At 39.8% G+C, this 72,089-nt stretch overlaps 1 protein-coding gene across 1 annotated transcript; it reads right to left on the reverse strand.

Annotated features, from left to right (window-relative positions):
• Positions 1-13,985: 13,985 nt before the first annotated feature.
• Positions 13,986-45,253, reverse strand: LOC149160578 (Ssu72-like family protein). The gene is made up of 5 exons (XM_089436731.1): positions 45,037-45,253; positions 16,438-16,795; positions 15,413-15,558; positions 14,804-14,922; positions 13,986-14,541 (listed from the first exon to the last, which is right to left on the reverse strand). Exons 2-5 carry the CDS (start codon positions 16,650-16,652, stop codon positions 14,440-14,442), a joined length of 582 nt encoding a protein of 193 aa, XP_089292857.1. The 5' UTR covers positions 16,653-16,795; positions 45,037-45,253; the 3' UTR covers positions 13,986-14,439.
• Between the last annotated feature and the right edge of the window lie 26,836 nt (positions 45,254-72,089).

A 72,089-nucleotide genomic window follows, 5' to 3' on the forward strand; every position in this document is an offset into this window, starting at 1 on the left:
TGTCCCTATATAAACCCATCTTTAATGTTGAGATTAACAACTCTATGTTCAAGAATTTCAATGCAAAATTGCCTAAATGAATAAAATCACAAGGTATATATCTTATCATTGTATGTTAAAATCTCCATCTTGTTCATTCTTAAGTGCCAATTGCAGATTTACTATCTCATGCAGTTATTTTACCCTCCAAAATTTTCTCTATGCAATAAATTAATTTATGAAAACTACAAACAGAAAATAGTATGGCACCTTTAACTTGGCAAATTGCAATGGAATTTAAAATAGAAAATTTACTCAAAAAAATCAAACGAGAAAGCAACAAAGATTAACCCTCCAAATTCTCATCATTTAATTTCTCATAGAAATCATGGGCCCCCTAACCAGGGAAAATAGCCCTCATAATTGACAATGAAATTATAGCAAATCAGCAACCCACTTAGACACCTCAAGCCCCTATAAATCCACATGTGCGGCCTGGAAAACCTTACCACATCACATGTGAAAGCTTGTCTGCTTAGAAAACCCTTTAGGCTCCACGCACAACCTCCTTGTTGCAAAAAAATTGTTCATCGTCTTACACATGTGGGTTGCTGCCAATTTCTCTAGCTCCAAAAAATTGACCTACTTTCCTTTTCCTTCTTCAGCCCTTGTGAATCTCTCACAAAAATCTGCAATATTACTCTTGCAAATTATTCAAAAAATCTATTTTTGAATTTCTCTCTCTTGTGTGTCTTTATCTTCTCCATTAGGTCACTTTTATGATTCTCCATAGCCAAACCCCTAATCTCCAGAGTGATAGAGAGCCATGATTAAATCTTAGCTTTCATTGATCAACGGTGGAGATTAGATCTAAGTCACTTAAATAATTAATTATTTATCCTTAGAAAAACATTAGCCCAAAGTTTACATTAATCAAATAATTAATCAATGTAATTTTCTCAAGTTAAAACTTAGGAAGGAGACCATATTAGTTGCTCCTCTCAAACAAACACCTAAATAGGACTTATTCTCCTACATACAAGGCACTAGCCTATGCAGAAGACCTTCCAAAGTTATAGAAATCAATACTCCTAGCAAAGAAGGGATTCTCCACCACCCCTAACTTATCCCTATAGAAAACAAATTTCCCCTTCACTAAGGGCTTGGTGAGAATATTTAGCACTTGATCTTCTATGGATATGTACTGCAATCTCACAACACCTCCCTAGACCTTGTATCTAATGAAATGGTATTTGATCTCTATATGCTTAGACTTGTAATGGAACACTGGATTTTCTGAAATCTTGATACAACTTTGGTTATCTCAATGGATCATTCTAGGCTCCATCTCAAGACCAAACAACACTATGAGCATCTTCCAAAGCCATATGGCCTCACAACTCACTAGAGTTTCTACCATGTATTTGGCCTCTATTGAGCTAAGTGCCACTAAGTGTTGCTTCCTACTAAACCACAAGATCACTACTAACCCCAAGCTGAAACAACATCCAGAAGTACTCTTCATGTCCATTGAACTCAAGTCCAATCCAAATATATGTAGCCCTACAATTGTACTCCACCAACTCTAATATACCTCAATCCAAACTCCATTATACCACAAAGATACCTGAGCCCACGCTTTGCTACCACCTAATGGACCCTCCTCGACTCCACCATAAACTAGTTGAATGTGTTCACAACGAAACATATATCTAGTCTAGTATTTACCAAATACATCAATGACTCAATTAACTACCTACACAAAGTGCAATCCACCAACTCAATTTCGAAAGCATCAATCTTCCTCAACTTCATGATCATAGGTGTAGGCATAGGGCTACAATCCTCCATCTTGAACCACTTTTAAAATCTCAACTACATACTTGCCCTGCCTAAGGAAAATCTTTCTTGGTTGTTTCTACACCTCTAGTCCCAAAAAGTAGTGCATCAATCCAATATCTTTCATCTTGAACTCTAAAGCAAGGTCGTCCTTACACATCCCTATGAGTCTCTTTGACCCTATCAGAAAGAGATCATCAATATAAAGTGCCATCAACAAATATATAGTACAAGTTGGAGTCCACCTCACTCTTGGTGAAGCCCAACCTAAGTAGGTAACCATCAATCCTAGACTACCATGCACGAGGTGCCTGCTTTAGTGTGTACAAGAATCTCTTCAATCATCGTACATGGGACTACCTCTCATGCACCTGAAATCCATGAGGCTTCTCAATATTCACCTCTTCCTCAATTACCCCATTGATGAAGGCAGTCTTCACATCCAATTGATGTATCCTCCACCCCATCTCTGAAGCAATAGATATGACTGCCTTGATAGATGCATATCCCGTGACAAGTGAAAAAGTCTCCTCATAATCTACTCACTCCTTTTGGGAGAACCCTCTAGCCACGATTCTCGCCTTATATTTCTCAACAATACCATTAGTTGAATGTTTTATCTTGTTGATCCATCAAGAAGTAACCATTGACTTCCTCCCAAGCTTCGGTACTATCTCTCAAACATCATTTATCATGATGGAATTGTACTCTTCCATTAAGGCATCCCTCCAAACCTACTGGGATGCTTCCTCCTCCAAAGTAGAAGACTCAAACTCACTAGTGTTGCTCATCAAGGCCATATAACTGGAAAACATGACAAGTGGTCTACTTTCCCTGAAGGTCCTCCTAGGAGCCCCCACATGCTCCTCAACATCCCTCATGGTCTACTCAGCCCATCTCCACCTCCTCCTGGTGGAGCTTGAAGGAACATCTCCCTTTTCCTCCTTATCAAAAAGTCATGCCCCTTATGTTGGTCCCAACTCAACCTTCGGAGCCTCTCGCTCCCGATCCTCTACCACATTTGGATCTGTCTCATGTGACCTCCTAAATGTCCTACCCTCCTCAAATCTAAAATCCAGATTTATCACTATCTTCATCTGCCCTGGAATGTAGAACCTGTAGGCATTTTAGGTCTCATTGTATCCAAACAAAATGCCCCTCTCTGATTAGGGCTCCATCTTAGCCCTCTTCACTGGAGGAATATGGACATAAGTTGGGCTACCGAAGATGCGAAGATGGCTCACCTCCAGTCTCACTCTTGTAAAAGGCTCCTCATGAGTCTTGTCCTCCAGTACCTTGTTAGGACTTTTATTGTGCAAATATACAACTATGTTACACATCTCTTCCAATAAGAACATAAGTGCAAATCTCGATCACAGATTATGGCCTTGGCTACTCCGACTATAGTCTTGTTCATCCTCTGTCACTCCATTCTACTACAAATTGTATGGCACTATCAATTTTTTCTTGATTCGTACCTCCTTGAAAAACTCTTTGAACTCATTGGAGGTGTACTTGCCCCCATTGTTTGATCTTAGGACCTTGATCTTCTTCCCAGTTTGTTTCTCCACAACAGCGTTGAACTCTTGGAACTGACTGAACCTCATCCTTGGCCTTCAGAAAGTAAATCCATGTCCTACTAGAAAATTCATCTATAAATGCACAAAATAACTAAACCCAAATACAAACTCCACTGACATAGGACTGCAAATATCATAATCAAGCAAATCCAAAACTCCCTTGAACTTGGTCCCATTGTTAGGAAAAATTTCCTTGGCATGCTTTCCAAGTGCACATACTTTTCACACACCATCCTACACTACATTGAACTCTGAAACACTAGTGCCCATCGCCCATAACAATGGTAGAGCCCTATAATGTAAATGTCCCATCCTCTTATACCATATCTCACTCAGGTTGTCACTACTATGTATAAGGGCTTTCATTGGTTGTCCTCTTGACAGATATAAGTTACTCTTTCCGTTGTTTATAAACCTCATGGTAGGATCAACTCTTTTCAGCCTGCCAAGTATTTGTCCTCTTGTGAAATTGACCTTAAGTCCCTTGTCCTCCATAGCCAAAATGGAGAGTAAGTTCTTCTCCAACCCAAGTACATATAAAACTCCCTTCACCTCCATAGTACTCCCTGATTCCAACTAAAGCTATATGTTGCCAACACCCTCCACTCCATAACTATTGAATTTCCAAAATCTTGGGTCTAGGATAGAATCTTAGAATCTTTGATGCTACCAAACCAAGAATCTCAATAAGAACTACTTTGCACAGCGGAAAATATAAAGCAGTAAATCACATATACACAAGTAAACACAATTTTTAACAAATATTGTACAATAATGTACAACCCAATCTTCGTTATATTAAACCAAATCTAAATAATACAACAGTCTATGATATACAAGATACAATGACAAGCATGCTGCACAAACTCCATGTGTATCTTGTCTTGTCGGTTCTTCAGTCTCGTACTGCTCACTAGTTGCCCCTTAGTCCTTCAAAGAAAAACACAACGAGACTCCAAGAGGGTTGCCACCTAACACTGTTGCAAGTCACTTATGTTGCATGTACACGAGTTGATCCAATCTGCTCTCTAGGTTGGCCAATTCCCGAGCTCCAATTTGCCAGGATATCAGTCACTTTTGTCCATCAAAGTGCTGCACTTTCGGCACCAATATTCACCCAACCTTCATCTCTTCTTCGTCACGTCAAGATAGCTTGTCTAGGGCTACTTTGGGTAGCCAACACACTGCCCTCCACCAGATCAATGGCTCCCAATCCTCCACTGCAAGATCTGCTCATATGAAGGCTCTCAATCACCCAATCAAGCCTCCAACTTGGCTCCCACAGGTTGCTCAACAAACTAATCCAAATCTAGTCAAATCTTTGACCCAACACCTACAAGAACGTTATCATAACCTCACCGTATGAGGTCTTCTCACACTCTCCAATTTGCGCCTGATTTGGGCACAAAAACACAATCCCTAATAGCCCTACAAACTGCCCAGATTTGCCTTAAATGGGTGTGGTTGTCCTCCAATGGAAGGTTGTCCCCTTCGCTGTAATTATGGGCAGCCTTCTAGCCCTTAACAATGGCGTTGCCCTCCTCTGATCACAGCAGCACCCTACAGCCCCTAGAACAGGCCTATGGCAACCCTTCTAGAGGAATATTCCACCCTCAATGAGCCCTCAAACAGCTCCTCTTCTCCTCGACCCTCTAGCAAGGTACTTGGCCTCCCTTCAGCCCTTCGGTCCTCTGAAATTTGCTTCAAAACAACCCCTTTTCACCCATGTTGCACTGCCTCTCCTTGTTGCGGCCCAAAATAGAAAATAACCTCCTCCAACAAGATTCCTTCTTGTATTGTGTTGCTCAAATGGATTTCTTCTTGGACTGCAAAGTCTCCCTCTAAACCTGCAAGCTCCTTCTAGAACTCAACTCCCACTGAGTCTTTCAAACCTGGACCTTCTTCTCAGGAACCTGTACTTGCTCCTTTGAAGCCTGCACCTGCACCTGCTTCTCTGAAACCTGCACCTGCTCCACTTTCTTCTCATGATCCTTAGGCTTGCATGTCAACCTATATAGACCATGCTCTCTAACTCCAAGCACAATACCAGCGGAGCTAGAGCCTCTAGGCCTGAGTCTTGCCTTACCATCCTAGAACAAGACCTCAAACCCCTTATTCTCGATCATTGAGACAAATATCATGCTATATCTGAGTCCTGGTACAAATAGTACATCCTAGACCCGCATCACTCTTCCTGTCTCCATCTTGAATGGCACAACTCTCGATCCTTGGATCTCCTTCTAACTCATATCGCCCAACACCATGTGCAACTTCAAGTCCCATTCAGCTAGAGTCTCAAAAACCTGCTATGACCTTGTCATATGTTTCGTCGCACCACTGTCCACGTACCAACCATCCTCATCGATAGCACCTTGCAAGAAATGAGAGATCATAGCAAATTCCTCCTCCTCCAATCTCCTAGTAAGATCATCTATCTCAGCAGAAGTGGCAACACCGGCGACCTACTTTCCTTTCTTATTTTCGTCATCTCCCTTCCTCTTCATCGAATATCTCGACGAAAGATGACCCATCTCGCCACAATTGAAACACTTGACTTTACTCCAGCCTTTCTTTTTCTTACCCTTCATTCGCGCTGCAAGTGCCACGTCATCATCGAAAGTCTTCTTCTTCATATGAAGATCCTCGTCTCGCAACTCTTCCCGAATGAAGTCGTCCCACAACCTATTCTAGTCTGGCAACTTCTCTCTGGCAACAATCCCTTTGATGAAGGGCTTCCATTCCTCGGTGAACCCTTTCAAGGCAATCCTCACCATATCTCCATTTGAAATAGTCACACCGACGGCAACAAGCTCATCTTTGACTTGAGACAATCTCGTCAAATACAAAGTCACATGTTTACCCTCTATCATCTTGTTGGACTTCAACTTATCCTCCAATACCAATAATCAGTCGTTCTTATTTTGGAACAAATTCTGAAGAGCCATCCACATCTCATGTGTAGGGTTCTTCTCGGACAAATGAGGTATTAGGGCATCCTTCACACCATCTAGGATGATCAATCTCGCCCTCGTATCCAAATCCTCGTACACTTCCAGCTCCTTCAAGTCAGTTGGCTTCTTCATGGCTTTCTCGACGAACTCCAGATCATGTTGACCTATAAGACCACCTTGATCCTTTCCTTCCATGGACTATAGTTGGACAACCCCTCCAACATGTCCTCATACCGAATACCAGCCTACAACTTTGACATTGTCACCTATAATGTGACCAACTCCCTCTTAAGTTGTACTTCATTGTGCACAACTTTGATTCAATGACTTCCAAAGTAGCTCAGACATGTTCTGATACCATGTTGAATTTCCAAAATCTTGGGTCTAGGATAGAATCTTAGAATCTTTGACGCTACCAAATCAAGAATCTCAACAAGAACTACTTTGCACAGCAAAAAATATAAAGCAGTAAATCACATATGCACAAGTATACACAGTTTTTAACAAATATTGTACAATAATGTACAACCCAATCTTCATTATATTAAACCAAATCTTAATAATACAACAGTCTATGGTATACAAGATACAATGATAAACATGTTGCGCGGACTCTATGTCATATCTTGCCCTGTCAGTGCTCCAATCTCGTGTTGCTCACTAGCTGCCCCTTAGTCCTTCAAAGGACAACACATCAAGACTACAGGAGCGCTGCCACCTAACATTGTTGCAAGTCACTTAGGCCTGAGTCTTGCCTTACCATCTAGAACAAGACCTCAAACCCCTTATTCTCGATCATTGAGACAAATATCATGCTATATCTGAGTCCTAGTACAAATAGTACATCCTAGACCCGCATCACTCGTCCTGTCTCCATCTTGAATGGCACAACTCTCGATCCTTGGATCTCCTTCTAACTCTTGTCGCCCAACACCATGTGCAACTTCAAGTCCCATTCAGCTAGAGTCTCAAAAACCTCCTATGACCTTGTCATATGTTTCGTCGCACCACTGTCCACGTACCATCCATCCTCATCGATAGTACCTTGCAAGAAATGAGAGATCATAGCAAATTCCTCCTCCTCCAATCTCCTAGTAAGATCATCTATCTCAGCAGAAGTGGCAACACCGGCGACCTACTTTCCTTTCTTCTTTTCGTCATCTCCCTTCCTCTTCATCGAATATCTCGACGAAAAATGACCCATCTCGCCACAATTGAAACACTTGACTTTACTCCAGCCTTTCTTTTTCTTACCCTTCATTCGCGCTGCAAGTGCCACGTCATCATCGAAAGTCTTCTTCTTCATATGAAGATCCTCGTCTCGCAACTCTTCCCGAATGAAGTCGTCCCACATCCTATTCTAGTCTGGCAACTTCTCTCTAGCAACAATGCCTTTGATGAAGGGCTTCCATTCCTCGGTGAACCCTTTCAAGGCAATCCTCACCATATCTCCATTTGAAATAGTCACACCGACGACAACAAGCTCATCTTTGACTTGAGACAATCTCGTCAAATACAAAGTCACACGTTTACCCTCTATCATCTTGTTGGACTTCAACTTATCCTCCAATACCAATAATCGGTCGTTCTTATTTTGGAACAAATTCTGAAGAGCCATCCACATCTCATGTGTAGGGTTCTTCTCGGACAAATGAGGTATTAGGGCATCCTTCACACCATCTAGGATGATCAATCTCGCCCTCGTATCCAAATCCTCGTACACTTCCAGCTCCTTCAAGTCAGTTGGCTTCTTCATGGCTTTCTCGACGAACTCCCAGATCATGTTGACCTGTAATACCACCTTGATCCTTTCCTTCCATGGACTATAGTTGGACAACCCCTCCAACCTGTCCTCATACCGAATACCAGCCTACAACTTTGACATTGTCACCTACAATGTGACCAACTCCCTCTTAAGTTGTACTTCATTGTGCACAACTTTGATTCAATGACTTCCAAAGTAGCTCAGACATGCTCTGATACCATGTTGAATTTCCACAATCTTGGGTCTAGGATAGAATCTTAGAATCTTTGACGCTACCAAACCAAGAATCTCAACAAGAACTACTTTGCACAGCAGAAAATATAAAGCAGTAAATCACATATGCACAAGTATACACAGTTTTTAACAAATATTGTACAATAATGTACAACCCAATCTTCATTATATTAAACCAAATCTTAATAATACAACAGTCTATGGTATACAAGATACAATGATAAACATGTTGCGCAGACTCTATGTCATATCTTGCCCTGTCAATGCTCCAATCTCGTGTTGCTCACTAGCTGCCCCTTAGTCCTTCAAAGGACAACACATCGAGACTACAGGAGCGCTGCCACCTAACATTGTTGCAAGTCACTTATGTTGCATGTACACGGGTTGATCCAATCTGCTCTCTAGGCTAGCCAATTCCCGAGCTCCAATCTGCTAGGCTAGCAGTCACTTTTGTCCATCAAAGCGCTGCACTTTCGGCACCAATATTCACCCAACCTTTAGCTCTCCTTCGTCACGTCAAGATAGCTTGTCTAGGGCTACTTTGGATAGCCAACACACTTCCCTCCACTAGATCAATGGCTCCCAATCCTCCACTGCAAGATCTGCTCATATGAAGGTTCTCGGTCACCCAATCAAGCCTCCATCTTAGCTCCAACAGGTTGCTCAACAAACTAATCCAACTCTGGTCAAATATTTCACCCAACACCTACAAGAACATTGTCATAAACTCATTGTATGAGGTCTGCTCACATGCTGCAATCTGGGCCTGATTAGGGCACAAAAACACAGTCCCTAACAACCCTACAAACTGCCCAAATTTGCCTTAAATGGGTGCGAATGTCCTCCAATGGAAGGTTGTCCCCTTCACTGTAATTTTGGGCAGCCTTCTAGCCCTTAACAATGGCTCTACCCTCCTCTTATGCGGCACCCTGCAGCTCTTAGAACATGCTTGCAGTAGCCCTTCCAGAGGATTGTTCCACCCTCAACAAACCCTCAAATAGCTCCTCTTCTCCTCAACCCCTAGCAAGGTACTCAGCCTCCCTTCAACTCTTCGGTCCTTTAAAATTGGCTACAAAACAACCCTATTCACCCACGCTGAACTGCCTCCCCTTGTTGCGGCCCAAAACAGAAAATACCCTCCTCGAATGAGTTTTCTTCTTGTATTGTGTTGCTCAAATGGATGAGCTAAAGTATCCTCCAACACCTTCTATTTATACACCAATAAAAGGGCTCCTCCAACGTCATAATAGGGCTTAAACAGTTGTCACTTGTCTTCTTAACACCAAGTCGACCTAGACATACATGTGCAAAACCCAATTATAAACTTAAAAAGTTCATATATCCATTTATACAACTCAAAATCGGATGATTCTTATTGCATTAGATTCGTCTCGCCGAGAGTTATCATCCTCATCCATCACATGTCGAAATGTGCTTATGATTTTGGCCCAAATCCCGATGGGTGCAAAACCCCTACCTTGGGTTCCAAGCCCACAAGTGCCTCTTGTGGCGCTTTGTCCTCCAATCCTCGAACCCTAGGGCTTGGAGTACCTCCCAAGCTACTCAAAAATCTGTAATAACTTTCATAATCACCGAGCTCCACATGAAGATCACAGTGCTCTTTGGCCATATTGGTGAAGAGGTCAAAATATCTCGTCATATGACAAGAAGCTCCATTGTACACAAACCATACACCACTTGTCATGGTGCATGAAAGACAAGACACTAATGCAATTTCCTTCTCAACAAGCTCATCCATCTGTGTTGAAGCAATGGTTTGATATCTTCCACTTGCCTTTCTTCTTGTTTGGGCATTGTCCTACATAATGACTATACTTATGACATGGAATGCAATTAACTTTGTTCAAGTCCTTTTTCTCTCCTTATGAAAATGCTCTTCCACCCTAGTTTTTCTTAGATGTACCATTTCCCTTCTTTGCTTTCCCAACGAGAGCAAGATTCTCCTCATCTCCACTTCTATGTTGTCCACTGGATATTGAATTCTCCCAAATCTCTTTTTGGGTGATGTTGTCCCACAAACAGATCCAATTAGGAAGCTTGTCTCTAGCAAGGATACCTATTACAAAAGCAGTTTGTTGCTTGGTAGAACCACTTAGGGCTATCTCAACAAGTTCCATCCCATCCATAGCTTCCCCAACAACTGATAGTTCATCACAAATCTGTTGAATTCTTGTGAAGAGGCTACAGTTTCAAATCTGTTCATTTTAATATTCCTTAGCTTTTCTCTTAGCACCATCTTTCTTTTTTGTTGTCATTTTTGTATAAATTTATTAAAGTTGTCCACATTTGATAAGTTGTTTGCTTCCTTGTGATGTGAGGAATTGTATGATCCTTTGCAGCATCCAATACAATCCCTCTAGCCTTCACATCTTTCAAATTATGTTCAGTTGCTTGTGTAGGATTCAATGGAACTTGGATCTCTTTATCAACAAATTCCCACAAGGTATTTCCCATCAAAACTAGTATGATACTTTCCATCCATGGACTGAAGTTTGTAGCCCATTTCCAATATGTCTTCAAATCTCAGACTTGATGATGCCATCTTTACCAAATTGATTTCAATCACAAAACCTTTGATTAAAAAAAATAAAAAAATGAAGAACAAAAATTTGTTGTATGTAACCCTTGTCCATTGATCTTCCTCTCACAAAGCTTGTGCTTGCTCTGAAACCATGTTACTTTTTAAGTGTCAAATGCAGATTTACTGTGACATGCAGTGATTATACCCTCAAAAGATTTCTCTATGCAATAAATTAATTTCTACTGTAAATTAATTTCAAAAAACTACACACACAATATTTTGGAATATAAAATAGAAACTTACTCAAAAAATCAAACAAAACAACAACAAAAATTAACCATCGAATTTCTCATCATTTACTTTTTCAAAGAAATCATGAGTTCCCTAACGAAGGAAAATGGCTCTTAGAATTTACAAGGAAATTACAACAAATGCTAAAACAAATTTTTCCACCAAAATCAACAACCCACTTAGCCTCCTCAAGCCCTTGTGAATCCACATGTGTGCCCTGGAAAATCATGGCGTGCACACATGCGAGCTCAGCCAAACTTAGAAGACCTTCTCGACTCACACGCACGGTCTCCTTACTGTATAAAATGGCCATCTCACACGTGCACGTCCCTGTTAATGTCTTCAGCTATGAAAAAATCCCTTGATGTCTTTTTGCTTCTTCAACCCCTGTGTATCTCTCACAAAAATCTGCAATGTTACTCTTGCTAATTATTCGGAAAATCTTTTTGATTTTCCCTCACTTGTGTTGTCTTCATCCTCTCTCTTACGTTGCTTTTATAATTCTTCATAGGCCAAATCCCTAATTTCCAAAGTGATTGAGGACTAGAATTAAATCCTAGCTTTCTCTAAACAACGATGGAGATTAGATCTAAGTCACTTAAATGATTAATTGCTTATCCTTACAAAGACATTAGCCTAAAGTTTACATTAATCAAATGATTAATCAATGTACTTTTCCTAAAGTTAAAACTTAGGAATGAGACGATATGAGTTGCTCCTCTCCGTCAACCATACAAAGAGTACTTCTCCTGCATGCAAGACAGCAATCTATGCAAGAGACCTTCCTAAGCTACAGAAATCAACACACCTCTGGCTGCAATTTAAGAAAAGACCCAAATTCAAGAACAAACCTCCAATTATTCTCAGTTTTCAAGTGGGATTAACCCATAGGAATTCTTCTGAACAACATCCTGTAATACTCCAACAAAGGATGTTAAATTCTACCTCAAATGGGTGAGATTTCTCAATTGTCCCTCTATAAACCTAACTTTCATATATTAATATTAACACATTCATCTTCAACAAGTTCAATGCAACTCTATAGTATCTCCATTTTTTTCACTTGGTCTTTATCATAAATTGCATATATTGTTTAGCTACTCCGTGTGTAAAAATACTTGGATACTAAAATGATCCAATCGCACACTAACGGAAATAGGCATCCATTGCAATTGCTGCAAAAAAATAAATTTTGCATAGACAATTTCTAAATTGTGGTTGGACAACTATCTAAGCAAGTCCAACAAATAAAAATGAATTTGTGAAACAATGAAATTGACATGACAAATTGGGCGTGAATCAAATTCAAAATTGTGTTAAATGAATATAAGCATTTACAACCAAAAGTATGCCTAGGTAGCACAACCAAAGCTAGAGTTTCACACGACCAGTTCGCAACATTGGAATTACATGACTAAGATACAAATGCATCCACAATAAAATGAAAAAATTGTTGGCCATATGTAAATTCAAGCTTACCATTGCAATGTAATGTATGCCACAACGGTAATCTATGCCACATGTTGAGATTCTATGCAACTTTAAATACTAGGACAATCTTCAAATCCAAAATCCTCAAGTGTGACTCCTCTAATCATGGACTTAATCGATTTATGACTCTTTCCAGGTTCACTAATGGTTCAACTCGAGGATGGATATACTGAGAGGTTACCCAATGCTGCACATTTTCAAGTTTTGGCATGAAATCTACTTTCTATGAACAAGATGGATGGCAACAGTTAATGGTCAATTTCACAGCAAAGTAGTCGAATGGTATAACAAGCTTTTGTCTTGGCCAAGAAAGGCATGCATGCAAGAACTCTATAGTTGGAAAGGGTCACCTTTACTGCTGGAAATGTTACGTCATTGACAGTTGCCAGTGGCAGAGCCAGTAGCGACACCAGTAGCAGTGTCGAAAGCAAAAAGCAATTGACGAATAATTTGAAAAATCGACACAAGCGAATGGGGGATCTTGGCAAAAACGTGAATTGTGCAATTTGATCTCAAAGCAAATGGAGGGAGGACTAAATAAATTGGACAGTTCCTTCAATTTCAATGCTGCTGAAACTATTTATGAGATGTAGCAGAGTGAAGTTTGCTACTAGTGATACGGAGCTAAAGAAATTCTAGAATCGGTGCACAGAGATATTTCTGGCCCAATTGTATCCCCTATTGGAGAATCCATGCATTTTGTCACCTTCGTTGAGATCGTCTAGAGGAAGATATCGGTGAACTTCATGAAGAAGAAATTTGAAGTTTTCGGTGTTTTCAAAAAAAATGAAGGCAGGTATAAAAAAAATTGAAGGCACTGAGAAGTGATAAAGGAGGTAGAAAAGATGGCAGGACAGAGTGGCAGAAAAGATGAATGGAATTAATAACTCAAATCTAGTTTAAGAATCCAATTTCAAAGCACATTTTAAAGGTGTTCCTTGATCCGCAAAACATGAATACCTAAAAGAGGCAATCCTTGCTACCTTGATCCACAAAACACAAATACATTAAAAAGGCAATCCGTGTATAGCATCTGAACAAATGGTTTTTGACCCAATACAAGATCGATAACGGGGAGCATGAGGCTATGTAGAAAATGCACCAACCATGAAAACATTTAAGTTATAAACATACAGGAAATCATAAAGAAAACTATAGGAGGGGCATATGTTTTGGAAGTGTTGGGTTCAAGAGGGCATTGGGAAAAAGTGAAAAAAACGGGACAAGCAGAATACTCTTTTCTACCAAAATCTAACAAGCAAAATAAGCATTGCTGAAAGCCGGACTACAGTTGGTCAGCGATGTGCAAGGACTTAGAGATTAACAAATTTTGCAGATATATAAAGTGTATAGGCCAAAATACCTTAATGACTACAATGTAACAACATAGTCTTAACATTCTTGCCTTCATGGGTAAAAGGTCATTGCTATCAAATTTGGAAATTGTCAGCGAAGAAGAATTTATGAGTTATATTATTGCTTCAAGGTTGATCGGTAACTGTGAAACCATAAATGGAAGATTTGAAATTAACACCTAAAAATACACCATGCTTATCAATCAATGAGCTTCACAGATTTTGAAAAGACTTGGATTTCATGACCTTGAAACCCCATTTTACACAAGTTAGAACTTGGCCCATTTCCACATGAAAAATCCAAGCTCATGCTTCCATCCAATCCACGAAAGGTTGTCTCTTGTAGCGCACTCCCAGTTTTTCTTCAGCTCTTAATTTTCCATAATTAATAGTCAGCTGTGAAATGCATCAGTCAGTAAAAGTAGATGGTGTATATGAGCTTTCGCCTGTGCTGCCTCTCGAATCTCATAACTATATCATCTATTTCATCCTCCCAAGCATTAGCTGCCTCAAGCTGCACAATGCATGTCACCTCTTTTTACTTTTAGGATTGTAAAGGAATAAGTGCCATATTCATTCTCACAAATAACAATTTTTAAGGTTGAATGAACAAAAAAATAAAAATAAAAATAAAAAAGTTCGAAGCTTTCCTCGGTAGTAAAATAATTAATCTTCAAATGGGGACTACACAAAATAGTATTTGATAGTGTATAGGCTAAGACCAAGGATAAGGTAGTAATTAGTAATTTGGGGTCAACATGGATTACACATTTCACCTTCTGACACAGATCAAGTGCCAAGCGTGCACCGCCAGCTGCCTCTTCATGACTGTCCTTGACATCCAGATTAACCACCAGTACACTTCTCATTAAAATCGGTTCCCTATTTTGAAGGTCTGCAGATGTAATAAGAAAATAAAGATTAAATGTTGGGTGATAGGTGCCAGACAATGAGTCACTGTTCCCTCAATAGACATTATGTAATAAAATCCAAGATAGAATGTTGGAGAAAGATGCTGGATAATAGATTCACTGTTTCCTCAATGTAGACACCCCTTTATTTCCATGAATGAACCACTTTTTTAACACAACTGTTAGTTATCAGTATCACATATCTAAAAAGTGCTTTTAAGCCGGATGATTTATTCTACAAGCATCATCCCTGAACCAAGAACGTCACACAAATGCTCTCAATGGAAGGAGTGTAGATAAAATAAGTGTATATTGCATTCCACAAATATCAAAAATGCAAAGTTTCAAAAAATCCTGAAGGGAAGCTAAATTATCACCATGCATGTATAGATTGAGGAACATAAAGTGCAAATTTCTGACTAAATCAGTCCCGTAGTATGCAAAGTTTTGGAAGCTACAGGTGCAGGTGACTACCTTCAATGACCATGTCAAATACCCTCTCCTCAAAAGTGAAAACGACATCAAATGGACCATCAACAGCATTTTCCTGCCAGCGCTGTGGTGCCATTTTCACACTCAGATTTCGTTTTAGCATTTGGAGAAGACCATTTCTTTTATATCTGTTTTTCAGTCAAGGAATTTTGCTACAGCCATCAAAGTCGGACACATTAGCTTAAAGCAATTACTACCCAGACTTAAGCCTATGGAACTGGAGGCAATGGGAAAAGAACATCTTCAGACAATTCATTTGACCTTCATAAAAAAGCAACACAAAACCTCGAGCCATCCTCTAACAAAGACTTCATTTTCCCCTCCCTGCATATAAAATTGACTGGATTCTAGAATATAGAGAACACAACCCCATAGGCAGAAAATGAGAAGTTAAGCACATTTTTGGTCATGATGACAACCAAAGTGATGCCATTCATGCATTCAGTACCAATACTGAAATCTTCAGTGGCAATAACTATTTAAATTTCAGTCCTCATAATGTGTATGTTGCAATTTGACTTCCCATCAATAGAAAACTGTGATGGGCATGCCCAAACACTCCACCTTCTGCTGCATATCTTTCCAACTACAAAGAACTTTTCAAAACAAGATCCTATAAAATGCATGCCCTTCGAAAACTCAAATGTACATTTATACACTGCTTTGTCCATCTAATACTGTCAAAGAGTCTGGATTGATGAGACAATCCTTCTTGCACAGAAAACTTTGGACACATACTATCCTTGGGTTAAAAATAGCCAATATTAACAAAAATCAAATAATGCAGATGGTAAACTTTGCAAATTAGTAACAAGAAAGAGACAAGCAAACATATAAATGCCATTATTAACAACATAGGTCACTGTCAAAAGAACATTATAAATTCAAATATAATAGATGAACTTCACTGTGATAACCACTGTCGAAAATTATATATGCCTCCTGAATCAAATGCAATATTCATAAAACTCAAACAAGTATTATTTAAGACGAACAATTCAGGATACAATTCAGGATCTTTACGCTTTAGATCATCAAACATTCTTCTGTAAGGAGTGCCAAAGTCATATACATTCGGCTCCCTTATTGATGGACCAGGCAATTTCACATGAGCTCCCGTCCCATAAGAACTCACATCAAAACCATGTTTCTTTAGCAGAGCATGTGCTTCCATGCTGCGGTTTTGGTTTGATGCACATACCATTGCATGTCGGAGTTTCATTTTTCTGCCTGAGTGATCTCTAAGAGGCACCGTAGTAACTATAGTTTATATCTGTATAAATAGATATTCTAATCTTAGATCATACGTTTGACTGCATGAATTAAAAGATTCAGGCTTCTCTTCTTATCCATAAGCATTATTTCCTGCTTTCACAAATACAAAGGAATTAGTTTAAGCAAGTTCAAATTATCATCAAACAAAAAAATTCTCAAATTACTAAATTCCACAGTTTGTTTCTGCATTTTCCTTATGATACTTGCAAATATCATAAAAATGTTCTGCCAACCTACAGAATAATGAGTATGAATGGCATAGCTAGTTCAAATAAAATGTAATCCTGCAATCATTACAGTAAGGCATATTCCTGAAAACATTTCATTTCATGACTAGATTGGCATTCAATCAAAATTGAATCACCTACTATATAAGCAAGACAAATAACAATGCTTTCACAGTTATCCTTGTACACTAGGAAATGGGACCTCATAGAACTTCCTTTTGGAAATTCAGATGAATTTAGGTAGGTAACCTGTCTGGAATGAAGTAAAATTCAAAATCATAAAAGGTGCCAAAACATCATAAATCAATTATCACTCTGAAAAGGCCAAGGAACCATAGTCATGATAGATTCTGATAAACATCATAAAAGTGATCCATGGATGTTATAGCTTCTCATGGTTGCCAGCAACGCTACACAATCTCTTAATAAAAAAACAAAAAAAGAGCATCACTTTTTCCCAAATAAATAAAAGCAAGTCAAAGATGTTTTAATCTCATTCCAAAGAAATAAAATAATAGGATGCTGGGTTCCTGTACTCAAAATGGAACTACAACTGCAACTATTTATGTAGCAGAAAATTAAAAATTAAACTAAGAGTACCATAAACAAAGAGCAGAAGGCACATAAAAGGGGCACATTCACACCTAAGGGTGGATTACACCTGCAGATTCAAGCTCCCCTTAAAAATAAAAATTCCCTCAAGGGGTGGCAGGAGCGAGGGGGGTAATCTATTGCCGCAGAGGAAAATTCAATGTCATATTCATGGGAACTTGGAACAGCATCAAATAAGCAAGCAGAGGCTAATGAATTTTATCAAGGTCTCCTTCAAGCCCCATCACTCAATGTTCGCAAAATTCTTGAAGTAGGTGATTCTTGTATTTTAATTTATCATCTGAAGTGTGACTCCAGACCAGAAGACACCAAACTCAACATTCTTCTTCAAATAATTCAAAGTTTATAGTCCCAATTTGAAGATTATATAGTCTTCCATGTCCTTGGGCACAATAATGCTGACGTTGATGAACTAGCAAATTGTGATGCTACATTGAAACATGGGAGGTTATTGATCGACACAATTTCAACTTATGGCCCCATCCCTTAATGATATGTGTCATGTTCAAACACCCCACCTAGGCACTTACCTCTTTGGCCAAGTGTTCGAGCTGACAAGGACCTTTTGAATTGGGGGTATCATGTTATATGAGGACAAGGTGTACCGTGTGCTGAAGTTTCAAAGCCCGAAGGCGGAACCTTCCATAGTAAATCGAAATCTCAATGGGTACAATCACCCTACACCGGGATGGTTGGTTATTGCACCAGAGCGCAAGTGACGAAAGCAATGATGTAAGCCCATACAAGAATCTATGGTGATTGGGCATCTGCAATTAATGGTGCAGGATTACTCTTCCTCATGGAGAAGGGGCTCACCAGACCGCGTTACATATGTCTGTACAAGAGCTGATTAAGATGTGGATCAAGGGAAGTTGCTTCAGCAGACTCAGTGAAATAACTCTGCCACAAGAGATGAGATGTCTGTGTTCCCGGTGTTGCCCTGCTCCTGTGACCATATTCATGTTTCTCTAGGTGGCTGGCTTGTTTTACAGGTGTTTTCAAAGAAGATTCCAATTCTTTTAAAGAACTCAAGAGCTCAGACCTTGTTCTGCAGTCTCGCTGGAGGGCGTGTTTATTGGGACAGAACCTTCGGTAAGGCCGCTGTTGGAGCTCCACATTAGGCTGAGTGCAGGTCACTACAAGATGCAGGAAGGAGGTGATGAAAGATCTGAAGAGATTTTGTTCCTCAAGCTCCATTACTATCAACTGGGCTCTACTTTGACTATGGCAATGGAGCAAATTATTGACCAAAAGGCACAAATGAATAGGATGGGAGATGAATTCAGGTCTATCAAAAATCAAATGGATAAATTCAATTACAAATTGCTCAGGGGTGCCAAGAACCTACTCATTCTAACAGCTCTGTGATTATGGAGAACAATGGGCTCCCAGACCTCAATAAGCCTGCCGATCAAACAAAAGACCCAGATTCTGCAACCAAAGGCCACAACATCTAAATCAGGTTTATATGGAATGTAAATTTTGTACGTATATGGGCTCTTTCTGAAAGTTCTTCACTTATAGATGCATTAGTCAATTGCTTTGCCACAAGGGTAACAATTTCTTCAAATGACTGGCTCAGCTTGAATCTACAATGACCATGGAGCCTGCTAAGCCAAATTTTCCTCTCATGATGTACTGCTCCATGTCTCATACAATTTTTAATATAAATTGCACAGTTCTGGTTTCTTAAAAAAAAATTCCCTCAAAATTGAAAATTTAAACATTAAAGACTTGTAAAATTGCCAGAACAAGCATTAATACTCCAGTATAAGTCCAAACCAGTGAAGATGACATCGGTGATTTTTCGTCGATTTCCCAAAAATCGCAACTTTTACCGCTGCTCGAAAAATCACAATTTTTTCCACTTTGAAAAACTGAGATTTTTTTGAAAACCATGTGATTTTTCTTTATTTCTCGTGCCCCAATAGCAAAAATCGTCAAAACAGCAACCCTGTGGGGTTTTAAGGAATTTTTTGGGTTTTTCTTGCTCATTTTAGTCTTTTTGTTGTTGGAGAAGGAAGGATATGAGCTTGTGGTCATCTTCAAGGAGGGATTGAGGGCCAAAGAACAATCATCATCACCATCAAAGTTTTTTTAGTGGATCAAAAGTTCAAGATCATTTAACAAAACAAGCAGACATACTTGTCATCTTCCATTCACAGGTATTTTACTAAATACCCCCATGTTAATGATTTTCCATACATTTAGGCATGCTTGCTTGCCTCTTTGTCTACCTACATTTTCCTTTTTTTGTCATTTTGCTATGATTTTCATGCCCATAAAACAATGTAAGGGTTTCTTCCATAATGGGACAGCAAGCTTGATTTTAGTTTTTAACTTTTTTATGCACCCTCTTATTGTCATTTTTCATTGCAAATAATCTAATTTAAATTTCACAAAAAAATGATTTTTTATATGAGGCTGTTATTTTTTGTGTAGTGGGGGTTTAATGTCACTTTTTTGTGTTTTTTGGTGCCCTAGGATTGAATTTTGGAGCTGTACATCTCCACTGAAATATGGCAAAGGCCTTGGCCCCATTTTGGCAATATGGGGAACCTGAAGATGAGACAAATCGGCAACAACTGAATTGCAAATTGTGTGGCTAGCATAAGACAGGAGGAGTTAGCCTGTTGAAACTTGAAATACCAATTGGCTAAAATCCCCGGGCATGATGTTGAGATTTGTAAGTCATCTAGCCCAAAGGTTATGAGAGCTGCACATGATGCAACTTATGCAAAGAATATAAAGAAAGAAAAGGCAACTACAAACAGGGTCAAACGTGCAGGAAGATTTTCAGGGATATCTACCTCTAAGGCTGAGGGTAGTGAGAGGGGTTCCACAACTTCACCTACGCAGAGGGCATCATTTTTTGTTCCACAAACCAGAGTTGGAGCACAAACTTCAATAAAGTCAGTGATAAAGAAGGGAGAATCAAGAAGCGGAGAGGGTTATGGGGAGGTGTCTTTTCTGGAGTGACTTACCTCTTAGCATTGCCAAAAACAATCCATTTTGGCAGCCAATGTGTGATGCCATTGTTGTTGTGTGTAATGACCTCTACAAATTGATGATGAATGAAGGACAAAATACCCTTTCAATCCCCATACGCTACAATCAGAGTTGCGGGGAAGCCCCCCCCCTTTCGAACCCGCTCCCAATCCGTGCTCCAGGCGGCAGCGGCTCGGGAGCGGGTCAGGAGCGCGCTCCCGATAAAAAATGCGCGCTCCCTGTTTTGGCAGGGAGCGACCTCAAGAGCGTCGCTCCCAGAGCGAAAATTAAAGCCTGGGAACAATCAGGGAGCGATCGATCCCGATCGCTCCTGAACTTTTAATTTTCGCTCCAGGAGCAACGCGCACGCCGCCGGGAGCGAAAAACACGAAAAAAAATCGCAAACGCCAAAAAAAATTAATTTATTAACAACAACAACAAAAAAGTTTTAAAAGGGCTTGGGGGGCATTTTTTATTTCATTGTGACTTGAATGAGTTGAGGACAGCCAAGGAGATTGTGCAAAGGAGCGAGAAGCGAGCGCCGAGGAGCAAGGAGCGAGCACCGAGGAGGTTAGTAACTTAGTAATTTAGTAGTTTAAACTTTAGTTACTTAGTAATTTAGTTTAGTTTAGTTAGTAATTTAGTAAATACTAGTGTTGTGAAAAGCGTGATTAAATCGCGATTTTTTCAGCTTGCCGATCAAATCGCGATTTTTATACAAAAAAATCGCCTACTTTTTTTTTTGCCGATTTTTACTGAAAAAATCACGCTTTTTTCAAAAAATCGCGATTTTTAACGAAAAAATCGTGGGGGCTCGGGACAGCACGATTTTATAAACTTTTTTTTGGTTTTTCATTTGGTCATTTGGACAGTCGCGCGCGTGGAGGGAGGAGGAGCTCTTGGAGACCATTGAAGAGGGTTTTCAGCCAAGTCTAAGTGCTTAGAGGAGAAAATCAAGAGAAGACCACCGATTTCTGCATAGAAACGGTATGAGGATTATTTTTTTTTTGTTTTCATTGTTTAAAAACATTGTTTTTGTATGTTTTTCATTGTTTTTGGTTGGGAAACTTGGTATGGGCACCATTTTTCTTTTGTTTTTAAAAAAAAAATTGTATTTCTTCATTGATTTGGGATGGGTAACTTGGTTTGACTATAGGAACCTTTTTTTTTTTTTTCATTTTTTTTAAACGTTGTTTATGTTTTTTTCATTGTTTTTCGCATTTGCCATTTGGTTGGGTAACTTGGGTTTGGATTCTGGAATGGTTGGGTAATTTCTGTTTGAAACATTGAACTTTGGAATGGTTGTTTTAGGTTGGGTTATGGGTAACTTGGATTTTCATTGTACAATCATGAATGTAAAAATTAAAGATTAAAATACTAAATTGTAATTTGTAAATTTGTAACTTGTAATTTTGTAAATGCTAAATTGTAATCCTAATCCTTATTTTCCCATAGGTTCACAACTGCACCAAAACACCATTCAAGACTTCAAGTTTGCAAATTCAAAGTTCAAAAACAAAAATGCCAAGGAAATTGGATCCTTGCTGGGAATATGGTGAACCTAAAGCTCCGAATGATAGACAAAACTTGAGTTGCAAGTTGTGTGGAAAGGAGATATACGGGGGGGTGTACAGGTTGAAGTTTCACCTTGCACAAATCCCTGGACATGATGTGGAGCCCTGTATAAATACAAATCCTCAAATTATCCAAAGAGCCATGAGAGCATTGGAAGAATTAAAGCACACTAGAGAGGCCAAAGAAGAACTCAAAAGGAAACTAAAAAGGTCAGCTGAAGGAAGTGGGCCAAGTGGCACTGGTTCTACTGCAACATCAGTCAATCCGGTAGCTGCATCATCATTTTTTGTTCCTCAAACCACACCTCGTTCACAACCATCTATCGGTTCAATGCTAAAAAGAACTGATAAAGAACAAGCTGACAGGTTGATGGCAAAATTTCTCCTCTGGAGTGATATTCCTTTCAGCGTTGTAAGGAATAATCCATTTTTCCAACCTACTGTTGATGCTATTGCCATTGTTGGCCCGGGGTACAAAATCCCTTCTTATAATGATTTCAGAGGCCGGATTCTTCAAAATGAAAAGCGTGACTGCACCCAAAAATTGGAGGATTTTAGGGCATCATGGGCACAAACAGGATGCACTGTTATGTCAGATGGTTGGACTGACCAAAAGGGGAGAACCCTTATAAACTTCTTGGTTAGTTGTCCCAAGGGGACTATGTTTATCAAATCTGTTGATGCATCTCATCAAATCAAAGATGCAAGAACTTTATGTGATTTGCTGGATGTGTTTATTTTGGAGGTGGGTGAACAACATGTTGTCCGAGTCATAACGGAGAATGCTGCAAATTATGTTGCTGTTGGTAGAATGCTTATGGACAGGCATCCTACTTTATTTTGGACACCTTGTGCTGCCCATTGTATTGATTTCATGTTAGAGGACATAGGGAAAATTCCCTTTGTCAAAGATATTGTTGACTCATCAAAAAGCATCACAAAATTTATATATAATCATACATCTGTGCTTAGCTTGATGAGAAGATTCACCAACAACAAAGAGTTGGTGCGCCCCACCATTACACGGTTTGCCACGAGTTTCATATCTCTTCAATCCCTCTTGAATTCTATGTGGGATGTGAAGAGAATGTTTCTTTCAGAGGAGTGGCGTGCTTTGTCAATGAGCCGCAAACCAGAAGGAGAGGCCGTATGCAGACTAGTTTCATACCAGGAAGACTTCTGGGCAGGAGTGCAGGAGGTGTGCACCATTACTGAACCTTTGGTAAAGGTTCTTCGGTTGGTTGATGGTGAGAAGCCCGCAATGGGCTATTTGTATGAAGCCATCGACAGGGCCAAAGAAGCCATTCGGGCCTACTATGATGATAAGGGAGATGATGGGTTTTAGAAACAACTCCTTCTATGGGGAGTGATTGATGAGCGACGGAACAACACACTCCATCGTCCCATTCATGCTGCTGGGCTTTTCCTGAACCCTACATTTTCTCATGCATGTGGGTTTGATTTTGATGCTGAGATCATGGATGGATTCTTATCCTGTGTCCAGAAGATGGTGCGATCTCCAGAACAACGTATAGAGATCTCTAAACAAATCGAGACATATAAGATGGCAGGTGGCACATTTGGCTTTGAGATGGCTATCACTGATAGGACGATTAAAATGCCAGGTATTTTTTAGTTTGTAACTTTGTTTCAAATTTCATTGTCTCTTCAAATTCCATTTTTTTCTTATGTTTATTTAAAATTTTATTTGTAATTACATTGTAGATGCATGGTGGAAAATGTATGGTGGCAGGGTACCCCTTTTGCAAAAGCTTGCCATTCGCATCCTCAGCGAAACATGCAGCTCCTCAGAATGTGAGCGCAACTGGAGTGTATTTGAAAAAATACACAACAAGAAGCGCAACAGGTTAACACTTAAACATTTAAAATATTGCAAATTTCCAAATAAATTTTTGAATTCATTAAACAATATTTTTTTATAATATTAATTATTAATTATTATTTCATGATCTTTGTACAGGTTGGAGTCCCAGCGACTTAATGACATGGTCTACGTCTACTACAATCTTCGATTGTGGGTGAGGCAACTTGAGAGGACACCTGATGTGGATGCCATCTCATTGGATGGGATTGACACCACTGCTGCATGGAGAGTTGAGGCTGAGAGGCCTCTCATGGATTCTACTGATGATTGGTTAGTGCAGGATGTAGTGGAGGGGGAGGAAGCGGAGGAGCAGGCGGAGGAGGAGGAGGAGGAGGAGTAGGAGCAGGAGGAGGAACAGGAGGAGGAGGTGACACCACCTACCCGGGCTACCACTGCCACCAGTAGAGGACATGGTCTACCTCCTATAGCTCCTACTTCTAGTTCTTCAGCTTCTAGAGCACATCAGACTCCACTGCCATTTCCACCAACACGGGCACCAGCATCTACATCTAGAGGGAAAGGGAAAGCTGTGGCATTTTCTCGCAAGAGGGGCAGAGGAAATCAATAGGATTAGACTTTCATTTTATTGTATATAACATTATGACATGATGAGATACATTATCATATTTTTTGTTGATATTTTGAGGCTGAGTTGGGACTCAGGAGTCAGGACTTACTATTCAGGACATGATTCAATGTTATGTGTGATTTTAGCGCTAGAAATGATATTAAACATCTTATATATTAGTTTTTTTATCATATTTATGTGTCAATGTATTTATTTTATGTTGTAGATGGTTTAGATATTAAAAAAATTGAAAAAAAAATGAATATTTTTGTACCAAACGATTTTTTCCCGCTTTTTTCCGATTTTTTCCCGATTTTTCCGATTTTTCCCGATTCATTCCCCGCGCAGATTTAATCCCGATCGCGCTTTTCACAACATTGGTAAATATATAACTTATTTAGTAAATGAATCATGAATCTAAATAAATTAAAGTAATTTTCTCATTCCCATTCCCATTCCCATTCCCATTAAATTTTGCAGATTCAAAAGCCTACAAATATCAAACATCGTGGACCTGATTATATTTCTTGGCATTTTCTTCTTCTTGGTCCCTTTTCTGTTTATTATGGTGCTGGAGAGTAGGAAACGGAGGGGCCAAAATGAAGAGGGGGATGAAGAAGCTGGAGAAAGTGGATTTGATGAAAACCCGGTGAGGAGGAGCTGGAGGAGGGTGAACATGACTCTCAAAAAACTAAACAAGACCAAACCCCATTGTGGAAATACGTTAACAGGCCTAAAGCCGGAAAAGGGGGTGGAACCACTAAATTTCATTGCCCCCATTGCAACAATAATTACATAGGTTCATACACCCGTGCCAGAAAACACCCCTGCAGGAGATAAACAAATAGGAATCAAAACTTGTGCAGCTATGTCAGCAGCAGATAGAGCCAAATACATAAGGGAAGAGGAGGAAGCCCAATACAAATCTAAAAAATCAAGGGGTTTCTTTGAACCAAGCTCACAATCACAAGCACAAAGAACTCCTTTAGTATCCTTCCAAGGCAGTGGATATGGAGGCATAGGGTCACCAGCTTTAAGGCGTAGAACCATATCAAATTTCCTTGATGAGGGATGTAGGAATGATGTGGATTCAAAAGTTTACAGGTTTCTCTATGCATGTAGGATACCATTCAATGTTCTTCGCTCACCTTATTGGCACGAAATGGTTTCTGCCATAAATGATGCCCCTAAACGATACAAGAGCCCTGGGTATGACAAGGCAAGAACCGTTGGACTTGACCATGAAAAAGCAAAAATATCACATTCTTTGAATAGAATGACAAGTTCTTGGACTGAGCATGGGGTGTCCATTGTATCTGATGGATGGACAAATGTAAAAGGCAAGCCATTGATAAGTGTTCTTGTTGTGCCTCTTAGTGATGCCATCTTTCTAAATGCATATGACTACTTAGAGAAGTTCAAGATCGGCATCAACATTGCAGAAGCATTACTTGAAACCAATGTTCCACCAAGACTCCGGTGCGGGGAGACGCGGGTGCGGGGAGACACACAGGGGGGACGTGTGGGAGTACCCTCAAATTTTAGGGAAATTTCGGGGGTGCGGGGAGTCGTCGAGGTATATATATATATATATAATTCAAGTTCATATTCATTGTTCATTGTTCAATAATGAAAGCATAAAAATATTAAATAGACAATTGAAATTTGAATCATTGTCCATCCTCATCATTCATTTTGATACATACATCATTCATATGACATACTCAAGTGACAAGTCTCATTATTGAATTAATTATTATTCATACATACCATGAGATTCGAAAAACAAAAATAAAAATCAATAATAAAATATTCAAATACATTGATCGATATCATTCATCATTCAATGGTTCATCATTCTACAACAATGACTCGGCTCACCGTCCCTCAGCTTAGCGTCTCAACGTTCAGGCAAACAGCGGGCTGGAGCAATGCAAGGCGACTGGCTTAGAGTCTTGGCTCAGCAGCGGCGGCAGGGAGGTTGGTTGGGCGTGTTCACTGTTCACGCTTTCAACTGTGCGTGGAAATGGTATTTCAGCGCTGCCTGGAAATGCCTCTGCGTGGAAATGGAAATGACTTTGGGTTGAAATGAAATGAGCTTTTAACTAAGTTTTGCCTTTCATGACTTTTAGGTTTAGGCTTTTAAGTTTTAGTTATTTTAGTTTTAATTTTTTTTTTTTTTGTGGACTTTTAAGTTTTAGTTATTTAGTTTTAATTTTAGTTAAAAAAAAAAAAATAATGGTTTTGATTTTTGAATTTTTGATTTTGAATTTTTACTTTTTAAGTCTTATTAGACAAATTTAAAGGGGGACGCCCAGGCGCACCCTTTTTGGGGAGTCTAGACTCCCACACTGAAGGGGGACGCCCAGAAGCACCCTTTTTGGGGAGTCTAGACTCCCACACTGGGGAAATGCACCCCCTTGCGTCTCCCCGAGACTCCCCAAAAAGGGTGCATGGGGAAACGCACCCCCAAGAGACTCCCCGTCCCAGGTGCGTGGGGTGCGAGGGGTGCGCGCACCCGACCCTGGGGGATGCGTCCCCGTGGAACACTGCTTGAAACAATTGACCGTATTGGGCCATACAATGTCATCCAAGTCATCACTGATAATGCTCCTAATTGTAAGGCAGCGGGAGCAATTATTAAGGATAAATACCCCAACATATTTTGGTCTGGGTGTTTGGTTCACACATTGAACCTTTTGATGCATGATGTTGTTAAGAACAAAAATGAACAATACAAATGGATTGGTGATTTGTACAAGAAAGGCAAACAAATGATAAAATTTATTACAAATCATAGCAATACCCATGGCCTTTTCCATAGTCACTCAAGATTGGAGTTGTTGAAGATTGCAAAGACTAGATTTGGTAGCTATTACCTCACCTTCAGGCACCTTTTGAAGGTAAGAGAGTCATTGGCTAGCATGGTATCAAGTCCACACTGGCAGGCATTAAAGGAAAGGGCTACAAATGCAGCTGACAGGCGAGGTTTTGAACTGGTGGAGGAGGCCGCTCTTGATGGTATGTTTTGGTCAAGTGTGAGGCAAGTATTGGATTTCACCAAGCCCATTTATCACATCATTCGGTTTGAAGATACAGATAAACCAGTGATTGGCGAGGTGTATGAGCAAATGGATACCATGTTGGGGCAAATAAAAGATATTGTTCATAACAAAGATTCCGACTTGTACAAACTAATTCATGATTGTGTGTGTGTACGGTGGAATAAACTTAATCTTCCACTACATTGCTTGGCGTATATCCTTACGCCAAAATACTACTCTACATCTTGGTTGGGCCAACCTACACCAGGGGGTGGGATTAGGACCAAACCCCATTTAGATGTAGAGGTAACTAGAGGATATTTGGATGCATTAGAAAAGTTGATACCTGACAGGGAGGAATGTGCAGCTGTGCGCCTTGAAATAGGCAGATACTTCAGTGGCACTGGTTTGTTTGGTACCTTCCATGCAATGAAAGACAGAGAGATTTGATTCTCTCACATGGTGGGAAACATATGGCGGCCAGGGACTTTTGCCAAAATTGGCAAAAAAAGTTCTATCACAGGTTGTAAATACTTCTTCTGCAGAGAGGTGTTGGAGCACCTACAGCTTCATACATAACGTGAAAAGAAACAGACTCAATGAAAACCGGGCAGAAAGCTTTGTTTATGTGCACTACAACTTGAGGTTGTTGAGTCATTACCGTGATCCGGCTTATGAGGATCCCACATATAAACTTTGGGACAACCACCCAAAGGATGACAATTTGGAGGATGGCACTATACATCTTGAAGAACTGGAAGAGGAACTTACAAGGGATGAAGATGAAGCAGCTGCAGCAGCCATGCCACCTCCACCATCTAGTAGCAGTGCTCGAGTTCCGAGTCTTGTTCCTTTGTTGTCGCCACCTCCATCTACACCCTCACGTGGAGGGCATGTGCCTTCTAGTTTTGGTCGTCAGTCTGTGCGGGAGACTCCTAGAAGACTACCACAACCTGCTCATATAGGAGACTCTCGTGGCAAGGGCCACATGTAGATTTACAGTTTACTTGTCTTTTCTAGTTTCTATTAGCTTTCATAACTATTGAGTCTTGAGTCCTTGACTCTTGACTCTTGACTCTTTCATATCATAATGATATTTTTTGTAAACAATATATGACTGTGGCAATGAAAGTTTGAAGTTTGAAGTTGGCAATTATAACTCATTGGTAATGATTGTGAATTATGAATATGATGCTTCGTAAAAGACTAAAGTTGTTTCATTTCATTTCATTATTCATAATTCATTTTATAACATTTCATTTCATGTTAACAGTTAGAACTTAGAAATATCTAAGATATTATTTCTTGTAAGGGTTAAACTTAGCTTACAAGTACAACTTTGGTGATCAATGATGATAAATGTTATATATTGAATTTTCAATTTTGAAAGCTTGAAATATATTGAATTTTCAATTTTGAAAGCTTGAAGTTGAAACTTTAAGATTGAATTTGATGAATCATGATTCACGAGACTCAATATGTTGCAGTTGTAATATGTATGTTACTAACTTGTGGACATGGTTGATAAACACTGAAGATTATAACTTCTAGATGATTGATGTGATATGGTTCAATGATCAATCTATGTTTTTTTATGTTTTTTATATCTAATTCATCATTCTACATGTTTTTGTTGACATATATGTATCAAAAATTAAAAAATATATATATTTTTAAAAAATCGCTCTGGGATTCGCTCCCAAACCGGGAGCTTCTAAAAATGTCACTCCCGCTCCCGTTTTCGCTCCCGCTCCCAAGTAACACTGATACATATACATAAGACAGATCTGCTTGATAGCATTCTTCTATAGCATACATGTCAAAGGCCTCTCATGATATATGAGACCCCCAATCTTGCTCTTCTTATTATGACAGTAATTTGATATGAATCTTTGACAACAGTGATTCGTGATGGCAGCAAATCTCATGGCAGAAATTCTGCAATGATCTATGATGTATGAAATAGTGACCTTGCTCCATATCTACAGCAGTGGCGTGATATGACAATGCTTGATGATAATATTGTTGCAATGATATGACAGAGGTTTTCTTATCTATCTTGGGATGGAACTAGGAGACCTGTAGATGTATCTCATTGAACTTTGTATCTCAGCTGAACATCTAATAAAAGAAGAAGAAGATTTGATTGCGGGTTTTCCCCCTTGTGGGGTTTTGCCCTGGTCTCCGACCAAATTTTGGTGTTTTTATTTGTACATGTTTTTCTTCTTTTGTTCCTTTATGTTCCGTTACATTTTTAATGTTATTGCTCTTTTTACATAATTGCTAATGATGTTATGATGTTGTGGGGTGAATTCAATGTGTAAAAGATGTAATGCAATTATCTAAAGCAATGAACAATATAGCCCTCAGGAAAATTAACAGGAAAGAGACAATACATTAGTTACAACTGATCATAAAGTTCTTGATATCAGTAATGGGTCAAAACTTGATAAAACTGAAATCTGGTCATTGTATTTTGATGGTTCTAAGTCCAAGGAAAGGGCTAGTGTTGGATGTATGCTTTTAGATCCTAAAGGAAATAAAGTTTTTATCACATGTAGATTAGAATTTCAATGTACTAACAATGTTGTAGAGTACGAGGCTCTTATTCAGGGACTCCGCAAGGCTCTGGATCTTGGAGTTGAATGTTTGAGACCTTGTGGTGATTTTGAAATAATTGTTAGGCAAGTAAAAAATTATATTTATTGCCTTTCAGTTCACTTGAAGGCTTATCAATCACAGGTATGGGATTTAATTATAAGTTGTCAATCTTCAATATTGATTCTGTTTTTAAAACTGCAAATCAAGAAGTAGATTTGTTAGCTAATGCAACTTCTAGATTGATTCCTGCTGAAATTTTTGAACCTGATTCTTTTTCAATTTAATTGCTTTTTAGACCATCCATACCTGACAACATCACTAACTGCCATGTGTTTGATGATGACAAACAGATAATTGACTTTCTGCATATGGAGGGCACTTTTAAGGACACAGTTATTGATAAGACCACTCATGATGAAAACTTGCAGAGTTTTTCTCAGATAAGCAAACATCAGTGATCAGATGAACTCTTTGAGATGGTAAAACCAATCCCTAAATATGTTGTTAGATTGGAGCATTTATATGACTTGCATGATAGATTTAAGAGGGCTAAAAATTGCAAAACTAATAGCTCTATCATGGAAATTGAAATCATAAACTCGGGGTCAAAAGATAATCCACAATACATCAATTTAGGGGTAAATTGTTTCTGATTTCATCAATCTGTTCAAGCAGTACAGAGATGTATTTGCTTGGACTTATAATGATCTCAAAACCTTCAATCCAAATACCATGCAACATGTTATTCCTATGAAACCCAAAACCAAACCCTTTCAGCAGAAGCTTAGGAAAATGCACACAAGTCTCGAACCTGCAGTTAAAGAAGAATTAAGTAAACCTGGCAACTAAAATCATCTTTCCGGTGCGACATACACAATGGGTTGCAAATTTAGTACCCATTAGAAAGAAAAATGGTGACATCAATATTTGTGTCGGTTTTAGGAATCTAAACAAAGCCTCTGAAAAAGACCATTACCCAGTGCCACCCATGGAGCAAATCATCCAACATGTCTCAGGCTCTGAAATGCTATCCTTCTTGGATGGCTTCTTGGGGTACAATCAAATTATAGTAGCACCTCCCGATCAATTAAAGACCGTTTTTCGAACTCCTTGGGGTACCTTTGCCTACAAGAAAATGCCTTTTGGGTTGATAAAAGCAAGGGCAACTTTCTAACGGGCTTTTTCGAAATTGTAAAACCTCTTCAAGGCTTAGTAAAGAAAATTGTTGTTTTTAAATGGGGAGAATCACAAAAACAAGCTTTCGGCACTATTAAACAAGCTACCGCAAAGGCTCCTACACTAATAAGTCCTAATTTTTCCAAAGAGTTTCTTTTGTATTCTTTTGCCTTAGACTCTACCTATGCAACTGTGCTCATGCAAAAGGCTGATCCTAAGATTGAAATCTATGTTGTTTTCATGAGCTCCATTTTTGTTTCTATCTGCTTAAGTCTAAGACTAAAGTTATAGTCCCATACCCAGTTGTTAGAAACATTTTAATGCAAAAGGAACTTGGGGAGAAAAGGGCTCACTGGATGACAGACCTCCAGGAATTTGACCTGGAAATTAAACCTGCACAAATCATCAAAGATTAGGGTCTTTGTAAATTGGCTATTGAATTTGTTTCTTCTCCTAGCAACTGTTCCACTTTTCTAGATGATTCTTCTCTAAACAAGGAAGTATCTTAAATAGAAAATGAAGTCTTGTGTCAAGATCATAATCCTAATTCATGATATTCAAACATTAGATTTTATTTGGAAAAAGGTACAAGCCCCTCTCATCTTAACAACTAAGAGAAGAGCATTAAGATTAAAATCAGCACCTTATCAGCTTATAAATAATGTTCTTTTCGAAAAATTAGGATGGGGTATTACTTCATTGTTTAGAGCCGGAAGATGCTTCAAACATAATTCGTGAACTTCACTTTGGCCCTGCTGGCAGACATTTTGTTGGAGATACCACCGCACACAGAGTTCTAAGGGCAGGATTTTAATGGCCCACTTTGTTTAAAGACGCCCATGCCCTTGTTAGAAAATGTGAACCCTGCCAAAAGACCGTTGGTAGGCTTAAAAAAAAATTCTTTCCCCTACATCTTGTCACTGTTGAAGCTCCATTTCAACAATGGGGCTTGGACATAATTGGACCAGTTAATCCTCCCTCATCCCAGCAGAGCATAAATTCATCATAACAACTACAGATTATTTTACCGGATGGGTTGCGGAAGCACCTATGCATGTGGTAAATGCTACTCAAGTCTTTAATTTCCTTAAATCGCATATTATCACTCGTTTTAGTGTCCCTGAGTCGTTGGTCTTTGATAATGCATCTTATTTTTCATCTCATGAGTTAGACGCATATGCCTTAGAAAAAGGGATTAGAAAAAGACAAATAAGTTAGACGCATATGCCATAGCCTTCTTGGACTTTCGCATGCTTTCTACCAATTGCAGATCGAATTCAAGATGTGAATACTTGATGTGTGTTCTAATGGCTCGAACCTCCATCTTTATATAGCCTTTCCTAGGGCTCGAATAGCCCTCACAAGGCCGACTTGAGCTAGGCTAGTTGACTTGATTCTTGGGAGTCTTCTAGACTCTTTTATATACAAAAATAATTTTATTTTCTTGATACAAGTGCCCGAATGGGTCTTTTACAATGTGACAATGACTCTTTGACTCATGTAAACCCTAGGAGACCTAATGACAAATAACTTGAGCATGAAACCCATGCTCCAAAATATTTTTCTTTTGTTCTTTACATCATTTTCTTTCTCCTTTTGATAGACACATAAGATTTACATCATGAAATGAGTCGAATGACAATTATGAAGACCAAAACTAGTTACATTCTTCAATATAGGGCAGCAAAGCTCCTGGAGCCACAGCAATGAGACTGTCCCTGTCCAGTGGTAAGACACCCTAGAGGTGGTGGCACAGCCAAGGGATTGTTGGGTGCAAAGTAGAGGTGCACCACATGGGCGCAAGCTGATGGGGGGCGTGAGCCTATAGATTGGAGGCTATCAGGGTTTGGTAACTTGGCTCTGGCATATCTGGTATGGGCATGTACCTAGTTTATGTAGTCGACGTTAAGTAGAGTCATGGCCCCAACTCAGGAGTGACCAGCTATTGAAAGATAACGAATAGCATGGTTGTTAAAATTGACAACTAGGGCCAAACTCCAAATGGGTCATCTTATTTATGGCAGCTGATATTTTTCTTGGATTCCTCTCTCTGAGAGGTATAGGATTGATCTATAGAGCATCTGATTCTGATATGTCAAAATAAAGATATGAATTTATTTGTATTATTGACAAATTGTCAAGGTTGGCCAGCAAGCAAAACAGGGATTCAAACCCCCAGCTCATCCTCAACGTCGCACATAAAAGGAGGAGACCTTAAGTCATTTTATCATCATCTCATCTTCTCTCATCTCTCTCTCCTCACTTGATTAGGTACACAAATTTGGTAGTTGTCTCTCACACGTGCGAAGGAAAGGAGGACGTTTTTTGCTTGACTGAGTTGACCAGCGTTGACCAAATTTCAGTGGCTGCATTTTGGGTTGCGTTGACCAATGTTTACCTCCTCTTGACTACGAATTTGGGTGAGGACCTTCTCCTTGGCAGACCGCAGATTTGGGCACTGAAATCGAGGTGATTTGACCTCCCATTTGACTAGCATTGACTACCCTAGATCTGACCACAGTTTGACTTTTGTTGACCAACATTTGACTGGACCTTTTGGACTGTTTTAGACTGTTTGGGTTTGTTGTTGGAGGCCAAAGTTGACTGGGTTTGACTGAGCTGCTTAGAGGAAAAATTCTGCCTTGTTTGACCAACGTTGACTTTTCTAGTTAGGGCTTTTCTACTGCTATCATAAATCATCATATTTGTATATTTGTACTATCTCTCTCTCCTGAACTATTGAAGAACATAAGAAGAATTGATCAAGGGTTTCCCCACATTGGGGTCTGTCCCTGGCTGGTGCCACATCTTGTGTCCTCTTGTCTTGGCTTGTCTTCTACTATTTATGTTTATGTTCTATCTGCATTTTACTATCACGCTGATGTGATTGCTAAACTAGATATTGATATTGGGCTAATAAAGAAATTGAAATAAATTGCTCTTAAGAATAGAGCATACCATTGTTACCTAAAATTAACATGGTATCGAAGATGAGGTGAAGACAAAGCCCAAGCAAGAGTGAAAGAGCAATCACCGAAGACAATTGAACAAGGACAAAAGGCTCAATGGGTTCCTCATCCCACTTCCCGGCTGAAGAGAAGCTCTGTGAAAATTCTAACTATCATGGATGGAAGATGTCTCTTGATCTAACCTTGGAAGAACAAGAAGTGTTGGATTATGTGAAGGGTAAAATCCTTGAGCCTTCTTCAAATGCACAAGTCGCTGCAAAGTCCAAGTACAATAAGGTTGAAGTCCAAGCGAAGAAGATTATTCGAGATTCCATTGACAAGCGTCTAGTGGCATACATCTCTGATTTGAACACCTCCAAGGAGATCTACGACAAGTTGGTCAGCATGTTCAAGGTTAGTGATGCAAATCAAATTTTATTTCTCAAAAATAAGTTGAAAGATATTAAGAAGGGCAAGGATGAGGATATTCAATCCTACTTCTTAAGGATCACTGAGATCAAGAATGATCTACTTTCGATTGGAGAGGTCATTCCTGACAGGGAACTTACTATCACTACCCTTGGAGGACTCCCACCCGAGTGGTATATATTTAGAACCATTATTCTCAATAATGGTTGAATTCCAAGGTTTAAAGAATTGATGTCGAGATGCAATCAAGAAGAAACAAGAATGGTGGAGCAAGAAATGCCTTCTAATAGAAGCAACCCCACTACTTTCTCTGCTCATGCCAAAAGGAGAAATAATGCAGGGTCCAAAGGTCATTTCAATGGAAAGCCTGGATCTAAGGGTGGAAGGAAGGGCAGGTGCTTTGTTTGCAATAAGTTTGGCCACTATGCAAGGGAGTGTCCAAATAGAAGGGACACATCACATGATGATGACCTTAATCATTCCAGGGGCAACTTCAACAACAACAATCAAAGGAATGGCAGGTTCAATGGCAAAGGAAAAAGGAATGCGGGATATCATGGAAACGATCAACCCTCCAAGAAAGCAAGGAACTCCAAGTATGAAGAATCAAATGTTGTTAACAATAAGCAAAAGGAATACTATCTTATATCGGCCCTCTCCACTACCTCTCCACCGGACTCTTTGGGGAATTGGCTAATTGATAGTGGTGCCTCAAGGCACTTCACCGGATACAAGGAAGCTCTCTCTAATCTGATAGAGAAGGAGACAAACTTGGAGATTATTCTTGGAGACGATGCCACCTATCCCGTGAAGGGAGTAGGGAATGTTACCCTTCAATTGAATCAAGGTAACACGATTCATTTACAAGAGGTTCTATATGTACCTGATCTCAAGAAGAACCTGGTGTCCATTTCGGCAATGGAAGACGAAGGATACAAGATGGCATTCATCGATGGAAAGGTACGTGTTTGGAAAAGGAATTTTAGAGATGCTTTTACTCTTGGGTTCAGGGTTGACACTTTGCATCAAATTGGAGGAAGTCCATTGGGAACCATGTCTTGCGACACATCTCTACAATCTGAACTATGGCACCTGAGGTTTGCCCATCTTCATTATAAGGCTCTTCCCGATGTGAGACAAATGGTGACAGGTATGCCCGAGTTCAAAGTAAATCATGGTGTATGTCTAGGATGTGTCGAAGGAAAACTTACAAGGGGACCATTCCCCTCAAGTAATTGCAAGACCACAGATATATTGCAGTTGATCCACTCCGACATATCTGGCATGATGCTCGTAAACTTTTTAGGAGGATAATTATATTATCTCACCTTTACGGATGATTATTCTCGCAAGACCTGGACCTACTTCTTGAAAAAGAAGGATGAAGTGCTCACCTAGTTCTGTCACTTCAAAGCCATGATAAAAAACCAATCCGAGAAGAGAATCAAGATATTGAGGACTGATAATGGGACTGAGTACGAATCAAATGAATTCCATGATTATTGCAGAGAAGTTGGCATTAAGAGGGAGACTACAACACCATACACTCCTGAGCAGAATGGTGTGGCTGAAAGGAAGAATCGTACTATTGTAGAAGTTGTTCGTGCCATGCTTCATGATCAAGGGCTTCTGAAGTTTCTATGGGCCGAAGCTGCAAATACCGCCATGTATGTTCAAAACTGATGCCCTCATCAAGCATTGGACTCCAATACTCCTGAAGAAATGTTCACTGGTAAGAAACCCAATGTATCTCATTTTAGAATTTTTGGAAGTCCCGTATATTTTCATGTGCCAAAAGAGAAAAGAAGCAAATTAGGTGCATTAGGTAAGAAAGGAATCTTTATGGCTACAGAATTTATGTGGCTGGTTAAAGGGAAGTTGAGATAAGTCATGATGTCACCTTTGACGAAGATATGGCCCTCAGCAAGATCAACAACCTTCCTATCCCAAGGAAGGACAAAGAAGTTGACACCGGAAAACAAGGTGAAAAAGAGGACGAGACAATGCTTGATGTTGATGAACCTATGGATCCTATTGATCCTCCTCCCCAAGAGCCCTCCTCCTCCAAGAGGAGACCCTCATGGCTTAGGGAGACTCTCGAAGATGCCGAGAGACATATTGCACCAAGGGGGACTTTCCGTGAGAGCAAGAAGCCAAACAGGTATCAAGGATACTTGACCGTCATGAGCACTATCATTCAAAATGAGCCTTCATCATTTGAAGAAGTCATGAAGCAACAAGTATGGAAGGATGCTATGAATGAAGAATATGAGTCTATTATGAAAAATGATGTATGGGATGTGGTCCCTAGATCCTGGGACAAATCGGTCGTCACCTCTAAGTGGCTCTACAAAATCAAGCATGGAGGTGATGGAAGTGCAGAAAAGTTCAAGGCCCGTTTTGTTGCTCAAAGCTTCTCTCAAAAGGAAGGTGTAGATTACGATGAGATATTTTCACCTGTTGCCCGATACACCACCATCCGCTCGATCATAGCCCTTGCTGCCTCGCAAGGATGGAACCTACATCAAATAGATGTCAAGACCGCTTTCTTGCATGGTTCGATCAAGGAGGAAGTCTATGTGGAACAACCCTAGGGGTTTGAGGTTCATGACCGGGAATCTCATGTATGCAGGTTGAAGAAGGCTCTTTATGGCTTGAAGCAAGCACCCCGGGCTTGGTATGAGAGTATTGATAGCTATTTGATGAAGCTGAGTTTCACTAGAAGTGAAGTCGATCCAAACCTTTACTTTAAGGTTGAAGATGATAAACCTCTCATACTGGTACTCTATGTGGACGACCTCTTTCTGACAGGTGCAGACCCTCCCATTCACAAATGTAAGAGGGAGTTGGCTTCTGAATTTGAGATGAAGGACCTAGGACTGATGCACTACTTCCTAGGGGTTGGAAGTCTGGCAAAAGCCAAGAGAAATTTTCCTATCTCAAGGAAAATATATTGTGAACTTTGAAGATACTGGAAAATTTTGGAATGGTGGACTGCAAGCCTGTGACTACCCCAATGGAACTTAACTTCAAGAAGTTATGTGGTAGTGTTGTCGAACCTGAATTGGGAAATGCCTCTGAGTATCGTCAACTCATAGGAGTGTTGATGTTCTTGGTGAATTCCCATTCAGACATATGTTTTGCAGTTAATACATTGAACCAATATATGGTTGAGCCTCATCATATACATTGGATTCGTGCCAAGAATCTTCTTAGATATCTTCGGGGCACAATCACTCATGGACTGAGATACACTGTTGAAAATGTGAGGTTGCATGGTTATTCTGATGTTGATTGGGTTGGCAGTGTGGTGGATCGCAAGAGCACTTTTGGGTGTTGTTTTTCTTTGGGTTCTGCTTCGATATCCTGGATGAGCAGGAAGCAGAAATCGGTTGCCTTGAGCACCGCTGAGGCCGAATACATAGCTGCTAGTATGGCCTCCTGTGAAGTTGTCTAGTTGAGGAAGCTCTTTAATGAGCTATTTGGACATGTGTTGGATACCACCGTGATCCTCTGCGACAACCAAAGTGGGATCCGATTATCAGAGAATCTCGTATTTCATGATCGCTCCAAGCACATAGATATCAGGTACCACTTTATCCGAGATATGGTACAACAAGGAGAAATAAGGCTCCATCACATTGGAACTAATGAGCAGGTTGCTGATATTCTGACAAAGCCCCTAGGGAAGGTCAAGTTGTTAGCCTTCCGAGAACAACTTGGAGTCGTGGAGAGACCCTCTTATGAGGGTCCTGTATGATATGGACATTGAGCTCTAGGAGCTCCAGGGGGCTTGGGGTACTTCTTGGAGCGATGAGCAACCATAGGGTGAGTGGTTCAGCCTTCCCCTAGTGGTTTGTTGTGTACAGGGTGAGTGGTTCAGCCTTCCCCTGTGATACCTTATGGCGACATGTAGGCAGGATGAGCGGTTCATCCTTCTCCTACTGAGACATCCTACCCATGCAGTCTGGGACTCATGGGAAGTACCTCTCATCTGGCTAATGAGTAGGGAAATGAGGATAGGGACCATAGTACTATCGATGGACGCATCGTGTACTACTGTACTCCCTATGCTAGGATGAACGATATTGATCTAGGATCAATTGGAACTGACTTCGGGTCAGTAAGAGTGGTATGACACACTCTCCTTTGAATGGAATTGACTTCAGGTCAGTAAGAGTGGTATGAGACACTCTCTTTTATCTGGGAGTGACTTCGGGTCAGTACTCAGTTGAGAAAGGTATGATACATTCTCGATCACTTCTTCTTCTTCATAGTTCAGCAGAGCAGAGCAGTGCATTGATGGCAGAGATAGTACCAACTGGCAAATGGATTAGCAGATGGAGTTCTCCCTAGTTGAGAGGGAGTGTTAAAATTGACAACTAAGGCGAAACTCCACATGGGTCATCTTATTTATGGCAGCTGATATTTTTCTTGGATTCCTCTCTCCGAGAGGTGTAGGATTGATCTAAAGATCATCTGATTCCGATATGTAAAAATAAAGATATGAATTTATTTGTATTATTGACAAATTGTCAAGGTCGGCCAGCAAGCAAAACAAGCATTCAAACCCCCAGCTCATCCTCAACGTTGCATATAAAAGGAGGAGACCTTAAGTCATTTTATCATCATCTCATCTTCTCTCATCTCTCTCTCCTCACTTGATTGGGTACACAAATCTGGTAGTTGTCTCTCACACATGCGAAGGAAAGGACGTTTTCTGTTTGACTGAGTTGACCAGCATTGACCAAATTTCAAGGGCTGCATTTTGGGCAGCGTTGACCTCCTCTTGACTGCAGATTTGGGTGACGACCTTCTCCTTGGCAAGGCGCAAATCTGGGCACTGAAATCGAGGTGATTTGACCCCCCATTTGACCAACGTTCACTGCCCTAGATCTAGTCACAATTTGACTTTTGTTGACCAACATTTGACTGGACTTTTTCGGATTGTTTTGGACTATTTGGGTTTGCTATTGGAGGCTGAAGTTGACTGGGTTTGACCGAGCTGCTTAGAGGAAGAATTCTACCCTGTTTGACCAACATTGACTTTTCTGGTTAGGGCTTTTCTGTTGTTGTCATAAATTATCAGATTTGTAAATTTGTACTATCTCTCTCTCCTGAACTATTGAAGAATATAAGAAGAATTGATCAAGGGTTTCGCCACATTGGGGTTTATCCCTAGCTGGTGCCACATCTTGTGTCCTCTTGTCTTGGCTTGTCTTCTACTGTTTATGTTTATGTTCCATCTGCATTTTACTATCATGCTGATGTGATTGCTAAACTGGATATTGATATTGGGCTAATAAAGAAATTAAAGTAAATTGCTCTTAAGCATAGAACATACCATTGTTACCTAAAATTAACAATGGTCTATGGCTGGGTGGAACGTTAAAGGTCTGCAACCAGCCGACAACATTCACGGTAAGTATTTGAAAATTTGTTAATGTTTGTCGTATTTATAGATGGCTTGTGTAATTATGGTTCACCTGTGCATGGAACTATTGTTATGGTTATTTTTGTATATGTATATGTATTCTTGATTATGTTTGCAATGTGCTCATAGTATATAATTAATGGGTGTATATTTATTCAGTTATGCTCGAAATAATTGAGTGACATCAATGGTTAAATACTTGGAAACGGGATTATGTTGGTTATGGTTCGGTGCATTAGGGTTTGGTTGTGCGTATGAATTATATGTTTTGGTTTAATTACGCTTTTGCTTTTGGTTAAAATTCGAAAAATGTTGTGGTCGGGTGAGTGGCATCACCCAATGGTGTGCTAGGGACATTAAAATAGCAATCAAACTTGGCCACAACGATCTTGTACAAATCTAGCTTCTACGTGATTTAGAGATCAGTTTTTAGAGCTTCTCGCTCTAATACAATGTTAATTTTCCTGTAAACCTAGCAAATTACAAATCTACTTAATGAAAGCACAACTAGATTCTTAACTTAATTAGTGGAAGCAAAAATAATCAATCTCAATCACAATGAAAACAAATTATGCCCAATCAACAACTCTTCATTAGCATTCAAAACTTACTTGGGTTCCCATCCTGGGATAATGGCCCAACTAATGAAAATACATGTTACAATGCTTTGGATCTAATCCAGCAAATCAGGCCTTGGATCGATCCTCAATCCCCTTGGCTGATCTAGATCTCCAAGCTTCTCTTTGGCACCACCTCCAACCCGACACACTAGAGTATCACACTCTATGTTAATTTTTCCTTAAACCTGGCACACCCCACAATTCACTGACCTAGTAGTTTACAGATCTATTAAATGAAAGCACAGCTAGATTCTTAACTTCATTAGTAGAAGCAAAATTACGCAACCAATCTCAATCACAATGACACAAACAAATTCTACCCAATCAATAGTTCTTCATTAAAGTTCTAAACTTACTTGGGCTCATGTCCTACGATAATGGCCCAATTGAAGAAAATACAATTACAACATACCCTCGAGTTGATCTGGCAGATCAGACCCTAGGTCAGTCCTCAATCCCCTTGGCTAATTGGGATCTTCAAGCATATCTTCTGCATTCCTCGAACCCAACACACTAGAGTATCACATTCCTCATTGAGATGCCTCTCTCAATGTCATGTGTTGTTGTATGGCGGGTCTTCTCCTCTCCTTCGCCTTTGCTTTTATAACTTTACATTGAGCTAAATCCCTAACCCAAATCTCCAAAATGATTGATGACCAAAATTACACCTTGCCTTACTTGAGATCAATAGTTGAAATTAAAACATAATCATTAAAGTACGTATTTCACGTTTCCTAAGTTCACTTTAGCTCAATTAGCAACATGCTAATGTGTTTTTCCTAAGTCAAAACTTAGGCTAAGTTAGAAAAGCAACTTGCTCACACTAGAGCATGTGTTCTAATGAAATCTGTGGGCGATTTCTATACGCCTAGACACTTAGGCCTATGCAAAAGTAGCTATTCAAGCTACGAACATCAACACTTAACAAGTTGAATGGTGCTTATCAATTTGATTGGCATTAGAATAAACTTTCAGCGTAATAGAATTTAATGTCTTTTGGAGTAGCCTACTTTTGTAAGGAACATTTTATTTTATTGTCAATAGAAGCATGATTTACAAATCACCACACATTTGTTATTTTTTGAATTTGCTCAAAAGAACTCTAACTGTGAGCTCATACACCCAAAATGGTTGAAGATCTTACTAATGGAAAATTGATAGAAGTGGACTTGCTCAGCATTAGTTATCACCATTGTCACCAGATCATCAATCTCAAGTCTTATTGTTTTCAAATGACTGACACGTTGTTTTCAAGCAATAAGTGGAGACTGTATGGTTAAATTTGAAATCCAAACAAAATATCCCTATTTAGAGGAATCACCTTATTCACTGTGACTGATAGAAGAAATTAATCAAAGGAAGAGGAAGGTTGAAAATACTGCAACAATATTTGCTGCATAATATTTCTCAAGTATCGACCAAGTTGTCCAAGGCAGATCACCTTTGTCCCTGAAGAAGAGACTACAGTACCAATTATAAACATGTCACTTGTAAACCCTACTTGACCCTTTTGATGTCAGAGGTTAGGCCTATCTTAATCCTTCAGCTTCTCTCCAAGGTCACTATTTGTACACTCCATGCTTTGCACTAGATTTGTTTTTTCTGCTAATCATAACTACATAATAACCAAGAATCTTTATATATCTAAGAGACTAGGACTATATCAGTTATGTATCAAAAACTTGCATTTAAACATTACTCACTCTTTTTGTCTCTACCCTCCTGCTCTATCCCTTTTCTGTTGACGTTTTCAACTCCCAGGACTTCCCAGTTCTGAGAAATTGACCAATTGGCTACATAAGGGTCCAAAAGGATCCAGTCGAAGTTGTGGATATCCCGGCAGCCAATGAGACAGAGGATAATTCAGATTCATTAGTATAATTTTGTGGCTGCAGATTTGGCACTTCGATAATTTGCAAAACTTCCGTTGTAGCCTTTCTTTCTTATCTTATTTGAAGTTGACAATAACATGCAAAACATACAAGTATCAAGATTTTCTGGCTAGAAACATGGATGAATCTTAATTTTGGTAATCAATTTGACCTTTTGCTGATGCCAAGTTAGAATTAAGCTCTAAATCGTTATCATCACAAGTTTAACTTCATTTTAGATGCTTAGTAGAATTTTTGTAAGCATAACGCTTTGTATATTTAGAACCCTTAAACATTCATTTATGTCTCTCTCCATTCCAAAATATATTTATTCCATAGCTAATGTCGCCCTTATACAGAATCAAGTTACGAATATAACAACTTGAAGATGACATTCTTAAAATCCTGGTAAGGACTAGCGCAACATGTGAAACTGTGTTACTGTTCCTGACAAATGTTCAACATGTGCACAGCAAGCAAAGCCTTTGGTTTTACTTCAAAATTGCATTTCTTGCATCCCAACCAAAACATGACCCAACAGCTAACTATTTTGGTTGGAAATAAAGGTTGACCAGACCAATAGCTACATTCGGTAGATAGCAACCGAATTGAAATTCATTCATTCATAGAAAACTCGTACAGATTCCCAAAGAAAAATAAATGATATTCATGCAAAGAAAAATAAACAAGAAAAGCAGTAGAAGAAAAATGAGCTTAAGCGATTCAATTACCTGATCCCCATCCCGTAAACAGTCCTCATGTTGATAAATGCAGTTCAAGAATAAAGGTTATTCGAGAATCCTTTCCTTTCAGGGTTAGGGTTTCAGCAGATGCCCCATTCTGCCAAATATGTATCTGCTTCGGCGAGTTTGGGTTTCGAGATCGGGATGTGCCAATATATCGGATGTATTTGATTGAGTTTTTTAAGATTTTCCACGCATGATTTTATCGAAGGCTGAAGCTCTTTGCCTTTTAATATGGAGTAAAAATTTGCCACTTTTCTTTCCTTTGGTTTTTTCCAGGAAATTCTTCATTTGCAAGGAATTATTACTCTTTGGTTTTCATACGATTTTATAGAGTAGGGCTAACTTAGTGTACAATGCTCTATCTTGCTTGATATCTAGTAAAGTGCAGGAGTAGTTTATTCATTCGACCTATGCTCTTTTTTTCTTCATAGGTTTCTTTCTCTAACATTTTTTTTAATGATGAATCATTTACAGCTCAGTATGTGCAAGTTCAGTATGTCTGCGATATTGTAAATCGTTAGGTAATGTAATGTTATGTTGATAATTAAGTTGTTGGTGAGGTTTTATCTCTAGATATATCTTAACCTCCACAGACATGTTTAGAGTTAGATATATTTCTTTAGTAAAACGATTACATATGAATTTCTATCAAGTCATTCATAGTGCTGCCTTCAGCATCTACTCTATTACCTTACAAATTTAATATTTTTGCACCTTCCTTCCATTCCCGTTGCACATCAAGGGCTGATTCAACTGGGAGGGCCGACCGCGGCTGCAGCTATGGCAAAAGCAAGGTAAGTATCTAGATATCAAATTCGTGCTGTGTCAATGGATTCTTGGTTAATGGATCTTGGTTGGTGGATAATGGATCAGGTCGAATATTTGAAATAAGGTTTGCAATTCTTTAAGATAGGGGTTGCATATCCTCTGAGATTGTCCTGGTTCTCCATTCGAATCTCACTTGGGGTCTTCAAGACAGCAAGTTCTTTTCTGTCCGTAAGTTTCTCCTCCAACCTGCTAAATACTTCATCGGAATGTCTCAGTATTTGGAAGCATATTTTTTTCTACCACTACGCGATTACATTTGAATTTCTAGCAGGTCCTTCAAATAGTGTTGTCTTCCGCAGGGACATTAAGGTCTACACCACCGAGGTATGGTAAAAACTAGAGAGGCTAGGAATTACTTTTAACCCAAACGTCAGTAGAAACTCTAACCAGAAAGACCAAAACAAGTGAAAGGACTAAACGAGGCTTATATTCTGTGTTTCATGAAGCTCCACGAGCAGGTAAATGAGGTCGCCACAAGGACGCCTATAAGGAGGCCCCTGACAATATGAAATGTCCGGAGCACAAACCGCAAACAAGACGAGCACAAACCAACAGAAGTGGGTATTTCTGGCAAAGCCCAACCCCAAACAATTCTTAATTTATGTTGTTCAATCACAAACCAAAAAACAACTTTCAAAGGCCTAACAGTATGCGGCAATCGCAGTAGCGAAGTATCCAATGGTCCAAAGATGTAATCAGAACATAAAAATTTAAAAAAAAAAAAAAAACTGCAGAAACCAACAATTTGAAGCTTGTCTTCGCAATAAAAATATTTAGTACCTAGTAAATCGATGACTACCCGCAGTTGCTTCACCTCTGCAAATAAAATCCACGAGCCAGAGCGACAACAGGGAAACAGAAGCAACTGCCTACCAAACGCTGTGAATGCAATGTGGAGGGGCTGAATGCGAGTAAGAAAACCCAAAAATACATGTGGCCGTCTTATCGCACAATGGAGTATGGCCTAGGTCGAGGTTGGAAAGCATTTGAGTTTATCGGTGGTGTCCATTTACTAGCCAAGGAATGCACATCGTTCTTTTTCTCTTTGTAAAAAATTACTGAGTTATTTTAGTGCAATTTTTTCAATGTCTTTCAAAAAATTAATTTATTGATTCATAGATCTATGATGTATTATATCTTAGAATTATTTCTATTATACGATCATTTTTATATAATAAAATAAAATAATATAGTCAATTTAGATATATTTTAATTATAGATTTATTAAGCACTAAGAGGGATCAAATTTTTTGAGGTGTAAATTTTTCTTCAAGTTTTGCACTCAAAAAAGAGATTTGATCCCTCTGGATATTTGATAAATTTGGAGTTAAGATGGATTTAGGTTGGTCTAACTAATAGACAAAATGGCCCTTTTCTGAACATTTTTTTGGTCAGTTTTGTTCAAAATCTAGTACTAACTTTTAAAAAAGTTATAAGTTTAAGTTATTTAATTTGCAAAGATCTAGTCCCTTATAGGTTTCTCAGGGTGTTGAATCCATTTATGCATTTAAAAGTATATTTTAAAAAACAAGAATACAATCTCTCTAGAAATTGTATTATAGATTTTAGGCTTCTGTGATCTGCATTTTGTGATCTTGATGATGAACCATAGAGGTTGGTTTGAAACGTCGATACAATAAAACATGAATGCGATGACTCCGGAAGACGTCAATACACATAAATTGTATTGTTGGATTCCGACCAAAAAGCGAATTCATCTATTAGTTAGACTACGCCATTGTTTAACATTATCTATTATTCATCCATAAGGTGTGGACCACTTGGTTTGAGTATGGTTTATTTCCCACCAGCTCTCATGTTCAAATCTCATGGGAGAGGTTGAGGATGGAAACCACTTTTGGGGGAATTAAACCATCCAAAGTAGCATCCAAGCTCAACTAAGTTTTGTGTAATGTTAGGGATTATTGATTTGTGTAGCTTGGGAGGTACTCCCACACCCTAGGCTATTGGGTTTGGGAGAAGTTGACTACAAGGTCTTTGTGGGCAAGTGTACCCAAGAAGTGGGTTTTACACCTAAAGTTGTGGGCACGAAACCAAGTGGAGATTTTGTTGGTTTGATCATTGAGAGCATGTGGACAAACCTTAGAGGGCTAAGGGGCACCTAAGGCATCGATGACGTGGCGATGGTTGATTGAAAATAGTTTTTGTCTTATGTTTTATGGAGTTTAAATAATTTGTTTAGGTCGGTGTCGGGCGGATAAATCGTTGTTGCAGACAAGACCGATCTCCCTAGTATCTATGGATATCTAGCGACAAGCAAACCAAACAAATTCTATCTTTCTCTAAATATGTGATTTATAAATAAAAGCCAAGAGATATTTTAGACCCTACCTCAAGTCCAGTGCTAGTTTGTGGAAGCCACGCTCCGTTTGTCCAAATGAGCTTCCTTTTTAAGAACCTGCAAACACAAACATGCACACATCAAATAACACCTGCATAGCCAATATAATAAACCATATTTATCATGATGATCGAGGAATTTATGAAATAAACCATATAAGACAATTTATTGAGAAAAATGAATCTGATTGTATTAACTTTAATCAAAGAAGAACTTTACAACCTTGGTGCCTTGATGCTATACAAGCTCCTCCCAGGGTCTAGCGAGAATCTCCTCTACTTTGACAAGTTTCACTCTCTTCCCAAAGAAGCCAAAAGGTATGTAATCTCTCCTCTCAAGCTCAATTAGGAAGTCTAAATTCCAACAGCATTTACCCTAAAAAATGTTCAGCTTTCAACCTCTCTAGCAACCAGCCCAATGCCTCAATTTACAGTGCAGAGGAAGGAAGTTACTAGGTCCACCTTCAAAGGGATAGAGTCCTCCTTCAAAGGGATAAGCTCCTCTCATCAAGGGGTTAGCTCCTTTAGTCATGGGATGCATGAACCACCTAGGAGCGAACTTGCCACCTCAAGATTCCTTCTAGAAGGGTCCAGAATTAATCCAAAGTGAGTTTTTAATAATAAACTTGCGCCTTTTTTACTTTTATAGGGGTCTGCACCCATTCCTTTAGAGACAGAGCGAGCAGGTCCGCAGGTAATATGACCAAGGGGTGCGGGACCGCAGGTAATGATAAGAGAAAGTGCGGAACCAGAGTTTTAGAGATTTTCAAGGGCTTTCTCTCATTTTTAAGGCTTGACATGAAGAGCTGAGGTTTAAGACTTGCAAAGGAGGACAGTATGAGTGATGATAGACTCACACTAACTGCAGAAAGTCATGGTGACAATATTTTGTGTAACAGATTGCCCCCTAAAGTGCGAAGTCTGTAGTAGATGAGGATTTCATTTATCATCTAAGAAGAGTGAAGTACTTTATCATTTCGAGGATCATCTTGTGGATAGCCTGGTTGGAACCTGTAAAAACATTCAATACAAAATATATATATGAGATCATATCATCGCTGAAGTAGGCATTCCCATACTCAGATCAAAACTGACTAGAAAACTAACTAAACTGCTCTGATATAGGAATGATCTTGTAATACATCACAAGTATAGACACATGTAGACACAGTATGGGCGCAGCCATCTATTTATGAATAGTCCACTGTATAATGAATACAAAATTCCTCGCAGCCTGGATGGTGGAAACTAGATCCAGGGTCTTGATTTCTACTTCCCAAAATAGTACGATTCTATCCATGTGAATGAATGTGTCGAAGTTGAACATGGTAGAAACCACTTGATTACCAGTCAATGATGTAAACTGTTAACAAGTGTGAGAGAAACCACCAGTAATGTCAATGGCTCTCAAAGTACTCAGTACAATCCATGAAATGTGAATAGATGTGTTGATGTCGAACATGTCACGGAATCCTTTGATCGAAGGTCAATGATGCAACCTGTCACCGAAGGCGAGAAACCTGCCATTAAGGCATGCAGATCCCAAGGTACTGACGATTTCTAGATCATCTTTCTAGATAATGAGCTGAAGTCGATAGAAAGTGATCCGTCGTAGGCAAGCCCACAACACGAAATCATAGATCAAGTTTGAAGAAATATAGTTGCAAGGACTGACTTAGGGATGGTCAAGATGGATGACAGATATTTTGCAGATGAATGGTTTATTTGCACTGACCTCTTGAACACATAACGACACTGCAGATGGTTTGGTGACAATTGACCCAAAGCTAATACCCAGAAACCGGTTGAAGACTTTCAACATGGTTTGATTAACTGTTAGGCAAAGGATTTCCCAACCCAGGTGAACAAAAAGTATCGTGTTCAAGAGTGGTTGAATGTTTTTCTGAGACAAAAAGTATGACGAACATGTTCATTTTTCTCTCTTTTTCCCCACCATTTCTGGCAAGTACCTCTTTATTTTTTACAAGCTTCAGGAGGATAACATTTGCTTGATTATAAGCTCATCCTTCGGATGAGTCCAACTTAGTTTAAATTTGAACCCTAAGAAGGAGTGGTCCATTCCTGTTTGTAATTGAACAGGTCCTTTACTGTTAAATTTTAACGAGTCCAGTATAGGAGAAACTCTGTGCTTTTCAATTTTAGGGAGTTAGAAGAAAAACTTAAGAAAAATCCATGGTTGTCCTTTTTCGTAAATTTGTGTCTCCCAAGCCCGAAAAAGTATAAAATAATACTTGAGATAATCGCTTGACCATTACGATCAAGGAGTACTTTTCATTATTAGTGGTCCTGATCTGAAAAAGTAAAAAAGAGATCAAAGACACGTCGTTTTATAACCAATATCGAATTTGAAATGACAAAAATTCGGCAATCTTTTCATGTTTATACGGTCAGAAAAGAGTTGTAAGTGGACCGTCCTTTTAATTCCGTTTTAACGAGCTTAAAAAGAAAAAATCGACAATCTTTTCATATTTTAAAAGTCAGAAAAGAGCTTAAAGATGACTCTAATGTTTTTTGTCGAAAATGATCAATTTTGCCTGAAAAATCCGATATCCTACACAAAAAATCAAACATTACTCATACCTGTTTAAAATAAATAAAAATGCTTCAAAAGTTACCTCTTTAAAGTGAAAAATAAACAAATTAAAAATTTATTTATTCAAAAAAATTATATAAATGGCTTTTGTAAATTCATTTTTACCATTTGACTTCGGAGTGAGAAAGAGAGCTTTTGGGTAAGAAACTTCCCGTGAAGATTGCGGAAAATCTGTCCATTGGAATCGAACACCGTCACCTCCAGGTAATCCACATCACTTTACTCTTGCATTTCAACCGTTTGAAATTTGTTTTTAGGTTTATATTTTGATTTTTAGGAAGAAATTTGTTTAAAAGTCTGCTCGCGGGGGTCCGCAGGCGCAGCATGCGAAACCTGCGGACCCCGACTTTTTCGTATGCAAGAAAAAGCCAGGGGCCCGCACCCGCTGTTTAGGCAGAGTGCGGACCTACGCACTGTCTCTAACTAGAGAGTGCGGTCCCCGTGGCATAGGTTTTAAAATTCCAAATTCTTCAAATTTCACCCAAAAACTTCGATTTAAAATGTTCTAATCCACCTTTTCTTTCAATGTAGGGTATACACCATGCTTAGTTGGCGGGAACGGGAGCACGAAGATGTGGACCTCGCCGCAATCAATCATCAACCTTCAATTGATGCATTAAAGGCATGCGGGTTATTTAAATTCTGGGCCATACCTGGCATGAGGGCCCAAGTAGACTTTTTGCAGTGGCTGGTGGACAGGTGGAATATGCAGGACCAGTGTTTCATTATTGGTGGCCACCAGCTCGAAATGGAGCCAGAGGACATTAACTTTTTGACTGGTTTTCCCAAGAGAGGTGAACAATTGACTCTATTCGGGATTAGGCAAGGTGGCCAGTCTGTCGATAGCCTCCGGCTAGAATTTTATAACGACCAAACCAAGGACAAAGGAATTGACATCAAAACCATCTCCCGTCCTGAACTCAAAGTGATTGCATTTACTGTCACCAGACTCTGCGGAAGCGCAGCACTACATACGGCCACTGGATCCCAAATGCGGATGACAGTAGACTGTTTTCGAGGCACCGTCTTCAACTGGTACGAAGCTGTGTTGGCTAATGTAAAAGGCCAACTGATTAGAGCAAAGAACGGACAACTTAAGAACTTTGGATATGGTTTCTTAGTTGTGAGATTTGGTCTAGAGAGGATCCCAATGTTGGTCCCACAGCATCTTTCCGTTGAAGCTGGACTTCCCCCAGAGCCCAAGCTGATGCGTTGGGTTGCAGTTATGGCCCGTCATTTTGAGGAGGGTTCAGAGGTTGTTCGATTTCCTCCTGAGTATTTTCATTGGTTAGAGAACCAAGTTTTTGCGATTCAGGATTTTCCTTATGCTGGGATGGATTATCGTGGTGACCCAGACATGGCTCTTCCACTAGGAGAGCAATGGGATGACTCAAGTAAAATCATTTTCAACTTTCTTTCTTTCTTTCTTTTTCTTTCTTTTCTTTTCTTCTTCTTCTTTTTTTTTTTAAATTGTCTCAAAACTGATAGTAAAAAAGTTTCAAATGCAGATGTAGGTCCATGGCGACCAGCCACTCTCCGGCCTTATGAGAGGAAACAGCGAGTTGCAGCAGCGCCAGCCCCACGGGACGAATATACAGAGACCCTGGCCGAATTGGAAAACCATCTAGAGCGTTTAACAACAGACATTCCAGAGACTAGCATAGATGACATTCCTCTTAGGCTACAGCGCTATGTGATTGGGGTCCTAGGACCTTTCAGGAGGTTCCTTTGTAGGGTGGCCCATACAATGTTTTTTTATCGTGATCATCACCAGTGATAGGATGATCGCCTATGTAGACTCATATGACATTTTTGCTTTTTGTACTATCATTTTTGCCGATCATAAGGTGTTTTTCAACCTATGATCGAAGACGATGTATATATGACACACTTCTATACTATGCTATATCACTATTACTAGCTATCTTGTAAAACATGTTATGAAATGTTTTTAAATTTACTGTTTGATTATTGCAAACGTCTACTTAACATTCGAGAAGCAATTGCATCTGCTAATGTCTTTAATTATCTTGGAATATGCTGATATTCAATATAGTCAAATTCACGTTCCAAGAGACGAACTCTCAAAAATAATCTTAATAACACTGGATTTCTAATGGCATAAACTCTATTAAGCTGCAATACAACGAGTTCAGAATCTAACCTCACAATCAAACTCTGAATCCCAAATGAGATGGATTCAGATAATAACTCAATCACTGCACTATACTCTGCAATGTTGTTCGTTGTTTGACCGAGGCTTACCCCATGCATAGATACCAACTCATCAGAGGGCGAATAGATAACCCAAGCTGCGGAAGAAATGTTCCGTGTATTACAACAAGCACCATCAGCGAAACCAATGTATGTTTGAAGAGACGTCAACATCTGCAATATCAAGAGTAAAATCAAGATAAGCAGGAATAATGATAAAAACACTCTAAAATAAGCACACTTTTCTAATCTAAAACACACCAGCTAGAAAGAAAACTAATCTAACTAACATCTCCACATCCAAATTTAAGCATAATATCTCTTCATGTAAAGACCATTTCTGGGTTTACCTAAAGAGACACCGTCAAAGTCTACCAATTCATAGGCCCCTTTTTCCAGCTTTCGCTTAACAACATAAGGACCATGCCACATGGGTACGAATTTTCCAGCGCCTAACTTATCATTTGCTTGATCGTACAGTAAGACTAGGTCTCCTTCCAAAAAATTACGAGGTGTAACATTTCGATCGTACTGAGCTTTAATACGTTTGGCATGAGTTTCGATTGCTAGTGCAGCATCACGTCGATTCTCATCTAGCTGAGCCAAGTACAACAAACGTTTCTCCTCTTCGGAAGTGGCTGGAAGTAATTCTATGGCCATTTGCAATGACGGAATTTCTCATTCAATGGGTAACACAGCTTCTAGACCGTAAACTAGTTGGAAAGGAGTGAAACCAATTGATGTTTTTACTGAGGTTCGATACGCCCAAAGCGCTGAAAATAACATGTTATGCCAATTCGACCTATGAATCCCAATGATTCGTCGGATCATAATGACTAGAACTTTGTTGATGGCTTCAACCAGACCATTAGCCTGTGGGTAATATGGAGTAGAACTATCGTGACACAGGCCAAGTTGATCTGTTAGTTCAGTCATCATAATGTTTCGAAAATGACGCCCATGATCAGTGATAATCGCTTGTGGAACACCAAACCTAGCAATTATATGATTGAAAATGAAAATCGCAGCAATTTTGCCGTCTGCCGAAAATGTAGGCATCGCCTCGGCCCACTTGGTAAAATAATCTATCGCAAGGATGATATACGCATGTCCCCCGGCCAAGTGAGGGTTACATGTAATAAAATCGATACCCCATTTCGCAAACGGACCGACGGCAATTATAGGGTGGAGAGGAGCAGGTGGGGCGCGCATCTTTCGATCAAAATTTTGGCAGTTGTGGCTTTTTCGGACCGCGTTAATACAATCTTTAAACAAATATGGCTAGAAATAGCCAGTGTGCAATATCTTTTGGGATGTGGCAAACCCAAACATATGACCGCCACACGCTCCAGAGTGACAGTCATTTAGAACCCTTTCAGCTTCCTCATGAGTTAAACAACGTCGGAAAACAGAGTCCGCCCCACGACGATAGAGTGTATCTCCCGATAATCTTGTATTGTTGGGATTGGAATTGTATTTTCCTACGCTGAGATCTTGAAATTTCAGGCCGAAAGGATTGGGTTTGGAGATAAACTATGATATCTCCATACCATGGATCGAGAGTGCTGATTAGAAACAAGGATTTGTCCGCAATGGGCTCTTCCGCCACAGTTTCAGTATCAGCACGCGAGAAGTCACACATCAACTCTACAAAAACTAAAGATTTCTTTGACTTAGATTTTTCAAACTCCAAGTCAAATTCCTGCAGGATAACAATCCATTTGGAATATTTGCCCCCTAGCAATTGTTTTGTCAAAATATAGATCATAGGGTTACAGTCAGAAATTACATTAGTTTTGCGTAGTAAAATGTAATGACGAAATCGTTGGACAGCTTGAACAGTTGCCAAGGCCAATTTCTCCACATGTGAATATTTTAGCTCGGTTGGATTCAAAGTGCGACTAAGGTAATAAATCACATGTTCACTATCGAATTCATCTTCCTGAACTAACACCATTCTGATGGTGGAATGAGAGGCGGCGAGATATAAGAAGTAGTCCTGGTTGTAGTTGGGAGGATGCAATAACGGTGCATGGGTCAACGCGTGTTTTAGTGCATCAAAAGATTTGTCAGCTATCTCATCCCAAAAGAATGGAGTATTCTGTTTCAACAACCCGGTAAAACCCTTTGTTATCTCGGCGTAGTTAGGAATGAATCGACGTAAAAAAATTTCTTTCCCTTGCAAACTTTGGAGTTGGCGAAGAGTCGAAGGAGGAGGCAATTTGACAATAGCTTCAACCTTCGAGGGATCGACACGAATGCTGGCTTTCGAAACAACAAATCCCAGTAAACGACCTGTTTCTATACAGAAAACACATTTGTGTGGATTCAACCTAATTCGATAATGCCTACATCTCATAAAGATTGCTCGTAAATGAATGAGATGATCGGCTCTACGTAATGAATGAGCAGGTAAATCATTGAGATAGGGTTGCACAATGTGCTTGATGTCATGAAACGCGTAAGACATGGCCCTTTGAAAAGTTGCACCGGCGTTCTTAAGCCCAAAAGGTAATTTGCAATAAGCAAACGTTCCCCATGGACAAATGAAAGCCGTTTTTGGTTGATCAGCAGGTAGAATGTTGATTTGATTGTAACCGGAAAAACCATCCATAAAGGAGAATATTTCACTGTCGGCACAATCATCAATGATTTGATCGATATAGGGAGTTGGATAATTGTCTTTTGGACAGGCTCGATTAATATCCCTATAATCGATACATATTCTTATTGTTCCTTGCTTTTTATTAACAGGAACAATATTCGATACCCAATCCGTTAAGGGAATTGGATAAATGAAACCTGCTTTAAGTAATTTTTCAACTTCTGCTTTAATAGCAGCAGCTTTTCACGGGTGAATTTGACGCAAACGTTGCCGGACGGGTTTAGCATCCGGGTAAGTTTTGATTTCATGAAAAACAATTGCTGGATCAATTCCTGGCATTTCCTCATATGACTAGGCAAACACGTCTCAGAATTCTTGAAATAGGGCCTTATATGTTTGAAATTCATCTTCCGTACAGGAGGCACCTATACGAATGTTTTCAACAATTCCAGGTTTAACCGAAATGTCAATAGGAACTGTTTGAGAAATATTTCCCAAATTTAACTCAGAATCAGGATTTTGCAATGGATTCTGAGGTTCCTTGACATAATCAGCCGTAAAAATAGATGAAAAATCATTTTCAAAATGATCAATCTCAGGTAAAAACGAAGATCTATGATGAAGATCTTCCCATGGTAAATCATCAACAGACAAGATTTCACAGATCTGCTCATCAGTATGAACAAGTTCGGAAAAAGCTATTGAATCTGAGTTTGATGTTGAAAGTGATTCTTCATGGACCACATTCATTAAGTCAATTTCGGTTGAAGAAGGATCGGAAAACGACTGTACAGCCTGATACGCAATTTCATAGGGACTCAAAGGCATAGCATCACCAAATGAATCCATCTCAGATTCGGAAGGTACGATCCAAGGATCATCATAAACAATAGTGTATGACGAAATCATATGAATGGTTGCAGTAGAAGGCGATATGTTAGGAAGAGGAAAGGAAAAAGTTCCTAGTAAACCAGAATCTTTAACTAATCCTACTCCAACATCCTTATAAGGGATAGTTGTTTTGCCGACATGCTGGATACTTTCAAAAGAGGCTAGGTCAGATGAAAAATAAGTTAGCTGGTCTAAAGTTACAATCTTTCCATTATGAGGAAACTTTATAAGCCGAAAGACCGATGAAACAACAATAATCATAGTGTAAGACCAACTACGACCCAAGAGAAGGTTGTAATCTAGAGGGGCATCAACCACTTCCACATCTAGATTAATAGTTTTGCCTTCAACCCCTATAGGTAAATCATGTAGAATGCCAAAAGGATGGAACCCACGGCCATCAAAAGCCTTTAGAATCGTTGGGGATTGATTAAGTGTAGGAGAGCCAAGCGATCTCCAACACTGGATCGAAATAATACACGTTGAAGCTCCCTCATCAATCACATTCCTATAGCAAGGTCTGTTTTTTACTAACACTGGAATCTGGAAAGCCATTTGATGAGGTAAGCGAGTTGTACTATTTTCTAAATGGAAGATTATAAGGTTCGAGTCCTGAATATCAACAGCTCCCATAGCCGACAATAGAAATTTACGCTGTGCTGGACATGATTGCAGCACCTCCAAAGCCAATATTGCTGAAGGTGAAATAGCTAGATCTTCAACAATGTTATAGTTATGAGCAGCTCCGCATGTGGATTGAAAGCTGACTTTCGAAGTATACCCTTGGCGGGCGGTTTGATTACTAAGTCTGGGTTAGGTTTCTCGATATGTAGCGGATCGGAACCGGGAGTTGAAGTTGATGGGTTCAAATTAGAAGGTTCTGCTTCCTTACCACCAACAGGACTTTTACTTCCATAATCTTGCGATCATGTCGCAATCCTAACATGGGACATCATCATTATGGGTTCTTCTGAGGCATTGGAGGAAGAACCTTTCATCTTACTATCTTGACTAGGAAAAGGATCCTTTAAGACAGCAGGCGTTTGAGAACCTTTGACGATTTTCGTAACCTCAGCGCGATGAGGGCAGTCTCTTGTAAAATGCTCTTTGTCACAAATGAGACAAGGATAACGAGGTTTACGTTTCTCATCAGTAGATTCTGTTTTATCTGGTTTCTCTTTCAAATTTTTATCTGTTTTATTTTTCTTCTTCCCCTTCTTCTTACCGCCGGATTTTGATTTGGCCGTAGATGACTCTACGACATGAATATCGGCAGGAGTTTCCACGGAAGAATCTCTTGTCGGGGAATCTGGTAAAGTTATGATAGGAGAAGAATTCTTGGAAGATTTCTTCTTACTTTTGGTATTAACTGTACCAATCATACCGTCAATGGCATGAGACCCTGAAGGAGCTGCAGTTATTTGATTTTGTTTAGGAAGGTCGGGGATTTTCTCGTGTAAAGTACCCGACTGCGTATAAACGAGGTCAAGGTACTGAGCTTGAGCAATTACTTGCTCTTTAGTAACGACTCCTGCCTTAGCTACATCCTCAGTGATTTTAGGTAATAATGATTTAACAAACCATTCTGCTAAGATTTGATCCGAAATAAAAACTTTCACTAAACGTCGTCGACGTCTCCATTCATGAATGTGATCTGAAATATAAGTGGACGTTGACTGTTTTAATGAAGTTAATAATTCCGTGCCATTGTCATATCTGACAGGCAACTGAAAATGAGTTAAGAACGAAGTGGCTAGCTGACTAAAATTATAAAAAGTGGCTCGCGGTAACTCAATGTACCACTTGGCCGCAAGACCAATTAGAGTGCGTTGAAAAAGACGTAAACGAATTGAATCATCTGAAATGGAGTTAGATGCACATCAGAGGTGATAAGTCATCACATGGTTTGACGGGTCCTCTCCTAATTTACCTTCAAACTTTGGGATGTCACTAGGCAACTTATTCGGCATTGGCGGCCAAAACGGAAGATAATTAATCGGATCGTTCGTAAGGCACGACAAATCAGGCAAGTCCAAAGTTGCAATGAACGGTAACTGACGATTAGGGTCTCGAAAACCCTGGGTCACGAGACCAGCCCGAGGAGGAGGATATCCAGGATAACTAGGAATTGGAATTGCATTTGGGATATTATATCCTCCCGGAAAACCAGGATTAACCGGACTATACTGGGGTTGTTGAGGTTGCTGATAAGTATATCCAGGGTACGGTTGATACTGGTAGACTGGATTCTGCACAGCAGGACTGAATTGGTATTGTCCCTGGTACGGTTGATAAGTAAATTGAGGTTGACTTGTTGACAACCGTACTTGGACCAGGTTGTCCTACAAGCATTTGAACTGAAGTCTGAATTGTAGGTCCAGACTGAGGTAAAGATGCTTGAGGAGTTGATACAGGAACAGTAGAAACTGGAGTTGCCGATACTCCAGAAGTAGGTGGGGTAGATGGAACAGATGTTGCAGTAGTTGCAGCAGTCGTTTGAGGCGGAGTTCGAGGCAAACTAGGCCTAGGCTGAGAAACTACAGAAGGTGCAGAAGTTTGAATAGTAGGATGGACAGGTTGCTGGGTTGAACCAGAAACCAAGGGTTGTCCAGATTGAGATGACAACTTCACATTCAGTTGCAAGATCTGTTGAGATTGAGATGGATCCCACACTACGTTCATTCTGGGGTATGGACCCATAGAAGGTTGAGCATATTGAAGACCATAACCAGGTTGAGGGTAGGGTTGATAATTCAAAGGTACATTTCCAGTTCCTTGGACAAATGATTGACCTGAAGGTGGTTGGAAACCTTGGGTTGGGTACTGACCTTGAGGTTGATAACCTTGAGGCACGTAATGAAATTGAGGTTGACCTTGAGGTACATATTGATACTGGGGTTGACCTTGAGGTACATATTGAGTCTGGGGTTGACCTGAGGAATGTACTGTCCTTGAGGTTGCCCCCCATGCGGTAATTAGGTACCTTGAGGTTGCCCCCTAGGCGATAATTGAGGACCCTGAGGTTGCCCCCCAGGCGGTAACTGACTACCTTGAGGCTATGGATTTGGAATGGTACCTGACATCATAAGAATATCTTCTACACTCAACGGCTTAGTTCCACTATTACCAATTAATAACCCTTGTTCAACAAGTTGAGGAGATGCTCCCGAAAAAGTACCAGTAAGTGACTGATACCTAGAGGGAACAGAAGGACTGCCATATAAAAATGTTTCTGGAGATTGAGAAAACATGGATGACTGTCTCGACATATTCAAAGGAGGATAATAACCTCTAGGTGTTGGATGAAAAGGAATACGAGGTGGTGAAAAACTTAGTCCCGCGTTTTCTAGAAAATTGGTCAATGAAAGATACCAAGCGTCCCTCCTAGGTGGACTGTAAAAGATCGATTCACGCTCCCTAAGTTCTATAGCTGGTTGATTTTCAGGGATAGGTATACCTTCTTCCGAAGTAATAAGTTCTTCAATAGCAATAAGTCCAGAAGGAAGATTTTGGGTAATGACTCTTTCTACCCTGGGTGAACCAGGACCACTAGAAGTTGGAGAGGCAAATCCTGATGATGGAGTAGCAGTAGGTTCAGTTTCAGGTTTAGAAATTTCAGGTTCCTCGGCTAATTCACTAGTAGAAGAAAAACTACCAGTAACTTCAGAAAATGAAATAGGTTCAACAATATACTCTGGTGCTTGAACTTGATAATCAAGATGCACAACTAAAGAGGATTCTCCTTCTTTTGGTGACCCAACTCTACTGTCACTAGGAGTTACAAGAGCTCGTAGCCCTTCAAGCTGGCTTGGTGAAAACTCAGGAGGTTGGCTGTTATGCTCTTAACCTGCAAAATGATACCCAAATACAGAATATGCGAAGAAAAGATACCCAGAACACAGAATAGAAATGATTTTATTATTCAAAGAGTAATGTTCACTTGCCTCTTCGAGGGGGCAACCTCCAAAAGAGCAGAGCTCGACTACAAAATAAGACATGATGCTCCTTGCAGGGAGTCTCTATCCTTTATATATGACTCATACATGCAATACCATGGGCCAATACCGTGGGTTTTATTAATACCATCTATCTAATACTACGGCCATTTGCAACTAACTGTGGTTCCGTCATTAATTGCGGATTAACCACTTACAATTATTAATATGGGCTTTATTGACTCTTGACTATGACGTGATCCCATTACATAAATAAGGGGGTTAGGGTGGGACCCTAACATGCCCTCCCCTTAAGACGAGCCTTGTCCTCAAGGCTGAAGCTGCGGAAACTGCTGAAGAATAGTGGCTGGTTCCCAAGTTGCATCTTCCGGAGAGGTGTCTTTCCATTTGACGAGGACTTCCTTAATCATGCGGCCGCGCAGTTGCTTGTCTCGTGTGTCTAGGACCTGTTCGGGTTGAAGCCAGATGGACCCTTCTTCGTCCAATTCAGGTAGACTGGTCTGAATTCTACAATTGTTCCCAATCACTTTCTTGAGGCATGAGACATGGAAAACTGGATGGATTTTTGCAGTAGGTGGCAAGGCCAACTTGTAGGCCACTTCTCCAATGCGCTGAAGTACTTGATATGGTCCGTAGAATTTGGGAGAGAGTTTCTGACACCCCTTGTCCTTGAGTGATGTTTGCTTATATGGTTGTAGTTGTAAAAAGACATGATCCCCTTCTTGAAATTGGCGCTCTGAGCGATGCTGGTCTACCTGTTGCTTCATGCGGTTCTGAGCTTGATGAAGATTCTCTCGAAGATGGGCGAGCATGGTTGCGCGGTGTTGTAGGAGTTGATCCACTGCTTGTACTTTTGAGCATCCCTTGAGATACGAAGTAGGTGAAGGCGGGAGTTGACCATATACTGCTTCATAGGGAGTCATTTTGGTGGTGGCATGATAGTTGGTGTTATACCACCATTCAGCCAGAGGTAACCACTGTACCCAAAGGTGTTGCTTTTCTGAAGTGAAACACCTAAGGTAGGTTTCTAGACATTTGTTGACGGCTTCGGTTTGACCATCTGTTTGCGGATGATAGGAAGTACTGAGTTTGAGTTGAGTGCCTTGTATTCTGAAGAGTTCCTGCCAAAAATTACTGGTGAAGATCGGGTCGCGGTCGGACACAATAGAAGTGGGCATGCCATGCAATTTGAAGATCTGATCCATGAAAGATTGAGCAACCAAAGTTGGGCGCAGAAATGAGCATACTTCGATAGTCGGTCCACAACCACCATGATGACTGACTTGTTCCCTGACTTTGGAAGACCTGTAATGAAATCCATAGAAACCTCCGTCCAAATTGATGCCGGAATGGGCAATGGTTGTAATGTGCCTGGTGTGTTGACGGTTTCCCCTTTGTGGCGTTGACAGACATCACATTCTGCTACAAAAGTAAGGATGTCCTTTTTCATGCCTGTCCAAAAAAATGATCTTCTGGTGTGAGCATACGTCTTCTGAAAGCCTGAATGTCCTGCAATGGGAGATGAGTGCAATTCTGCCAAAATGCGACTTTTGAGGGTGCATGTTGGTGATATTACGACTCTGCCCTTGTAGCGAAGAATATCATCCTGCCACGAGTAGCCCTTGGTGGAATTTGGATCTACCTGCAATTGAAAAATGAGTTAGGAGAGCCCGGGGTGTGAAAACCATTCCCTGCGAGCCTCTTCAATCCATTCTGGAATGGGGAGGGAAATTGCTAGCAGAGTACTTTCCTCCTCAAATTGGTGAGATAATGCATCTGCTACACTATTGTCTTTCCCTTTCTTGTAAATGATCTCATAATCATATCCCAGCATTTTGTCTAGCCATTTACTTTGTTGTGGGGAGGATAGGTGTTGCTCCAAAAAATATTTAAGACTGTGATGATATGTGCGGATTTGGAAATGTCGCCCCAATAAGTAAGGTCGCTAGGTCTCGACTGCATGTAAGATGGCCATCATTTCCTTCTCGTAGGTAGATTAGCCCAGATTCCTCCCACTGAGTTGTTGGCTTGTGAAGGCCAACGGTCGCCCTTCCTGCATTAAGACCGCCCCAATACCTGTACCCGAAGCATCACATTCAATGACAAAATATTTAGTGAAGTCAGGTAGTGCTAAGACTGGAGTGGAACACATGGCATTTTTTAGAGCTGTAAAGGTCTGTTGTGCTTCCTCATTCCAGAAGAATGAATTTTTCTTTAGGAGTTGGGTGAGGGGCTTCGCTATGCGACCATAGTTGCGGACAAATTTACGATAATAGCCTGTGAGACCCAAAAATCCTCTCAAGCTCTTCAAGGTCTTAGGTTGAGGCCATTCCTGCATTGCCTGGATCCTTTTGGGGTCCACCTTGACACATTCAAGCCCCACAATGTGGCCCAAATACTCTACTTCTGCCATGCCAAACGAACACTTGGACATCTTGACAAATAATTTATGCTTGCGGAGCAGTTGCAAGAGTAGATCTACATGTTGAAGATGTGCGGCCCAAGTGCAACTATAGATGAGGATGTCATCGAAGAAGACAAGGACAAATTTCCTGAGATATGGTTTGAGAATGTGGTTCATAAGGCTCTGAAAAGTAGAGGGGGCATTACAAAGACCAAATGGCACGACCAAGAATTCATAATGGCCTTCATGAGTTCTGAAAGCAGTCTTGAGGATGTCGACTTCCTTCATGCGAATTTGGTGGTAGCCTGAGCGAAGATCCAGCTTAGTGAAGAATTGAGCCCCATTGAGTTCATCCAGCAAATCATCAACCACTGGGATGGGAAATTTATCTTTGACTGTGAACTTATTGAGGGCCCTGAAGTCGGGACACATCCGCCACTCCCCATCTTTCTTGAGCACCATGACCACTAGGGATGAATAAGGACTAATGCTGGGACGAATGACACCTGCTTCCAAAAGTTCCTTGATGATTTTTTCTATTTCATTCTTTTGGGTGAACGGATATTTGTATGGGTGCACATTTGGGGGTTGGGCCCCTGGAACCAAGGTGATACTATGATCATGTTCCCCTCGCGAGGGTGGAAGCTCATGAGGCTTGTCAAAGACCGGCAGATGGTTATTTAAAATCTGTTGCATCTCAGGATGAATTGGCAAAGGCTTTGTTTCGACTGCCTGGATGGCATTAAATTGAGCTACAACTCCATGATTGCCCTTTTTTAACAATTTTTCCATCCTATGCAAGCTGATGATAGAGGGGGCTCTCGCCTGGAGTCCACGGAGGGTATGTGTGTAGTTGTTCTGCTTAAAACTCATATATAACTCCTGGAAATCCATTGTGATTGGCCCAAGAGTGCGGAGCCATTCAGCGCCGAGGACAATGTCGCAACCCCCCATGTGTATGGCAAACATGTGGGTTTTCAACTGATAATCCCCCATTTGAAGTTTGACATTTTCACAGCGGCCTTCACATTTCATTGTGCCTCCATCCGCAATTTGAACTTGGAAGTTAGAAACTGCTCGTACAAAACAATGCACTGCTTCTGCGACTTTTTGATGGATGAAATTATGTGTACTTCCACTATCAATCAAGACTACTACTGGGCGATGTTTAATAAAACCTCTGGTTTTGAGAGTTTGAGGGGAAGAAATCCCTGCCAAAGCATGCAACGAAATAACTGGTTCGTCAGAGACATTGTCCTTTTGGTTGTCTTCTTTTAGCGGCTCCTGTTCCTCCAGTGGTGGATCTTCCTCTGTTGAGCTGTAGTCAGTGGCATCAATTTGAAAAAATTTGGGCTCCTTGCATTTATGACCTGGGGAGTATTTTTCATCACAGTAGTAACATAGGCCTTGCTTTCTTCTTTTGGCCATTTCCGCAGGTGACACCTTTTGGACCTTAAGTGTTTGAGTCGTGTTGTGAGCCTGTGGGGGGCGACCTTTAGCGGAGAAATTTGGGCGACTGTATTGGGCTGCTAATGCAATTTCCACGTTACGAGCTACCTTGCAAGCCTCCATCCATGTGGGAGGGTGGTGCAGTAGGACTTGGGCTTTGATAGCTTCTTTAAGACCGCTGATAAAACATTCCATGTAGAACTCATCTGAGAGACCCCAAGTGCGGAAGGCTAAGGCTTCAAAAGTTGTAATATATTCATCCACTATACCAGTCTGTCGGAGCTTAGTAAGACGACCCAAAAAAGATGATTCCTGGTCAAAGCGGTCTTGAAGAGCTTTGGTGAATTTGGTCCAAGTCTTAAAAGGTCCAGTGCAACGCTGATGCCATTCCCACCATTGCCACCTTTCATTGTCCAAGTACATGCTCCCCAACATAAGCTGAGTCGCATCATCGAAGATGTGATTCAGTTTGAAATACCGCTCCATTTGTGCTATCCAAGCCGACGGGTGAGAACCATCAAATTGATGCATATCCAACTTGGGAGGTCGCTGACTGGGTGGTGGGTGGGTGTGCCAGACTTGAGGAGAGTGGCTAGACTCACCCTCATTGTGTTCAGTGCCATTATACTCCTCCTCGTGGGCTTGCTCCTTGCCCTTCGAGACTATTTTCTCAACCATGCTACATAGTCCGGTCAGCTGAAGGTGGAGGTTGTGCATTGATTCTTCAAGTTTGTCCATCCTTTCATTGGCCATCGCTTGAGCTCTAGTTTCTACCATACACCAACTGGATTTTTTTTAAAATTGGGACCGCCTAAAAAAAATTTCACTAAGAAGTGAATGGTACCACCTTGCTCAGCTCGTCGTCCTAAGTCTGATGGGCTAGATCACCAATAAGCACCCCGAAAGATATTAGATTTTTTTTTTTTTTTTTTTTTTTTTTTTCCTGAAAACTCCTAACGGAGTTTTACTCCTTCCTTATCAATACTGCAGTGGCCAAATCCTCAAAATGTCAATGCGGCCAAAAGTCTTGCGAAAATTATACCCCGGTATAGGAACCCTTCACACGACTCCGATCTGGTGGATCTGAATGGTGGAACAGACTGCTTCTGCGGATCTGATGGATCTAATAGATCGGAATGGCTGATCTGCGAACTCGAGACTGCGGGACTGATGTCTACTGCTGCTGCACCCCTTTGCACAAGCGGATCTGGAAGAGATGCTGCGTGATCCCCCGATAGAAAAGGGAACTATGGTCTTGAGGAGTGTCAGGTGCTACAGATCGCAATATACATAAGGGTCTGGCAGTAGTACTTGGCCCAATGTTTCAGGGCTCTAACTAAGGAGGATCGACCATACCCTTAGCCGTACAACCCGACTACCCTATCGTACGGGCGAGTAATCTTCCTGAGTGTTGTTCTCGGTGTACTGTAGCCTCAAGACGGCCGACGGTTTATCTATGGCGAGGTTTCAAGGGAGCCTAGGGGGCTTCCGATATACCCAGAGGGTACGTGGAAGACAATCCGTGCGCGGTTCTGTCTAATGCGCTACTACTCGAAGGGGTACCCACAGGGGTTACAAGGGATTTCAACAGACGTGACCACCTCTTGTATTTCCTGCGTGCATGCCTCCCCAAATCCGCAGGTTTATGCGCTCAACGACAGATCTCGTGGTTTAAAGACGTCGGAACACGTCTCTAGCCAAAATTTTTTTTGCTAAGAAATGGAGATCCCACCGGCCCTGGAAAGTGCTATGATACCACTTGTTATGCTATTAACCTGCAAAATGATACCCAAATAAGAATATGCGAAGAAAAGATACCCAGAACACAGAATAGCAATGATTTTATTATTCAGAGAGTAATGTTCACTTGCCTCTTCGAGGGGGCAACCTCCAATAGAGCAGAGCTCGACTACAAAATAAGACACGATGCTCCTCGCAGGGAGTCTCTATCCTTTATCATACATGCAATACCACGGGCCAATACCATGGGTTTTATTAATACCATCTATCTAATACTACGGCCCATTTGCAACTAACTGTGGTTCCGTCATTAATTGCGGATTAACTACTTACAATTATTAATATGGGCTTTATTGACTCTTGACTATGACGTGATCCCATTACATAAATAAGGGGGTTAGGGTGGGACCCTAACATTGGCCCCGAAGTCTACGGGACTGTCTCGGTAATTCAGCCACGATTAAATATTTTAATTACTTCACACGCAAACAAAGAAAAATCTCAATGAAAACCACCTAAAGTCTCTAAAGAACCAAACAATTTTGAATCACATGCCTAAAGAATCTAGGAGGTCAAACCACACACAAACAGTAACTTTTCGTACCGAAAACACTAGTTGGTGATGAAATCCAACGTCACAAAATTCAATACAGAAATGGCAGTTGGAACAGTTACCTCGACAACCTGCTTAATGAAACAGACTGGCACAAGTTTCTCCACTAAACCGTCTCGAGTGAAGAGAACCCCCCAGAGAGTCCAAGTGAGTCTAGTCGACGTCTGCTCCAAGTACAGTGGGATCTTCCTTCCACCGTCACCTTAGGAAAGAATCCTATAGATTATGGTCACTATGGTTACCAACACAAACAAATATACCTGGGGGAACAGTCTATGATCCGATACACACGCAAGGGCAGAGTAGCAAAGCTCAATCCCCTTGAAGGCTCCTTGACATAATCCAAGGTTTACCAACAAGTGACCCCAAGCTCCTCGACAATGGTTAATCCAAGGTTTACCGTTTTTAATACGTGTATATCTGCTATCATTCCCAATGAGGAAGGATTGATTACCCCACTGGTTCGGATATGACCTCGTGCTTGACTCCTTTAAGAGGAGCTTCCCAGAGCATAGATGTAACAATTGGAATTTATCTCCTACCACAAGATATAGCTACTTGTTTGTTTTTACTATCTTGGAGAGTTAATTACTCCCTACTCCAAGATACTAGCCTAAGCTATGTTGGTGATAAAGAGCCTTAGAAATAAAAAGATTACTAGATAAATTTTACTTTAAGCGTTATTTTTATGGTTGTTTCTTAAGTCAAAAGGTGTGGAGATGAAACTTTATGGTGTGAAGACTCGACTCCAAAACACTAAAAATGCACCTAAGATGATAAACAATCCTTTTTCTTCAATGAATTTCTAGCTAAAGAAAGAGTTGAGAATGCAAATGCTTGAAAAAACAAATCTTTCCTTAACAAATTTATGAAAAGAAAAACTTTTTTGTCCTTTTCAATAAACTCAAAAACGATACTACTAATTATGCTCACGAAAAATATCCCTTCCTTTTCAACACTCAAATACTACAGAAAACAAACTTTTCAAAAGAGATTTTTTTTTTTTTTTTTAATTTCTAGAACACACTCAAAACTATTAAAAAATCTAATCTTGAGATCTATAAATTCTAAAAATCTAATTGAAGTAAAAGCTTACAAAATTTCTTTTCAAGGATGTTTTACTTAGTTATCAGCAAACTAAGGACTAACTTGTTCAGAATAATAAATTAATAAAAAACAACCAACTTTTGTTTTCTTTTTAAAAATGAAATCCAAAACTTTCAAAACAAGTTCTTTCAAAGCTTCGCAAAGAGAAAAATGAGATGTATTCCTCACCAAAGGCAGATTTTACAAATCGGTCAAACTCATAAAGAAGACTAGCAAAAACCAGGGTGATCTGAGGTTTCTAAGGCTTCTAAGCTCTGAGTTACTACAAAGACCAAACGAAAATCAAGCCAGGCACACAAAACTTCTAGAAATTCACCTAAAACCTAAATGCCAATGGAATTCACCTACAAAAATTTTCTGACAAGACATGTGCAGATCTGGGCAGAGGCTAAAACACATAAACAAATCCTAAGCTTAACTGAATGAAAATATTTTAAGTTTTTCAAAATTTTGACAGGGTCCGCAGGCCCCCAGTATAACCAGGTGCGGTACTGCTGTGTGGTAAAGCAATAGTGCGAGGATGTCCGCACTGTGTTACGACCAGAACGTGCGGTCCTCTTCCAAAAGCGTGAAAAACAAAAAACAATTCAAAATCTAAAGAAGCTACCCAATCCCACACACATCAAGCAAAAACCAGAAACAGAGAAAAAGTTTCTCAAGTCAAAGTAAAAGCAAAGGCAAAAACCAAAAATTCAAGTCCCCAGCGGAGTCGCCATTTTGTCGGGCGGATAAATCATTCTTGCGGACAAGACCGATCTCCCTAGTATCTATTTATATCTAACGACAAGCAAACCAAACAAATTCTATCTTTCTCTAAATATGTGATTTATAAATAAAAGCTAAGAGATGTTTTAGACCCTACCTCAAGTCCAGTGCTAGTTTGTGGAAGCCACGCTCCGTTTGTCCAAATGAGCTTCCTTTTTAAGAACCTGCAAACACAAACAGGCACACATCAAATAACACCTGCATAGCCAATATAATAAACCATATTTATCATGATGATCAAGGAATTCATGAAATAAACCATAGTAGACAATTTATTGAGAAAAATGAATCTGATTGTATTAACTTTAATCAAAGAAGAACTTTACAACCTTGGTGCCTTGATATTGTACAAGCTCCTCCCAGGGTCTAGCGAGAATCTCCTCTACTTTGAAAAGTTTCACTCTCTTCCCAAAGAAGCCAAAAGGTATGTAATCTCTCCTCTCAAGCTCAATTAGGAAGTCTAAATTCCAACAGCATTTACCCTCAAAAATGTTCAGCTTTCAACCTCTCTAGCAACCAGCCCAATGCCTCAATTTATAGTGCAAAGGAAGGAAGTTACCAGGTCCACCTTCAAAGGGATAGAGTCCTCCTTCAAAGGGATAAGCTCCTCTCATCAAGGGGTTAGCTCCTTTAGTCATGGGATGCATGAACCACCTAGGAGCGAACTTGCCACCTCAAGATTCCTTCTAGAAGCGTCCAGAATTAATCCAAAGTGAGTTTTTAATAATAAACTTGCGCCTTTTTTACTTTTACAGGGGTCCGCACCCATTCCTTTAGAGACAGAGCGGGTAGGTCCGCAGGTAACATGACCAAGGAGTGCGAGACTGCAGGTAATGATAAGAGAAAGTGCGGAACCAGAGTTTTAGAGATTTTCAAGGACTTTCTCTCATTTTTAAGGCTTGACATGAAGAGCTGAGGTTTAAGACTTGCAAAGGAGGACAGTATGAGTGGTGATAGACTCACACTGACTGCAGAAAGTCATGGTGACAATATTTTGTGTAACAGTCGGCTTTAGTGAAATAGTGTGACCCTAGGTGGCTAGTGAAACCCACCTAGAACTCTATAGATAGAAGACGAGGAGAGCTCATTCAAAAACCATCCAAGTGAAATCAATTAAGTGGAAAGACAAATTTGATCTAGTTGTAGACATAGAAGGGAAAATCTAAAGTGAAGAAGAAGACAAGTTTGGCATCTTTCTTGTGTTTTGGATAAGCTGAGTAGGAGAGATCTATTGGACGAGTTGAGAGGCAACATTTTGGGCATAAGTTCGTGCTAATTCTTTGTGTTCTAGGTTGTAGGTTGTTATGTTCAAGAGAAGAGGGTCGAGACCCTTGTACCAACTAGTTTGGAGACTTGTGAGGCATGTTTTGGAGGGCCAAGAGGCCTAGCAAGGAGCTAGAGCAAGGTCACATCTCTTAAAGGTACAACGGAGGGTTTTCAGGCCTTAAAGTGAGGGTTTGCATGGGTTATGAAGGTTTGTACAGGCTTAGTTTAGCGCAATCTTGTGGAGCCATAAAGGAGGGTCGAAACTTCAAGATTATTATGTGCAAAGAGTTGTGGACTTTAGCACTGTTGAGGACGTCTTAGAGAGGTATGTATTTGTCTTTTATGTTGGTTGATTGCTAGGGATAGCAAGTCTATTCATTATGTTTTGAACAATAGTTTTGTAGAAGCCTATGTACAGTGATTTTGGAGGACTATTAGTGGCTAGCTTGTAGCCCTAAGTATTGTGGACAAGCGGCAGACTTTTCACAATAAGTGGGTTGTACATAGTGCCTTAAGAATTAACTATTTGGAAGCAACAAAAGAATAGTTAAGAGGGAAACTTGTCAAGCCCTAGTTTAGTGATTCATAGTGTGAAATCAGTGATAAGAGGGTAGCCTCCAAGCCCTAAGTTTGGTTATCTTTGGAGCAGCAAAGAGACTAAAAGAGGTAGTTGTGAAGACACAAAGAGTTCACGCTCTTGGAGGAGCAAGAGAGCAACTAGTGGGCAGACTTGTATCACCCAAAGTTCAATCGCTCTTGGAGTAGTAGGAGGGTTGATAGTGGCAAACTGTTGAGGTGGAGATGCAATCCTTTTGAAGTGGCAGAAGTTGCAGTGATCAACAGGAGGGAGGGAAAGTACCCACCAAATGTGTTCAAGGTAAGTGGTTTGAAAGGACTATGGAGCACTACATCAGCGAGTCAAGTGTACTTTGTTCAAGGGAAAGATTGGTCATCATAGTTGTTGATACTAAGCCCTAATTATTCTTATATCAGGTTTGATTATAAGGGTCATGATCCCTAATACGAGAGCCCTCAGATTGTTGTATTAAATATTTGTAATATAACAAGTTGTGGGTTAAAAATTTATCTTGTGTACTAGTTGATTCATTGTTGGACTATTTTTGCTATGCAAAGTAGTAGTGTTGTGGAATTTGAGTGTGCTTGTGATCATGATCTTAGACTAAAACTTGATTCTTGAGTGTCATGGAAAAATTAATAGGGATAGCATCCCAATGTGAGTAGATAATTCTTTCATCCAATAAACAGGTTGGCCCCAACCTAGGCTTAGCCTAATTTAAAAAAAAAAAACACCATCTATCATCCAAGGTATTCTTCATTAATATGTTCATTGTGGCCTTATGAAATAGTCTTAGCATTTCTTTGTGGATGACAAGGAATTAATGTAAGGTGGTGATCCTACTTTTGTGATTAATATATTTGTCCTGGCCAACACATCTTGTTTGAACTCTAAATAATTCCATCTCCTTGTTCTCATTCCATTCCATGTCCTTGTATCAGATATTGCAAACTCATATAATTAGAAGGTCCTCTATCATGTAATAAAGGGAGGGGTGAAGCTTTGAAGAGCTTCTATAGCACTCCTAATACTACAGTATAGCATGAAGATCCTTCTAGTTCAACAAACCTCCTCTATCATGGACTTAAGGCCTAAGATAGCAAATGCATAGTATAAAAATGTGTCAAAGGGAAGATCCAAAAATGCCATGAACCTACACCAAACAAACTCCAAAATTGGAGCATATTGCCAAGAGATGGTAATAAAAGTCATAATGATCGAGACCAAACTAAATCCAAGAGGCAAGTCATCCTTGGGAGGGGGTGACCCCAACCTTCAAAACCGAGGGTTGCATATGAAAGTATAGAATATAATCCATCATGCCCTTAATCATGTTGGGGTGTCTTCTCCACTTCAAAAGAACCATGGGAACTTGTCAGCGTTCAACGAAGATTAGCTACGTTGTAAGTTCATCATGATGCTTCTAAATTAGTTTATCAATATGATGCCTTAGGTGGTCAAAGTAGTGCATTAAGTAGACCTAACAAGGGTATTAATAACACACTGTTAGAAAGTTCCACACTCATTATACAATGGGAAACTCCCCAAGAATCAATAACATAGGGCAAATGGTTTGCCTTGACTTGCAAATTATGGAATTATGGTGAATCACCTTGACTTGCACCTTATAATAGATCAATGCACCATCAAAATAGTTGAATATCTTGTCATGTATAACATTCTTAAATAAAAATTCAATTATTTATTCTAATGTAAAACACAAATCTTGGTATAATGAAGTTCTCAAGTTACTTTAAATGTAGGGGCATAAGGAATCATATCACTTGGGAGGATTGCTTTCCAAGAGGTTTGGGAGGATAACATGCTACTACGTAATAGATAAACTCAATCATAAGTTGACTAAGCGGAGTCACAAATCTAAAACACATGCTTAAGGGCTTCATTTTTCCATTCAAGGGAGCATTTGGGTTGAGAAATTTTGAAGTATCACAACATATGTCCAATAGTAAGGCCTCCCATCCTAAGAGACCAGACAAATATTTCCTTCTCCTACTCAAGGAAAGACTTCCATGATGAAAATATTTGAAACAATAAAGTCCTTTATTTCACCTTATGATCTGAATTGAATCATTATGTAAGGTCCCTATAATACTAGTGTAGCTCCCATATTGTTATTGTTGTGCCCCATGTAGCCCCCATATTATTATTGTTGTGCCCCATAGAAGCTCGTTATTGTTATTGTTGAGCCCTTACATTATTATTGTTATGTATGCCCTCATTATATTGTGACCCTTTAGACTCCTATATATACCAAGGAGGCTTGTCATTTGTATCATCCAAGAATTGTTCATTTATGTGATGTAAAGGAGGTTACCCCCTCAAATAGGCTTATTTTAAAGTTGTTGATCTATATTTTCTTCTTTTTTGTGATTTGGTTACATAACATTTGGTATTAGAGCTCTGGATCCTAAGGTTTCAATGCTTCAAATAGGTCATCTTCGAATTTTGGCTATAACTTTTTTCTACAAAGTTTCAGAGGCTGAAATTTCAACCACATGGAACCAAAATCTTGGTGAACTTCATGTAAAAATTTAAAATATTGGTTCATTATATTTTCTGAGATATGGTCCAAATAAGTTAGGGTTTTTGCATGCTCCATAATTATGTCTCAAACAGATGACCTAGGGAAAACCGTCACAACTTTCTTTTCGAGCATCAGATTTGAATTCCATCATAAGTTCATGAAATTGCACGCATTGTAGTTTCTTGAGGAGATATTTGAGGGCTGAAGGTTGAAACTGTGACATGTGGCAATCTGTACAAGTTTGCTATACTGAACCAATCTATAACCAAGGCATCCTGGTAGATTTGGTGTAAATTTATCTTGAAGAATCCAATTTTGGTTGAACTTTAGGGGTTGTAAAGACGATACATAAAGCTACCTCATAACAAATTTTTAGACCTTGGGAAGTTGAAATTACAAAGATACAATAGTTTCAAGATCAAGCTCCAAAAAGAAAGAAAAAAGATGTGTATTTATTATTATTATTATTATTTATTATTATTATTATTATTTATTTATTTATTTTATATATATATATATATATATATATATTTTTTTTTTTTAATTTTTTAATTTTTTATTATTATTATTTTTTAATTTGCATAACTTTTGTTTGAAAGATCAGTGTGAAGCGATCCAAAGGGCATAGTAAAGTATAGATATCATTATTTGGTTCCAATATGCCTCGCAACAAAAAAATGGATACTCCCAGTAAGCAACCATAAATGTTTGTTATGATGCATGAAG

The sequence above is a fragment of the Pinus tabuliformis genome, chromosome 5_2 (genome assembly GCF_031772625.1).
Source record: "Pinus tabuliformis cultivar Carrire ecotype Pingquan chromosome 5_2, CPIR1, whole genome shotgun sequence".
Classification (NCBI taxonomy): domain Eukaryota; kingdom Viridiplantae; phylum Streptophyta; class Pinopsida; order Pinales; family Pinaceae; genus Pinus; species Pinus tabuliformis.

What these genes read in the sequence shown, in the direction of transcription:
- LOC149160578 (XM_089436731.1), bottom strand. Translation starts at nt 16,652, where the DNA reads ATGAAACTCCGACATGCAATGGTATGTGCATCAAACCAAAACCGCAGC. An exon ending in AAGCGTAAAGATCCTGAATT is followed by an intron (nt 15,559 to 16,437) that starts GTATCCTGAATT and finishes ACTGAAAAACAG; the next exon opens with ATATAAAAGAAATGGTCTTC. An exon ending in CACTTGATCTGTGTCAGAAG is followed by an intron (nt 14,542 to 14,803) that starts GTGAAATGTGTA and finishes TGCATTGTGCAG; the next exon opens with CTTGAGGCAGCTAATGCTTG.